The sequence below is a fragment of the Macaca mulatta genome, chromosome 20 (assembly GCF_049350105.2).
Source record: "Macaca mulatta isolate MMU2019108-1 chromosome 20, T2T-MMU8v2.0, whole genome shotgun sequence".
In the NCBI taxonomy this organism is placed as follows: Eukaryota; Metazoa; Chordata; class Mammalia; order Primates; family Cercopithecidae; genus Macaca; species Macaca mulatta.
The window spans coordinates 50,383,489-50,455,577 of NC_133425.1; the positions used below are offsets into that span (position 1 = coordinate 50,383,489).

Below are 72,089 nucleotides of genomic sequence, written 5' to 3' on the forward strand. Positions count from 1 at the left end.
GAATTAAACTAGAAATTAACAGAAAGATTAACTGCAAAATCCCCAAATAATCTGGAGATTAAATAATACATTTCTAGATAACACAGTAGTCAAATAAGAAATCTCAAGAGAAATTTCAAAATATTTTAAAATAAATAAAACTGAAACTGCAGTTTATTACAGGTTACAGAAAAACCAGTGCTTAAAGGAAAATTTATAGCATTGAATGCATATGTTAGAAAAGAAAAAAATCTAAAATCAACAATCTAAATTTCTACCTTAGGAAACTAGAAAAAGAAGAAAATAAAAGAAATCCAAAGTAAGCAGAAGAAAAAAAAAAGTGGTACAAATTATAGCAAGGTAGCCCACTATATACAATGTTCATATGCAAAAGTCAATTGCTTTACCATATACTAGCAAGAAACAAGTGTAATTTGAAAATGAAAACACAGTACCATTTACATTAGCACCACTACAAATAAAATAATTTTACATTTAATGAAATATGTACAAGGTCTATAGGAAGAAAACTATACAATTGATAAAAGAAATCAGAGAACTACATAAATGAAGAGATATTCCATGTTCATGGATAGAAGGACTCAATGTGGTTAAGATGTCTGTTCTTCCCATCTTGTTCTAGAAATTCAACACAATCTCAATCAAAATCCCATCAAGTTATTTTGTGGATGTCACCAAACTGATTCTAAATTTTATATGGATAGGCAAAAGACCCAGAATAGCCAACAGATATGATATGATATGAAATGATAAACAAGAATAAAGTTGAAGTTCTGACAATACCAACTTCAAGACTTGCTATAAAGGTATAGTAATAAAGATAGTGTGATATTGGTGAAAGAGTAAACAAATAGATCGATGCAATAAAATAGAAGCCCAAAAATAGACTCATAAAAATATAGTCAACTAATCATAGACAAAGAAGCAAAGGCAATACAATGGAGGAAAGACAGTCTTTTCAACAAATGATGCTAGAACAACTGGACATCTGCATTCAAAAAAAATGAATCTAGACACAGGCTTTAAACTCTTCACAAAAATTTACTCAAATAGATCGCAAAACTAAATGTAAAACACAAAACAATAAAATTCCTAGAAGATAACATAGGAGAAAAATCTAGATGATCTTGGGTTTGGTGCTGACTTTTTATATACAACACCAAAGGCATGATCCATGAAAGAAAGAACTGACAAGCTAAACTTTATTAAAATTAGAAATTTCTGCTTTGTGAAAGACACTGTTAAGAGAATAAAAAGACAAGCCAGGGACTGAGAGAAAATATTTGGAAAAGATATATCTGATAAAGGACTCTTATACAAAATACACAAAGGACGCTTAAATTTAAAAATAAGAAAACAAGCAACCTGATTTTTAAAATGGGCCAAGTTGTGTATGGTGGCTCATGCTTGTAATCCCAGCAGTTTGGGAGGCTGAGGCAGGAGGATTACTTGAAGCCAGGTGTTCGAGACCAGCCTGGGAACATGGGGAAACCCCATCTCTACAAACAAATTAAAAAAATTTAACCAGGCATGGTGGTGTGTGCCTATGGTCCTAGCTACTCCGGAGGCTGAGGAAACGGGTTGCCTCAGCCCGGGAGGTAGAGGCTGCAGTAAGCAGTGATTGTACCACTGCACTTTTAGTTTTGGTGACAGAGTGAGACCCTGTCTCAAAAAAAAGGGGGGGTGCTAAATGCCTTAACAGATATCTCACCAAAGAAGACATATAGATAGAAAATCATCCCACAAATATATGGTCGACTGATCTTCGACAAGGGCGCCACGTATACACAATAGGGAAAAGGCAGTCTCTTCAACAAATGTATTGGGAAAACTGGATATCCACATGCAATAGAATGAAACTGGACCCTTATACCATAAACAAAAATTAATTGAAATTGATTAAAGACTTAAATATAAGACCTAAAAATGTAAAACTCCTAGAAGAAAACGTAGTAGAAAAGTATCAAGACATTGGTCTTGGCAATGACTTCATGGATACAACACCAAAAGCACAGGCAGCAAAAGCAAAAATAGACAAGTGGAAGTCCATCAACCTAAGAAGTTTTTCCATAGCAAAGGAAACAATCAAAAGAGTAAAAAAGCAACCAAAGGAATGGGAGGGAATATTTGCAAACCATACGTCAGATAAGAAGTTAATTTCAAAAATTAAATATTTCTTATTTAACTTCAGAAATTAAATTATCCAGGTGTGGTGGCATGCACCTGTGGTCCCAGCTACTCAGGAGGCTGAGGCAGAGGATTCCTTGAGTCTGGAAAGTAGAGGCTGCAGTAACCAGTGATCACACCACTGCACTCCAGCTTTGGTGACAGAGTGAGACCCTCTCTCTCAAAAAAAAAAAAAAAAAAAAAAAAAGAAAAGAAAAGAAAGAAAAAGGGGGCTAAATGCCTTAACAGACATCTCACCAAAGAAGATGGATGGAAAATCATCCCACATGTATATGGCCATTTTTTTTTTTTTGAAACAGAGTCATGCTCTGTTGCCTAGACTGGAGTGCAGTGTCATGAACTCAGCTCACTGCAACTTCTGCCTCCCAGGTTCAAGCAATTCTTCTGCCTCAGCCTCTTCAGTAGCTGGGACCACAGGCGTGTAGCACCACACCCAGCTAATTTTTTTGTATTTTTAGTAGAGATGGGGTTTCACCATTTTGGTCAAGCTGGTCTTGAACTCCTGACCTCAAGTGATCCTCCCACCTCAACCTCCCAAATTGCTGGGATTACAGGCATGAGCCACCATGCCCAGCCTATATGGTAATATTTAATTTCAGAAATTAAATAAACTCCTGCAACTCAATAGCAAAAACACTAATAATCCAACTTAAAAATGGGCCTGGACTTGAATAGACGTTTCTTCAAAGAAGACAAAAATGGCCAACATGTATATGAAAAATTGAAAAATACTCAACATCACACTAATCATCAGAGAAGTGCAAGCCAAAACCATGAGATACTACCTCACACCTGTTTAGATAATGGCTATTATCAGAAAAAAAATAAAAAGCATGTTGGTAAGAATGTGGATAAATGGGAAACCTTGTACTATTGATGAGAATGCAAAATGATGCAGCCACTATGGAAAACATTATAAATACCCTCAGAAAATTAAAAATAAAAATACTATATGATGCAGCAATCCAATCCAAAACCACTGAAATCAGGATCTCCAACAGATATTAGCACTCCAATGCTCATTGCAGCACTACTCACAGTAGTCAAGATGTGGCAACAGCCTGATGTCCTTTGGCAGATGAATGGATTTTTTAAAAGGTGCCATATACATACAGTGGGATATTATTTATCCTGAAAAAAGAAGGACATTCTGACACATGCTGCAACATGGATGAACCTTGAGGACATTATGCTAAGTGAAATAAGCCAGCCACAGAAAGACAAATACTACATGACTCCACTTATATGAGGTACCCAGAATAGTAAACTCATCAAATCAGAGAGCAGAATTGTGCTTGCCAGGGAATCAGGATGGGGGAATGGGAAGCTGCTAATCATCACACATAAAGTCTCAATTATGCAAGATGTGGATCTAGAGATCTGATGTACAGCATTGTCTCTATAGTTAACGACAGAGTGTACAATAACTACATTGTACACTTAAACATTTGTTAAGAGGTTAGATCTTACATTAAGTATTTCTTATCAAAATTAATTTTTCAAAAAAGAAGAACTACAAATGGCAAATAGGCGTATAATGCTCCCCATTATATGTCTTTAGGGAAATGCAAATAAAAATGAGAGGCCACTACACACCTATTAAAATAGCCAAAAGCCAGAACACTGACAACACCAAATGCTGACAAGGATGTGGAGAAACAATAACTCTCATTCATTGCTGCTGGAAATGCAAAATGGTCCAGTCACTATGAAAGTATGGCAGCTTGTAACAAACCTAAGCATAATTTTAACGTTTGATCTAGCAGTCACTTTCTTTGGTATTTACCCAAAGGAGGTGAAAATTTATGTCGACACAAGAACCTGCACACAGATGTTTACAATAGCTTCATTTGTAATTGCCAGAACATCGAGGCAACCATGTTCTTTAGTAGGTGAATGGATAAAAAACTGTGGTATATCCAGATGATGGAATACTATTCAGTGCTAAAAAGAAATGAGTTATGAAGTCATGAAAAGCTATGGAGGTAACAAATACATATTACTAAGTGAAAGAAGCCAGTGTTAAAAGGCTACATAGTACATGATTCCAATTATATGCAATTCTTGGAAAGGCAAAACTCTGGATATACTGAAAAGATCAGTTGTTGCCAGGGGTTACGGAGAGGGAGGCATGAACAGGCAGAACACAGAAGATTTGAGGGAGGTGAACTGATTCTATATGATACTATAGTGGTAGAAACATGTCATTATACCTTTGTCCAAACCCATAGAACGTACAACACGAAGAGTGAACCCTAATGTAGACTATAGACTTTGGGTGATAATGATATGTTAATGTAGGTTCAGCAATTGTAACAAATGCACCATTCTGGTGTGGGATGTCAATGAGAGAAGCTGTGCATGTGTGGGGGTAGCAGGCATGTGGGAAACTTCTGTACCTTCTGTTCAACTTTACTATGAACCAAAAACTGCTCTAAAAATTAAGCCTATTTTTTAAAAAATATATGTAGGCTGTCAGTCCATGGAGCACACTTGGAGTCGCACTGTGGACTGTGGTCTTTCTAGGTGTGGAGACGATTCCTCAACCCTGGGTCCCCAGCCCTTTGTTCAAGTATCTCTGATGGTGGAACAGATCCAGGTATGAGCTTTGAGGGGGCTAGAGGGCAGAATTGACCTAATCTGATAGGGAGGAACATGAACTGATTGGGTAACTGGGGCAAGAGTGATGCCGTGACCCAAGACATAATGAGGAGGAGGGTATGGAGAGAGACAGGCTTGGGGAAGAGGAGCCAGACGAGGGGCAATTAGGAGCTGTCCCGGTAGACAACTGAGCTCCCCATACCCAGGCTTGGGCCAAGGAGAGCACTGAGGTGGAAGGTGGAGCTCCAGAGAGGAGCTACCTTTGAGGGATACACAAATGAGGTGGCCAGCAAAAGCAACACAGGCAGGGGCCAAGGAGGAACCAAGCAATGAGGGACACTGTTCCCTGCACAGAGAGAACAAGCAGGATGAGGACTGAAAACCATCAGATTTGGCAACTAGGCCTTCTAAGAAAACTAAGAAAACTAGGCTGGGCGTGGTGGCTCACACCAATAATCTTAGCACCCTGGGAGGCCAAGGCAGGCTGATCACTTGAGGTCAGGAGTTTGAGACCAGCCTGGCCAACATGGCAAAACCCCATCTCTACTAAAAATATCAAAATTAGCAGGACATTGTGGTGGGTGCCTATAATCCCAGCTACTTGGGAAGCTGAGACAGGAGAATCGCTTGAACCCAGGAGGCGGAGGTTAAAGTGAGCTGAGATCATGGCACTGCATTCCAGCCTGGGTGACAGAGTGAGACTGTCTCAAAAAAAAAAAAAAAAAAAAAAAAGAAAGAAAGAAAGAAAGAAAGAAAGAGGGAAAGAAAACCAGATGGCATGGGGCTGCATGAGAAATGAGAGTGGGAAAGTCAACAGAAAGACACCTTTCTATCGAGTTTTTTCTAAAAGCTCAGTTAAGGACGCAAATGCTCTCAGTGGAGCACAGAAAGAGAGTAGGTCTAGAGGGGATGTTTTAGAATGGAAGGAAGTAAGGAAAAGAAATTAAGTGAAGAGGGAGAATTTTAAGATACAGAAAGAGGTAAGATACCAGAGGAAAACGGAAAAGAGAAAGCAAGTGATTAGCTAGATAGGAGAAAGGCTATCATTCAGGGAGGCCAAGGAGGGTGGATCACCTGAGGTCAGGAGTTCAAGACCAGCCTGACTAACATGGTGAAACCCCATCTCTACTAAAAATACAAAATTAGCCAGGCGTGGTGGCACATGCCTGTAATCACAGCTACTCGGGAGGCTGAGGCAGGAGAATTGCTTGAACCCAGGAGGCGGAGGTTGCAGTGAGCCTAGATCACGCCATTGCACTCCAACCTGGGCAACAAGAGCAAGACTCTGTCTCAAAAAAAAAAAAAAAATTAGAAAAAAAATTAAAAATTACAGAAATAACATATTGTGCTTTGCTGAAAAAATTATCCCATTTGGTTTTACAATTAAGTCTGCATTACTTCAGCTTCTCAGTGGGTTTCAAGGTTTTCAAAATGAAAATGTCAAGGAAGTACCAGTTTCCAACTTCCTTCTAAAACCTGTCTATTCAATCTCTATTTTTTTTTTGTGCTCATCTTTTTGAGCAAATAAGTGATAACCCCTTATTTCTTAGCCACTCAGGAATAAACAGGAGCTACAATCCATATCTGGTCCTGTTTCTGCTCTAAGGAACAATTCCACCAGCTCCAACACAACAGGCAAAAATTCAAGGCAGTACTGAATCCTTCTTTCCTTTTTCCACCTCTGAATACGGCAGTGGCTTCTGGAGGTATACATGTTCACTCTTGCAGGATTTAAGAGTTGTAAGTCGTCCTCACAATGTATGTTAATTACATTAAGCAGATGCAGACAGGAAGATCATTATCACGGTTTATAATCCACAGCGGGGTTATAAACTCTGTGAAGGAAGGACTATGGCTACCGTGGTCTCCACTTATGGCCAACGCTGTCCTAGTACCCAGTACCTAGTAGGTGCTGAATGAGTATAGTCATGTGCCACATAGCAACATTTTGGTCAATAATGAACTGCATATGTGATCCCATAAAATTATAATACCATATTTTTACTGTACCTTTTCTATATTTAGACATGTTTAGAGACACAAATATCATTGTGTTACAACTGCCTATAGTATTCAGTACAGTAACACACTGTACAGCTGTGTTGACTAGGAGTGATAGGTTACAGCATACATTCGAGTTGTGTAGTAGGCTATGCCATCCAGGTGTGTGTAAGTGCACTCTATGATGTTCATGCAACAATGAAATCACCTAACAAAGCACTTCTCAGAACTATCCCCATCGTGAAGCAGTGCACGACTGTATTTGTAGAATGTCTGTTTGAAGTAATAAGACACAGGTAACATTACATGAAAACCTGAAGATACTAATCATTTGAGCATATGTTGTAACCAAACTCATCAAATTTCTAAAAACAAAAATATTCTTAAATGCTTTTTGTCCCTGAAATGTTTCACTCCTCTCCATCTACTAATTGCTATGCACAATAGAAATTTACTACATTTAATTCATTGAAATGCTTACGGGACAACTAGAGCTAGGAACATTCTTTCTCTTTCCTTCTTTCATATACTCCCAAACCCCATCTTTTTCAAAACATTGCCCAATAATATTGAACAGTTTGCCTCACAACTGGCTTTACACAGGACCATGACAGCTGTATTACACAAAAACAAAACAAAAAATAAATAAAAATAATGAAAGGAGACACATTTCTTGAGAAATTTGCTCTTTAAGAGGAAAAAAGATGCAGCAATATGAAAGAATAGATTCCAAACACTTAGGTATTTCAGTCGCGCCTCAAAACCAATTGCTGGACCCACACTGAACATGGATCTTTTTCCTTCTAGACCTAATTCTCCTCAGTCCCAACTCAAAACATCCCCATCCCACCACAACCTAATTGTTTAAGCACTCTGGATGCCATTGATATGCTTTTCCTCTGCCCTCACATGGAATCAGTCATCAAGTCCATTTATTTCTAGTATCTGAGCATTTCCCATCAATTCACAGATCTTTCTCCTTTCCCTGGCCACTCTTAGCTCAGGCCAACAACTACTTGCAGAAACCTAACTGATCTCTCAATATCCAATCTTGCTGGCCTCTAATGCATGCCCCATGCTACCACCAAAGTGATATATTTAAAATGCAGACCTGGTCAGGTAAATGCTTAAAACCTTAAGGGGCCCCCCTGTTCGCACGATGAAATGCAAGTTTGTTGGCCAGGCATATAAAAGTCCTTCACAGCCTTGCCCCTGCCTGTGCCCGCTCTCTTCCCTCTCTCCCATCTTTGCTTACACCCCTCATAATCCTCTACACTGAACTATTCCAAGGTTCTCCATTGTCATTGGTCTTTGTTCCCCTTGCCTGGAACCCTGTTCCTGCCAGGGCTCAACCCCAATGCTCTCTCCTCTAGGCAGCCTTCCTTAACTTTGCCCACACTCCATCAGATTTAATTAGTGACTGGGCCCATGTACTCCCATGATCCCTGGAGCTCCCCCTTATCATGCTGTACTGAAATGATCTGTTTATGGCTTCATCTCTACAATAGGTGATAAGCTTCAAGTTCTGCCAGGGTAAAGACTGCATGCCATTTAACGTTTTGTCTCCTGGCCAGAGTCAATGCCTACTTTGTTGAATTCGGGGAATATTTGTATTCATATTTGATTCCCTGGATTTATCACAATGTTAAAACACAGCAGGTATGCATGAATAGCAATGAATAAACAGAACATTCTATTGGATAAAATCCAGTTCTGAGATGAACGTGCTGCTTTCTACTTGTACCCACATCTGGTGCCAAAATGTTTGCATGACATGTACAAATGACAAGCAGACATTTATTTCTGACATTTATTTCTAATGTGAAGAAACTATTATTAAGAATGGGGTTGTAAGACAAACACTGATATAGTGAATTTCCAGAAGTTGGGACAAGCATCTTTAAGTTGGCAGCATTTGCTTTGGAGTAAAAAAATAAGTTTAATTGTATCACTTACCGGCAAGTCATTTCACCTTGCTGGGACTCAGTTTCCTCATCTGAAAAACAAGTCTTCTCCAGCTCCAAAAGCCTGCAAGTGGAAGTAGCCTGCTATTTTTATGCACTGCATTTAAAAGGTATTTTGAATAAATAGGCTCCTGAAAAAAAATAGTGCATAGATGTGTCTTGCAACTGGAACTTTAGTACACTCATATACAAAGTTTAAAGATGGCACATATGTTAAAGTAACTTAGCAATAAGTTGTTCTAAAACATGTTGTGGAGGAAAAATATATAAACAATTATAGACAGAATTATAAAGTGCCTGGTGTTTTAAAAGAATGTACGGTGAATACAGCAACCACTGCAGAGTCAGGAAGTCTAGTGGTAACCAACCTATGATTTGCAGTATTTGTAAAATTTTTTTAAACTGTCTAAAATTGCACCATTTTCTTTTTATTTTACTTTTTTAACTACTACATAAACAGTAGTACAAGATGATTCCACAATGCTTTGTCATTATATGTACTCGGAACTTTTAAGTCACTGGTCTAATACAGCCCTTTCATAAAATACAATTCATTTTGGTCTCCTCATTGGCAGTGCCACAGAGTTGAAGATATTGGAATCAATATTATTACATATAAAATCCTGAGTATCTTAATTTTAATGTCTTTTATAACTACCTTGCTCAAATTTATGATTTACATAAATTTAAAGAAACTCTGATAGAAACTTACATCTTGTTTTCCAGGTTCCCAAGCTGATGGGGCCTTGGCTATATGAAATCTTCCTATTTTAGCCTCTTAAGATTGGATGCACATTTAGAAAAGGCTCTTAGCTCTTACTACCCTGTACACTTTAACAAAATAATGTACAGAAATAACTGTGTTTTCTTAGGTTGTTCAAGAGTTTCTTAATAAAGCCATAAACTCTATGCATAATCTTACCAAAAGTCATTTCCGTGTATGTGTGTGTGTAGACAGTTTCCATCTATTGCCCAGGCTGGAGTGCAGTGGCGCAATCATGACTTATTGCAGCTGCGACCTCCCCAGTCTCAAGCCATCCTCCCACCTCAGCCTCCCAAGTACCTCCCAAGTAGCTGGGAGGTTAAAAAAATTGGTTAATATTTTTTTTTTCTGTATTTTGTAGAGACAGGGTTTCATCATGTTGCTCAGGCTGGTCTTGAACTTTTGGGTTCAGGTGATCGCTCTTATCCCCCAGGCTGGAGTGCAATGGTACAATCTCAGCTGACTGCAACCTCTGCCTCCCAGGTTCAAGCGATTCTCTTGCCTTAGCCTCCTGAGTAGCTGGAATTACAGGCGTCTGCCACCACACCTGGATAATTATTGTATTTTTAGTGGAGACGGGGTTTCACCATGTTGGCCAGGCTTGTCTTGAACTCCTGACCTCAGGTGATCCGCCCACCTCGGCCTCCCAAAATGCTGGGATTACAGGCGTGAGCCATAGCGCCTGGCCTGTAGGGCCTTCTTTATGATGAGTTCCCAGTGCTGGAAGGGCCAGAACATGGGATGCTACAACATGGCTCAAAGAATGAATGACTGTGCTGGTATTCAAAGATGTGTACATCCTTTTACCCAGGTCAGTTTTAAGGGCAAAGACTATTTTATTATCTTGTGTCATTTATTTCACTATAGTCATGACCATAATGAGCTAAAGATTAAACTATAATTCATGAATATTGAAAGACTGGGGTTCCCTGTGCCTAGTATCTCACTCAAAAAAATGCTAGATCTATAATATTGACTGCTGTTAGAGGGATCACTGTGAGCAGTCCAATGTTTCATCCTTGGTAACTTTTGTTTTATTTTGAGACTGAGTTTTTCTCTTGTTGCCCAGGCTACAGTGCAGTGGCACAGTCTCGGCTCACTGGAACCTCTGCCTGCCGGGTTCAAGCAATTCTCCTGCCTCAGCCTTCCCAGTAGTTGGGATTACAGACGCCTGCCACGACGCCCGACTAATTTTTGTATTTTTAGAAGAGATGGGGTTTCACCATGTTAGGCTGGTCTCGAACTCCTGACCTCAGGTAATCCATCCGCCTTGGGCTCCCAAAGTGCTGGGATTACAGGCGTGAGCCACGGCGCCCAGCTGGTAACATTTTAAAGTCAATATACATGGCCAGCACGGTGGCTCACGCCTGTAATCCCAGCACTTTGGGAGGCCGAGGTGGGTGGATCACCTGAGGTCAGGAGTTTGAGAATAGCCTAGCAAATCCTGTCTCTACTAAAAATACAAAAATTAGCCAGGCGTCGTGGCACACGCCCATAGTCTCAGCTACTCAGGAGACTGAGGCACAAGAATCACTTGAACCTGGGAGGCCGAGGTTGCAGTAAGCAGAGATTGCACCACTGTACTTCAGCCTGGGCGATGGGGTGAGACTCCATCTCAATCAATCAATCAATAAAGTCAATCACATGATGGAAAATCAGAGTAAAAATTATCCTTGAAAATTATTTCAGTGGGTCTCCCCAGTAATAGTACACAATGGTTGTGTACTACCTCACTATGTCTCAGAGAGCACAACGTAACTTTGCATAATTTCCACCAGAAGTTTGATGGAAACAGAGCTGTTTCCTCCATTCAGCATTGTGTAAAGCTGTCATTTTTAGGGGCCATGTACTAGAAAAAGATACTTTTTCTTTTTCCTAGTAAGTGTATATAATTGAATTAAATGAGCATTTTCTGCAACAGCACTCAACAAAGCATTGTAAAGATAATGAGTTAATTCTACAAATAAAAACTGCAGGCCTGAGGGTAGTGACAAACGCTAAAGAGTCTATCAATTCAGAAACTATCATAATACATCCTTGAATGTCAAGTCTCTAGTAACACTGGAAAACTGCCCTCAAATTTCCCAAAGTCGCCTGTCAGCTTTGCAACATCTTTCCTAGAGTATATATGTGTCTTTTATTTCTTTACATAGGAATTGTTTGCCAATAAAGCAATTTTTTCAGAAGTATTTCTCTAAAATAAGAATAAAGTCTAGATTCTGGAAAAATCCTTTCTTATATTTGGCTACAACTTATGTTAAGATTTTATGTTTTAAAATAATAAACAAATCTAGTTAAAAACACTACAAAAATATAGAGTTTCTCCTTGCCTCCCCCCTCACAGACACAAAATCAATTCAAGTCTCAAAAAAAAAAAAAAATACTCTATGTAATTACCATATGACTCACAATTTTCACTCCTGGGCATTTGTCCCAGGAAAATGAAAGTTTATGTTCACACAGAAACCTCTACACGAATATATATAGCACTTTTATTTGTAATAATCAAATACCAGATATAACCCAGAAGTTCTAATTGATGAGTGATGTGGTACATGCATACCATAGAATATTATTGAACTGAAAAAAAGGGAACAAACTATTGACACATATAAGCTGAATCTCCAGAAAATGATGCTGGGTTTGAGTCAACCCCCAAAAGGTTACACACTTTAATTGCAATTATATAACATTCCTATAAAGACAAATTTATAGAAATGGAGAACAGGCTAGTGGTTGCCAGGGTTAAGGGAGGAGTGAGATGGTCTGGAAGTAGGGGTGGCTATAAAAGGGCAGTAATGAGGGATCCTCCTGGTTATAGAAATGCTCTCTATCTTGACTGCATCAATGTCAATATCCAGGTTGTGATGCTGTACTATACAGTATATTGCAAGAAGTTACTATTAGGAGAAACTGGGTAGTGTTCAAAGATTTCTGTATGATTTTGTACAACTGCATGTGAACTTATAAATCTGAAAAAATAAAGTTAGATCAAAAATAAAAAAGGAAATCTCTCTAGCCTAATAAATTTACTTTATGACTCTGAGATCTAAGCTTAAGAATTCATCATAGCCCTTGGATTCTTTGTCATCATCAGCCTTTGTGGACCTTCCCAGTTCCTTCCCTAAGCACTCCTTCTCACCAGATGTACCCCTTCACAGTGTCCACACCAAAGAGGCTGGAGACCTGTCTGTACAGAAGAATTCTTCCATCTTCCTGTAGCTGCTACAAAGGCCACAACAAGGTATTTCCCAATGGCAAGGTAATCTGTCATTACTCAATTACCCAGATGCAGGGATTCTGTGAAGGAGGTGGATGTCAGCCTTCTTTACAGAGATGAAACTCTGCCAGTTAGGGCAACTTTTTCTCATATATGAAATGAGCCAATAGATTTGTTTGAGGAAGAGACATTCTATTCCAGAGGGACTACTACAGAGAATTAAAATACACACAGGAGTATCTTTCAAGTCTTTTTCCTCCCATAAATGTAAGAGTCATATTAGAAAATTATTTTAAATCGAGTCTAATAATAACTGATTGTCAAAAGAATGACTATGATGGTAAAAGGAATTTTTTGAACCTTTTTTTTTCAGGCATAAACATTCAATCCAATAAAGACATTTTTAGAAAAAAGACATTTTTAGAAAAAAGTCAACCTATACAATTTATTTTATTTTTCCTATACTTTGGCTAAACAAAATATATTCAGTGATACTGTAAAATACTAAGCATTTTCAGTAAAATTGGCAATCAAGTAGAGCTTAACTTTCTTCTGCATGACAACTGAGGATTTTAATTGGAAAAGTATTATCGTTTATAAACAGGAACATCCAAAACATATTTAAACCACTCAAGCACTTTGATTTTTCCATGTCCTTTGCATCTAGATTGAAACACATCACAGGAAATTTCAAAGACCGATCACTGAATCTAAAATTAAAAAAAAAAAAAATCCATTTAGTTACCATGATCATTGTCACCATCAATCCTTAATATCTTATACTTCACTGGTCACACTTAACTCTGCTATGCTGTTTTATGCTTGGGAGAAGACAAATTACTAATCAATTATGTATACTAATTTAAAATGCTACCTTTAGGAGGTATTTTAATAACTTAGTCATAGGGGTGAAGTGCTTCCTCTAACTGCTTACGTGAAAACACCTTCAATAACACGTTAGCCAGGATGCACTGAACATTTGGGAACAATTAATGCTATAGTCTACATAAACTATCAAATTGCCCCCCAAAAGTGGTGGTACAATTCTGCAACTGGTTGAGGTCACATGGAAAATAGAATTATATGCTAATTTGTTCCCATATTAAGTTATCATAAAAGGTCAGACTAAACACAGTAAAACGAATTCTGGAAAAAAATTAACTAAGTAGATTGGTATGTACCATATCAAATCAAACTGTTTATCTTAATAGATACAAATACAAGACAATCTTAAAGCAGGGGCATTTTCTCCTTTTTAAAAACAAATGTTTAGCTAACCCTAGGCAATGACTTACATGATTTAAAAATACTTTATAGGAATAGTTTTTCCCTAAAGGAGAACGGGGCAGGGTACTTTTTTTGCTTTCAAGCAGAGAAAAGCAATGGAAAAGGGCATAATATCCAAAAAGGAAAAATTTCCCCAGAAAACTATTTCCTCTACTTTACATGTTTCTTAAATTTAATTCACATAGTTCTACATATGAACTATAAAATGAACACACAAACACACATGCTTAGTTTAGCTGAAAATTAAAGAGGGGTCAGGAGATGGTGACTATAATACATTTATGATTGTACTCCAAAATAAACTAAACAATAATATAGGTGTTTTTCTTAGCATACATTTGTGTTTATGCTTTATTTTCCATATCTAACTTTATTAAGAAACTATTGAGGAAAAAAATTTGTATCTTTTTTTTTTTTTTTTTTCCTGGAAAGCGTAAGTAATTCTATGGTTACCATGTTGACTTAAAAAACTGTAAATCAAATTAATGGTTGATGAATTTGGGCTACTAGTTTCACATATGATGATCCCTCATATTTCTATATTTCAAAGGTCCTTTTAAAGAAAAGGGGAAATAATTTGGAGGCGAGATGGAGAAATGAAATATTACAGCATATGAAATCACAGGTCTAGTATTTTATAAAGCATCCAGTTTATTACAGGACACAACTAAGTGACAGAGATCATCTGTCACACCCTTAGGCAAACTCCTGAGAAAAAAAATAAAACAATAATTTTGTGTTCTAGAGACTATCCTTTTTTCCATCAAAAGATATACTTGTATTTTTCATTTTAACATTTCCAGTGGCATCCTACAAGAGAACTAGCACTCACAATGAGTCATCTGAATTTTCTTTAAATCAAAACTCATTTTTAATTTCTAAACAGGTTTTACTATTGATTTAAATAAGATTACTATTAGTTACCATAAAATGAGTTTGGTTTCCATGAAATATCAGTTTGACATCTTGTTCAAATACTTTTCTGCTACATATTACCAGCATTGTTTATCCTATTTTCCTTCCTTATCGAGTTAGATATGGAGATACCTAGGCATAAAGTCTTTAGATACCCTGATGGACTAAAAATAAATTTATTTTTATAAAAAATATAAAATTTATTATTCTTGTTTTGAAGGATTTTATGTATTGGGAAATAAACCCATAAAAAGTTGAGAATTATATTAAAAGGGGGTAAAAGTCTGACAAAAATGAAAACATGCAATGATGCCTAAAAAATCAGGACTGAAGTAAATTAATCTTCATTCCCACTGAAAGCAATCTGATGTCCAGAGACTGAAAATTATTCTACCATAAAATACAGCACATTAAATACTACAATAGCCCATTTGAAATGTCTTAATATAATTATGATATCATCTACAAATGATTGTACATATATTTTAATATTCATTACTTGAGATTCCAATGCAAAATATATTGAAATTGTAAAAATATTAAGTCGGTTAAAGACCGCATCAAATCAGTAACTATTCTATGACTAAAAGTAAGACTGAAAATAAGAAATGAAAAAAAACACTAAAAGCAGGGTCAACATATTTGGATGTTGCTTATCAGAAACAACACTATCATTCCTGATGGTTTGCTTATAAAATTCTATATTCCTACCAGCTAGCTGAAAAGAATGAAAAGCTTCTTATAACCAGCTAAAAAGAAAGACTTTACCATGCCCCTTGAAAAAGCTCATTTTCACATTACTCAGGCTTCATTATGCTAAATCAATATTCGTTTAGTCACTGGGGTTATTGACATATTTTAAAATAAAAGTATACCCTTCAGCTACTGCACTCATTACAGGTAATTTGTCTTGTCAGAGAGCAGGGAATATTATCCTAGTCTTTCAGGGGCTGACAGCCCATGGAAATACCTCCCCATGGTTACAACTGTAAATAATTTTAAGGTAAAATATTGAAAAATCAATGACTGTTTCCTGCAATCTGTCACAAACAAATCAATCATAATCCGTACTGCCAGAGAGTATGATTTGAAGGAGATGGGAGCAGATGTAATTCTTGGCTGGAATCTCTCATTTCAAAATCACTTCACATAATGGTGTCATCATTTAAACACTTAACAGTCAGTGCAACTGCCACTGTAACATCTAGTTGGACAAAACCACGAGGAGGGGGAGGAGAAAATGCCATCATTATTATGTTAACAAACATTTAATTTAAATGGTTGCTGCATTAGTAAATTTCAGCTGAAAACAGTTTTACCTGCCCCCTTTCACAGTCCCAAATTAATCAAGGCTGCTTTTCTATAATCTGATGCTTAGTAAATTAGCTGATTCAAATTTTGCCCTCTGAAGCACATACACCTTTTATTTTAAAAGTCCATTATAGAGAATAAAATTTGGAATTAATATATAAGATATCTGAATTGTAGAACACCCCTCTAATTCTGTTAATATAGCAAAGACAAAACAGTATCATATATGTCAACATCATACTTTTAAAGTAAGTTTAAAGGTCTCAATTGCTCAGATATTAAATTTATATTTTCCTTCTATTAAAAAATATTACATTTCAACTTTGTAATATTGCAACATATTTTAAGATGACCAGCAAGACCTAGTTAATTCAAAAATACCCTTGCATTCCATACACAAGCTATCCCATAACAACTCAAGTATATGATGGGTAAAAGTTGGTGAAGGTCATAATACTGAATTTTTTTGCAAATGTAAACTGCTTTCCAAGTAATCACTTTGATATCACCATTTTTTACTAGACTACATTTTAATCGCTTCCTTAGCTGCTTATAACCTCTACTTAGGCATGAATAAAAAGAATCTGAAATTGTTATATTTCCCCTTCCTGCTGTGTTAACCAAAAATACTATTTGACTTAAAGATTAAAGAGTCTTTTTCCTGAAGGTTTTTGTTTTTAAATGTACACTAGTTCTTTTAATGAAAGAAACTGGTTTTAGCCATGTTTCTAAGCAATTTCCTAATTATATAACTAGACACCATGAAGTCCTTCATTGTTTTATTAATAATATTCCTCCCCAGATATAGTTCAGGGGGCAGATTTTTTTAAGCCAGTCAAATTTAGCGTTGGGGGTTGGGGGAAGGTGGTATGTCAACATTAGTGAAAGGGGCAGATATTTTTGATGCCTAGAAAAGTATATTATTTCCCCTAAAAAGGAAAACAGATATAAATACCATTACAAAATTTCAGCCTGTATAAACATTCCTAGATATAGTAATTGGTCTATTATAAAAAGGTTTTTCTCTGTTTTTAATTTAGCCTGCATATTCAGTGTGGCTACATAGCATCAGAGGATTGAATCTTTTCTCATAGATACAAATTGAACCTTTGCTTCTTAAACACCATTAGGTTTTTGAAAATGAAAAAGTACATGGGCAAATTATCAAAGAAATAATCCACAATAAAAGAGAGCCCTCCATTCCATATGAATCCCTGCAACAGCTGCAAAGCAAGCAGGAAGCCAACCTAGGAAAAGATTACATGAAAAATGGAAAGGCACCTAAGGGTCTGAACTAGGAAAAGACCCCTGTGCAGGAGCTCCTGGCCTCCAGGACACTACAGTGCCCCACGCTGGGCCCAGCTAACTTCTCAGCAGAGCACTGGAACCAGTTGCCAACCACCAAGTCTTCTACTCAGAGTTTGGTCATGTCTGGCAGTAAATCATCCAGCAGAAAACACATTTCCCCCAAAATGAAGGCAACAAAGAACTGGGAGGCGAATGAGGACGGTTAAGCAACATGCTAAATGCATGCACGTCAACCACAAACTAAAATGACATCTACAAGAACTGTGCAGGACACCTTCGCAGATCTAATTCTCAGAAAGAAGCTATTTTAAGGGTGCTGAGTATGGCTAAATGATATTTCTCAGCTCTACCAATGCAGTCCATAGCACTAGAAGAGGCAGGCTCAAAAACTCAGCAGAGGAAAATAAAATTGTTTCCATATACCAAATTTAAAGAAATTGCTGTCTACTGCACAAAGTTCTTACATGTAATAAAGGTTCAGGATTACAGAGGAAAGTATTCTTTTAAAAGAGATAACATTACCTCCTTATCTTCAGAATCTCCTCCTTCCAATAGCCAGTACAGTAGCTCCATTATGAATTGTAGACTCTTAAAGAGAAAAACAGGAATAGTTAGCTTCATCTTTTGCACCACTTCCTTCCTTCATGGAATTACAATTTAATTACCAATACTCCAATTGATTTTATTCCTAGATGATACATTTCTCAAAAAGCATGCTCTTTAGCCATTTCCACTAGAGAACGTTTAATACAACCTTCTCAATTAATCAACCAAAACCCATTACTGCTGAAAGGACATGTTTTCTTCATATTTTCAAGAGTGGGAACCCCCTACATCTATTTTACATAGAAAGAATATAAGAATTTTAATACATTTGAATACCTTTAATATACATGAAATATGAATCTTAATAAATATGGCCGATAACAGATATAAAACTCAACCAATCTGCGTATGTGTTTAGATTTTCCCTACATTTACCCTTAGGAGGAAAAAAAAAATCACTCAATCCTCTTATGTTTTAAATTCAACAATTTTATACATGGTCTAAAACAAAGTAAAACAAAAAACTAAGCTTAAAGGCAAACAAAAAGGAATCAGATTGCTCACCGCCTAACACTTTCTTTATATTTGTGTTGTGTTTTCCAACTCACTGTAATGCTTTAGCTCTCAGTCATACATGAAACCCAATTTCCATTAGCAATCAGTAACAGGAAAACACAAGGATGTTATTTTAAAATTATTATATATCACTTCATATTAGTTAAAAATCACTGTAATGCCTCGGAAAGTATTCAGAGAAACATTTATTTTACTGGAGGCTATATTAACTACTGCCTTCTGTAAAATTAACTTTTTATTTTTTCAATTATAAGAAGCCATTTATTTTTACTTAATAAAGTGTTCTGAGTCAATAAATTCAGTTCCTAGATCTGACCACTAGACAAATATTCTGCAAAACAATTCTTTCTCATAGCTTTTCTTATCTGCCTATATTCAGCAGTCTCTATTTGATGAGAAATGACAAGTTTTACATACCTGTGTGTACTCTGTCACTAAAAAAGTTTGGTACCCCTGACTGGAACTGATATTCCCACTAAATTTGTTCTTAAAGGAACTAGGTAATTGAAATGATTAAAAACTCTAATTAGGCATAAACAGGTTATTTCTCTTAAATAATAATTCTATTTGTATAAAATATCACAACCTTCACTTTGATTTTTATGAAAAGCACTGAGTTTATAAATTTTACTGTCCAATTATACCATTAAAAATAAATTATTCAAAGTAATTCCATGATAAATAGTAAGTAAAAATAAATTATTCAGTTTTATTTCATGAATCTAAAATTTTTCTATTTACGGTACTCTTGTTTAATGAATTAATAAAAATTTTTAATGATCAAAGCCTCAAGTAACTGACATTCTCTACATTTTGTACTTAGCCTCTATTATCAATACAAATACTTTGGTAAAACCAACATTGATGCTATTTTGGATTGACTCCACGTACAAGCAAACTGTGTGCAGACACTCACTTGCAGACGAGCCTTGGGATGTGCAAGGACAAATTTCAGCCAACATTTGGAGGAACCCCTTAGTTCAGAAGTGAACTTAGCTGACAACATCCAAATGTATTACGGAAGCATCACACTTATCACCTGCACAGAAAATGGAAATGATTCTGTTTAAGGAAACACAGAAAACTAAGTAATACTTTTGGGATATTAGATTCAAATATCCAATTTTCTCCAAGGTATCACTCCATATTATGGCAAATAAACAAATAAAAGCTGTATCAAGGTGTGGAATATCATTAGCCTGAGAAAAGACTAGAAAAACGGATTACGGAAATGACAACTGCAGGAGAAAATTACATTCTCTTCTCCCGAACAAATGTTAAGTGCATGCTTACTAATAAAGACTTAAACTCAAAGTACATTAGAATATACTGGTTTTCAATTTTGAAGCATCTAAGTTAATTTGCTAAGCTAAATTGGTGTTTAGGTATACTACAGCTATAAAAACACTGCAGATTTATGCAGAAATAAGTCTTCAGCATCACACTTCGGAGTAGTGCTATGAAAGCAAACCAGTCATTATTGAAAAAGGAAAAAAGAATTCCTAGATTTGACATGTTCTTAGAGTTGCACCAGCTGCTATTCTATTAAGAAAAATTATTCCCTATAAACAGCTAACAAATATACCAAAAAGATGTTAAAATACAGGAGTCAACACAAAAGAGATATTGAAGAGAAATACACAAAGATAATGAGATACTACCACTCCAAACAGGCTGTACTATCCCAAAGTTAAAACATTATTCCAAAGTATGATGCTATGTTCATAATCTATTGTGAAGAGCATATTTAATTCACTCAGGATTACATGATTTAATTTACTTTCCTGTTATCAACTAAAGAACATTTTTTCCTAAGATTTCTAGAATGTACACATATAGTAATAATTATTGAGTTATTCGTTAAAATGGACAATTAGTTCATATTCCTATTTCATCTCTTTTAATGCAATATATCAAATTTGAAAATAACACATGGATAACACCATAAGAATGCTCATCATAGCTGCCAGAGGGGAAAAAATTTTTTGATTGGGGGTGCTATGGGAGATAAATAAAGCAATTATCTCAAAATTAATGGTCTTGTTTTAGTTTTAGCAAACAAATCTACATAAGTCTTTCTTTTAGTTTACTATGTAATTCTAACCAGCTAATTATCCTTGGAGTCAAGAATGAGCTGTGACTACACCTGGCTTTTCCGATCATATGCCTATGGTCTCCTCCACTTTCATTTCCTCTTTCTACAGTGAGTTTTAATATTAAAGAAAAACATACACACTTCTTACATACACACTGATAGCCAGCTTCCAGGAAATCATGAGCTACAAAGAGAGGGGAAAATCTTAATGCAATACTTATGTTAAAAGGTATTAGGTGCTGGGTAAGCCAAGGGTAATATAATCAACAGCATCCATCTTGCCAGTGTTTTTGCATTCCAAGATTTGGAGTGAAGAACAGTAATACTGTTTTAGTGGTCACCCAGGTTATGACTCAGATCCTTAAACGAGTAAGAGACTAAATGCACTATCTTCACTTACTCATCAATTCAAATGCACAGAACAATATTTTGGAAGAAATAAAACAGTTTTCTTCTATTTTTATAAATAAAAACAAGGCATTCCATAAACATTGTAGCTAAGTACTTGATATGAAAAAGAAATTGTTTCAGATCATTAAGGCACCCCAGGAGACTGCTTCTTTTCCACAAAAACGAAATGGCACAAATTTCTCATATATTTACCTCTTATTACATTCCTGCTCCTGCACATTAAGCATGCCTTCCTCTACAGATTTATTCTGAACACTAATAAAGTGTTTGCTTAATAAAATACTGCTCTATTTTATGCTTTTCTTTCAAAATTAGAAACCATTATTCCACAAAGATAGAGCACAAAGAAACCGACACAGGCATTACCAAAGAGCCACAAGTAGTATTAGTCCATGCCAGAACACTTAACATTAAACTATCATTTCTCTCTAAAACTTCTGTTGCCAAAGTGCTCACAAAATCTGGAAGCTCAAAGACAGGTTTCAAGTGCAATTAAATTCTCCAAAAGCAAAACTGTACAAAAATATGCCGCCCTTCTTATGTCACCATTTATAGACAACATTTTCTCAGGATCTTAATTAAGATAACGATGCACACCTGTGTCAACATTCTCTGGCAAGACAGCCTTATCAATCATAATCCTTTAAGTACACTCCAAAACAGCAAAGCGATATGACAGAAGCAATCTGTTGCCTTTCCTAGTGTTGGTGTTGTGTCTCTCCCACAAGAATGATGAGATCTTTAAAATACAGCAGACCTACTTTTATGAGTCTTTAAAGTTTTAACTGTAAATAGCTATTACACTAAATAAACAGGAATAACCTCTTTTGCACTTGACTGAAACAATGACAACTGTACAGCCAAAACTTGAAGAACAAGCTCTAGGGCCATGTCTTGGCAATACAACTGCGAATCCTACTTTAAAGCTTTAAATTTTAAGAGTTATGCGAAACTGGATCCGTGCAGACATGACAAACCAATAAACCTTTAGGAAGTTTTAAAATGAGAATATTTAATAGTCCTACGTTAAAAACAACCCGAGCAAACTTATCCCTAGTGTAAGTTTAAATGTTTGGAAAGATACAAATGCAACAGAAAGCAAGGGGAGAAAAAGTCTTCTTGGTAACCTGGGATGGGAGGGATACAGATCCCACCTCTGCTGGAAGAGAAAGCTTCAGAGTCAAGGCACCAATTAAACTACCGCTACCAAGTATGCAGCTTTCCAAACGGAAAAGCCGATAAATAGGAAGTAAGAAGGAGGGAACAGCGAAACAAATGGTCTCGACTATCCAGACAAAAAGTTAAAAGCTCGTGTTTACCAGCAAAAAAAATGAACGCTTTCATATAAAAACGGAGAAAACCCGCCAGACGCTACCTGCATGCAGTCTGCCTGCTAATCATGATCCGCCCTTCCCTTTCTCATATTAAGACAATTCTATCTCAGACGCCGGGTGGCCGTTGCCAGCTGAGCAGCAGAGCCATCAATGTGCAAATAAAGCAGAAAATAGAGACATCCTTAAGAAATGAGTCTTAAATTTGACATAGAGCGGAGGTGACAACCACGGCAACAGAACCATACATTCTAAATGCCTCAATATCTTGCAGGAGTCTCTCCAGTCCTTGACACCAAAAATAAGACAGTACAAGAAAATGGGGTTAAAAAAATGAAAAAACCAACTAACAAACAAGCCACGGGGCGGGGATGGGGGGAGAAAGAGCGGGACGGCCGGAGTGGCAGGATGATGTAATGACGATGTCTGTGTCACAGACTCGGGTTCTCGGTGGCACAAACCTCCAGGGCTCTACTCCGGAAAGCCGCGTCCCGGACGAGAGCCGCGGCGACTTAGGGGCCACGCGTGGACTGAGGGGCCACGCCCACGCGCGCCCCCCGCGGAACGCCGACACCCAGAGAGGTTCGTTCGGCGCCTACGCGGCCCGAGGCCCAGGCCCTTGCCCACGGGACGTCTGGTCGCGCGCGGGGCACCGCCGCGTCCGTCCGGTCCACCAGGGGACGCGGCTCGAGGGGCGGACTGCACGGCCAGGGGGCCTGGCCGGGGCGGGGGCTCACCTCTCCTCCGCCGCGCGGGCGCGCGGGCCGCGGACGCTCCCTCGTGGCTGGCGCGAGCCCCCGGCGGGCGGCGCGCGCGGGCCGTTACCGACCGTTAGCGCCAGGGGCTGCCGCTGCGGCGGGCGGAGCCGGGGGCGGGCGCTGAGGGGCCGTGGGGCCGCAAGAGGCGGGAGCGAGGGGAGCAGGGCGGGGACGCTGCTCCCGGGAGCTCCCGGCGAAGACTCAGGCCCACCGCGAGCCCGGGAAGAGGCCGCCGGCGAGGCCACCACTGGTCGGCTCCGCGCTGCCCCAGGCTCGGGCCGCCCGGGGCGTTCCGCCTCGCTTAGGCATTGGCCGGCTGGAAGCCACCTCGGCCCAGCTGTCCCCGCTGCCGCTGCCGCCAGCTTCCCGTCTCCATGACAATAGCGCGATCGAGGCCCCGCCTCACCCCGCCCCTTTGGCGCCGAGACTAGGAGGAAAGCGGGCTTACGTCACCAGGGGGCGGAGCCCAGAGAGGCCAGGGCCCAATCATAGGTGAAGGAGGTGTCAGGCACTGGGCTGGGCGGACCCAGGGGTTCTCGGAGAATGTAGTCTGAACCGGTCAGTCCTCTTGGTGGGCGGTGTCTGGGGGAGGGGAGCGGACGGAGGGGAGGAGCCAAGGCGCGTGCACGAGGGCGCACTGCCGAGCGGGTGCCGGTGCGGCGGGTGGGTTAGTGTGAGCTCGCGAAATAAAGTACGTCTCGCCCGTCAAAGTCAATGCGAGAAACTTTGTATATAGTTATGCTTGGGCTTGCGTGTGGCCCCATTATGCGAAGTTTCCGAAATCCCGAGCTTCCGCGGCGTGCCCAAACCTGTGCCATCCTCTGTCCTGGTTCACCAGCGCCCCTGTCTGTCCCAGAGTTCGAGTGCTTCCGTGGCTTGTGGCGGCGGGAGGTGGAGAGGAGAGGAGAGGGTCTGTTTTGTATTCTAACTGTGTGGCCGTCGTGGGCAAGGGCTCTGCCTCTGACTCAGTTGTGTGTGTTTGCCTCGCCAGCGCCTCGCTGAACAAACAGTGGTTGGGTTGGGCACTGCTCTGCCCAGTGTTTGCAGTGGAGCGTGGGCGGGTGCGAGAGTGCGTGCGAAGGGGAAGGCGACTTAGTTGAACAAAAGGGAAGGGGACCTGCTCCCTCCACCACCACCGACTTGGCGGTGCGAGCTGCGTGCGATTGGAAAGCCGGGAGAAAGAGGCGGAGAGGCGTGGGAGTGGAGCTGGGGACGGTCCCGAGACCTCCTCGGGTGTAGCTGATTCTCTGGCAGTTCTTGCCCACCACCCATACTCTAGAAAAAGGCTACCCCGGTAATTCCAGGAACCAGTGTCTTTTCCCTCGCCGTCCGGCGGCGTGTCGGTAGAAGGAAGGCTAGCCGGAGACGTGCAGACGTCTGAGGCCTGTCTCTCGCCCACCTGCTGCTGCCGGCGCAGAGGGGCAGTCATCCCGGACTTCCTGCGCCCTGGGCGCGGGCCATCCATCGGCTCTCCCAGAGACTTTCATTCGGGATCTCCAGCTGGCTCTCGGCCTCCCTGGCTTGGGGAAGACGCCAGAGAGCGGTGGGCAACGAACGGCCTCGGAGCCCAGCCTGCCGGAGAACAAGAAATCCGCTAAGTCCGCAATCTACTGTGGCTAGGAGAGCGCAGAGCGTTCGCCGGCGCACAGTCCGCGGCCTTGTTCCCTTTGTGCTTCGGGGCGGCGGGACCCGCTGCAGGGCCGGCCGTGCGGCGGGACTGCCACTCCGCCCCAAGTTAGCAGAAGAGGAAAGTTGGAAGAGATCGGCGCTCCTGGGATGTGATTGTCATCCTGGGGCCGGCGCTCGAGAGTCTGAGAGAAAGCGAGAGAGAGGGAGAGACCGGGGAGGGGAAAAGGGGAGGCAAAGAGGAGGGGTGAGAGGGGGGCCGCGGAGGGGAGGCGGGCGCTAGGGAGGGGCGAGAGGAACGCCAGCGAGCGGGAGAGGGAGCCGGGGAGGAAGAGGGAGAGGGCGAGGCGCGCCTGGCGGCCGGGTTGGCTGCGGCCGCCCAGAAGCTCCTGCCAGTCCTCCCACCGACTACACCCCGGGAAGGAGGAGCTTCGGGCGCGCACAAGGCGTCAGAATCCTCAATTTCCAACTTAGCATCTTGGCAGGACCTTTGCAAAGCCAAAAGCAGAGCCCCCCGGTGCAAAGAGCGAGGGGAAAAAAGAGAAAGCAGCAAGGGAGGGGAGGGGAAAAAAGCCCAGCTGGGGCGAGCGAGGCGCGCAGAGGAGCGGGCGCGGCGGTCGCAGCCGGAGGCGCGCGGGAAGCCAACCAGGAGGCGCCGCGGGCCGGAGCCCCGGAGCCGGGGCCAGAAGAGCGGCGGCCCAGGGCAGCCAGAGGCCAGGTGCCCGCCCGCTCGCCCTCGCAGGGCGCCGCCCGGCTCGTTGGCGGCCGCGGCGCGGCGCGCCCCATGCCCGTGTGTGGCCATGTCCTATCCGCAGGGCTACTTGTACCAGCCGTCCGCCTCGCTGGCGCTCTACTCGTGCCCGGCGTACAGCACCAGCGTCATTTCGGGGCCCCGCACGGATGAGCTCGGCCGCTCTTCTTCGGGCTCCGCGTTCTCGCCCTACGCTGGCTCGACTGCCTTCACGGCGCCCTCGCCGGGCTACAACTCGCACCTCCAGTACGGCGCCGACCCCGCGGCCGCAGCCGCCGCCGCCTTCTCCTCGTACGTGGTAAGTGAGCGGGATCCGCGGCTGGCGAGGGGCAGCAGGGGCCCGGCGGGAGGACGGGGGCGGAGGGGGACACGGGCCTAGGCGCCAACACCGACCTCCCCCGCCAAGCTTCGCGACCCCTTCAAACTTGGGCGATTGTCTCCCCCGGCTTCGCCCAGGCCTCGGACTCAAGAGTTGCTCAGAAAAGAGAGCCGCGTCTTGCTCGGATCGCTGAGCTTGCGGGAAGGGGTTCTGTGGGGAGAGGTAGCTGCAATTAAAGAGCAGCATTTGGTGTAAACGTAAGCTCCGGGCTGCCCTGCAAATTTTATATTTTTGGTTTTGCCATTTTGGAAAAGTAGTTCAAAAGAAATAGACCCGAAATTTGAGCAGAAGCGTGCTAAGTCAATGTAAATGTGTTTGGCCTAGCCTTTAATTAGTCCTCCAAAATGTTGCAAATCCGTAATCCTATCTTCGCAATCCGATTTGCGGGTATTAAATTTCAGAAAAGTCGGTCGAGCTGCGGTGCATCCGGGATTTTTCGGCCGGGTTGTAACTTCGGTCTGGGGTAGTATTTTGGAGGGTGGGAGTGCCTGGGCATGGCTCAGCTTTTTGTTTGCATTTGTTAGCGTGTTGAAAAAAAAAAAAAAAAAGAGCAAGAGCCTTTACTTCCCTTGTTTTCCCCCCTTGCGCCCAACGTGCGGCCGCTCCCGCGCGGACCGCGGAGTCGCCTCAGTTGCCCAGGCCTCTATCTGGATGGAGGCCGGGCTGCCCTGGCCAGATCTGCTCACGGGGTACGGACGTGCCGGGGCAGATGGGGGCCTATGGGAGGCACCGAGGCCGGGACAGCTTCAGGGGCCCCAGAAGGACCTGACCCAGGAATTAAGGTCCCCGCTGCCTTCTGAGGAGGGGGAGGAGTTGCTCCTAGGTCTGAACCCCGCCAGCCTTGCCCCAGAGGAAGCTGGAGTGCGGGCCTCGTCCACCCACAGACCCCGGGGAGCGCAGGGAAAAGGGTGCTTCGGTCGTTCCGATGGCAGTGGAGACCAAGGCCCACACTCACCTCTCTGCGTCTCCACCGCAGGGCTCTCCCTACGACCACACACCCGGTATGGCGGGCTCCTTGGGGTACCATCCCTACGCGGCGCCCCTGGGCTCGTACCCTTACGGGGATCCAGCGTACCGGAAGAACGCCACAAGGGACGCCACGGCTACGCTCAAGGCCTGGCTCAACGAGCATCGCAAGAACCCCTACCCCACCAAGGGCGAGAAGATCATGCTGGCCATCATCACCAAGATGACCCTCACCCAAGTGTCCACCTGGTTCGCCAACGCGCGCCGGCGCCTCAAGAAAGAGAATAAAATGACGTGGACGCCGCGGAACCGCAGCGAGGACGAAGAAGAGGAGGAGAACATTGACCTGGAGAAGAACGACGAGGACGAGCCCCAGAAGCCCGAGGACAAGGGCGACCCCGAAGGCCCCGAAGCAGGTTGGTGGACACGGGAACGGGCGTGTTGGGCGGGAGTAAAAAGGAAAAGAGAGACCTAGAGGGGGCGCGCACGGGGCCTGGAGGTTGGGAGCAGAGGTCTCTACCTTTGCGGGCGGGAACCGAGTCCCGCCGCGCGGCCACTGCGCCTCTGACAGCCTGGGTTTCACCCGCAGGAGGAGCTGAGCAGAAGGCGGCTTCGGGCTGCGAACGGCTTCAGGGACCACCCACCCCTGCCAGCAAGGAGACCGAGGGCAGCCTCAGCGACTCGGATTTTAAGGAGCCGCCCTCGGAGGGCCGCCTCGACGCGTTGCAGGGCGCCCCCCGCACCGGCGGGCCCTCCCCGGCTGGGCCAGCGGCGGCGCGGCTGGCGGAGGACCCGGCCCCTCACTACCCCGCGGGCGCGCCGGCGCCGGGCCCGCATCCAGCCGCGGGAGAGCTGCCCCCGGGTCCCGGCGGGCCCTCGGTTATCCATTCGCCGCCTCCGCCGCCGCCTCCGGCGGTGCTCGCCAAGCCCAAATTGTGGTCTCTGGCAGAGATCGCCACATCCTCGGACAAGGTCAAGGACGGGGGTGGCGGGAGCGAGGGCTCTCCATGCCCACCGTGTCCCGGGCCCATAGCTGGGCAAGCCCTAGGAGGCAGCCGTGCGTCGCCGACCCCGGCGCCATCGCGCTCGCCCTCGGCGCAGTGTCCTTTTCCAGGCGGGACGGTGCTGTCCCGGCCTCTCTACTACACCGCGCCCTTCTATCCCGGCTACACGAACTATGGCTCCTTCGGACACCTTCATGGCCACCCAGGGCCCGGGCCAGGGCCCACAACCGGTCCGGGGTCTCATTTCAATGGATTAAACCAGACCGTGTTGAACCGAGCGGACGCTTTGTCTAAAGACCCGAAAATGTTGCGGAGCCAGTCTCAGCTAGACCTGTGCAAAGACTCTCCCTATGAATTGAAGAAAGGTATGTCCGACATTTAACGCGGGCTGCGTCGGTCCCGGACTTTTCTAATTTATTAAAAACATGGCCTTGGCAGTTATTTTTCCATCACTGAGAAAGAGAGAGAAAAAAAATAAACTACCCCTCCTATTCAAAAGTTTATAGTTTATGGAGATGGATGGCATAAAAATGTAAACATCTCCACACACACACACAAAAGTCTTAACCAACCGAAAAGAAAAAAAAGGATTTGTATTAAATCTTATTCTGTATATTTAATGTAGCATTTTTGTATTTAAATTGATAATTCATTATCTTTGAAGTAAATTATGAAATCAAGACACCTGTACAGGCATTTAATGTTTTTTTTTTGTAATATAAATATATACATTTGTGTTTCCCCAAAACTGTTTCATAGTTTAAAAATACAAGTTTAATTTAATTTTTTACACCTATTGATTCTGCTGGGTATGAGCTAAAGTATTATTACAGAAAGGAAACAGGTTATACTCTTAGATTTAAAAAGTGAAAGAAACTGCAGGCGCCTTTGTAAAATGCAAAATATTTAATTAAAAGAGATTTTAACATAATGAGAGCCACTCATTACTTTTTAGAAGCCTCAATAAACTGTCCATTGCCTTGGTCAAAAGGTGCAAACTGCAACTTTTTTCAAAGTGGGGATTGAAAGGTTCCACAGACCTTCAAGTGTGCCAGGGGAAAAACATAATTAGGTTGCAAGCCCGGGGGAACCTGGCCCTGCCCAGAAAGCAGATCTAGATCACTGATGCGGGCTGTTTGAGAGAGACTGGACCCTGGAGGAAGGAGAAGAGAGACCCAAGTGTGTGCCCAGAAGGGAGAAAAGATGGCAAAGCCAGTTAGGGACACGCACCACCCGAGCGCCATCGCTTAACCTAATTACTTCCAATCAGTGTCGTGTTTTATGCAAAGTAATCAGCTGGTGAACTTTGCTAATGAGTTCGATTTTATGCCGGATTTAGCCCTTATTACTATTTCAAGGGTGCTTCGGGCTAACGGGGGGGAGTATTCAAGGATGCCAAGAGGAAGGCTTTCCCAAGTCACCGTCTTCTTCTCTGCCCCTTCAAATTTGGGCATTGATCTCTTTGGATTTGATTAAATTATGAACGTTCCATCCCAGACGGTGCGGGTGGCGGGCGGCGCAGGAGTGTCCGCTCAGCTACGGGGCTGGGGTCGAGCGGGACGGGCGAGGGGACGGTTTCCCCCTTTCACAGGTAGGTGTCACACTTGTCCTGAATTTCAAGCCTGCACTTTGCAGAGTCGGAGATTGCAGAGTGGGCGGAGGGGGAGGAGGGAGCGCCACAGCCACTTGGGGGAAGCGAGGGGAGCCCCTGAAAGGATCCCTCCCCCTCACAACGGGCCTCTTTTTGGACAAGTGGCCTTCAGAAGTTCGAGGCCATTTGCCTAGATAACGAGGCCGTTGTGGACTCCATCAGGCTTGTCGTCGCTTTAGCACTTTTCCCAGCTTAGATGCAAGAGTCCGAGCAGCTACAAAAATATTTTTGGGGTTTTATTTTCTCGTTTTAATCCCGCATACTTCATCTCAAAATGAAAAGTCAGGATGCATCTGAATCCCTAATGAGGAAGAATCAACGCCCTGCGCCGGAGGCCGGCCAACGATGTGGGTTCGGGCTTGGCTGCGGTGCTGACGGCTCCATTTTGCAGCCGAGATCTGGAGCCCGGACGCGTTTTACTTCGTGGGAAATTTTCAGTGGTTGGGGGAGGGAGTGGGGGTGGGTGTTATAGCAAAAACATACCCCAGCGAGGGGAATTAATTTGCTCTATTAAACCCAAGCCTGAGTGTAGAGAGGGAATGTGTTTGCACATAACACCGGCTTAATTAGGCTAAATCAAAATGCACATATTTGCATTTCTGCTGAAGATGACTTTAACCTCAACTCAGTATTTTAAACCCACACCGAAGTTTCACTGGAGTTGCTTTTGCTATTTCTTTTTTTTTTTAACCTGCCACGGGGCTCCTTTAAGCTTATTCGAATTTAAACAAGTTTGAAAGCTGCATTGTCCAGATGTTTTAGCAAACAGCGGTGGACTTCAGGGTTTAAATTAGTGAGAAAATTCACGCAGGGAAAATGGTTTCAAAGCTGGAAGTGTGAATGATTAAATATGCATGAGACGATCGTATTTTATTTTGTCCCTTTAATTATAAATGATTTTTTTAAACAATTGAATTCCAGAGATGACTTGCCCTCGCTCTTTCTCCCCCCACCCCGCGCCTCATCCCCCTCTACTCTCCCCTCCCTCCCCCACAGCCTGGTTCACAATCAGCTTTCCCCCCTGTTGAATATGCAGCCCCAGGAGTCACCTTTTCTAAAAAAGTCAGAAGAATAGGCCAGTCCCCTTCTCTTAAGGGAGACTTTAAGGACATCAACTCGGCGGGGTTTTGGAAGCATTGGCCCTAAACCCTGCCCAACGATTTTAAAAAGAAAATTACAGGCCTTCCAGTGTTCCCGGGAATATGCAAATGGCAGGGCGCAGGCCTCCCAAATCAGACCGCGAAGGCTCGGGGCTGGGAGCCGAAAGCCCGCCGAGCTGCCTGGGAACGGGAACCGCGCACCCGGGAGCGCCAGGCGTTTCTCTTCATCCAGGGGCTGCGCGGGGAGCCTCCCGGCTGAGGAGCTAAACCGCTGGGGGCTCGGCGGCTGCTGCCTGAGTCGCTGACCCCTGCCCGCATCCTCCCGCCCTGGGCCTCCGCAGGGTCTGCGGTTTTCTATGCGCACTTGGTCTTCAGTACTAGCACCCAACTACGTCTGGGTTTTTCTTCTTTACAGAGCTGGGTTTCGGTGGTCACCAGCTTTTCTGGTGTTTAGCGACTTTGAGTTTGGAGGTGGCCTACCAGGCAAATGGAGGGTTCAGGGCATTTAGGAAATGTCTTCCTCGCTTAACCCCAGAAGTGGTTGCGTGTCTGTAGGATCCCAAGTTCCTCCCTGAGCCTCTCCTTTGCGTCTCGGGCCCTCCAGCAGGCGAAGCCTCTTAGACGCTCTGGGGAAAATTTCCAGCGTGTACGGGGTTCAGGGTTTGTTATCAGGCATGGAATGGGGCGCAGACGTTGCGCGAGGCAGAGCCTAAGGTCCCGAGGTGCTGAGACTGTGCTGGTGTTTGCCACCTGTGCCTGGCTAGACAGTTTCTGGGCCTCAAGAAACGCCTACCTTGGCATTTAGGGACCAGAAGCCGCTGGATGTCTAGCAACAGGGGTCACGGGATCACTGCATGGGGTCTCTGTAAGCAGTCCCCTGAGGCAGTGCAAAAACGGGAACCTGCTCTGTGCCGGGCCGAATCAGTTCATGGAATTTGGGAGTCAGGAGAGATTCCTTTCTTCTTCCCGCTCCTACACTCCGGGTACCAAGGCCCGAAATGCTGTTCCCCCAACCCGGGTGCGGGGTCTGCAGCAAGGCCTCCTGGTTTGCAAACCCCTCCAGGCCGCTTATTCCGGGTGCCATGCGCAGCCCTTGGGACCTAGAAGATTGAGGGGGAGGGAGGGTCGCGCGTAAGGTTTTGGAACCGGCGGTGCCTCCTAGTCCACCTGTCCCGCACAGTTAGCTGCCGACTCGGACCGAAGCGCGGAACAGCGCAATGCAAACCGCCCAAAGTGAAAGGAATGTAATTGCGCTCCCATGACTGAGCCAGACGCGGATGCAGTTTAGGAAGGGCGCCGCCTACCGGTCCCCGGGAACCATGCGATTCGCAGGGAGGGGGACAAGAGGAGACCCCAGCTATCCCCGCACCCACCGTGGGGCCTTAGCTTTGAACTCTGGCCCGGAGAAACTTAAACTGCTTCTCCACCCCAACGCGCCACAGCCCTGGACCTAAGACCCAGTTAGCATTCGGGATTTGGGGAGCAGGGCCCACGACTAGAACAGTGTTAACCCTACCGGTTCCCCCCACAGCTTCAGCACATTTCAAAAAAACAGGCGTAGGCAATTGAGAAATATGCTACCGGCTGAAATAGCCTGCGGGTGGGGGCTGCAACCCTGAGCGCCCGGCAGCTCCCGCCCTGCATCAGGTGTACTCTCTTCCACTCCTGCGGGCCCTTACACGTTCAAACTGTGGACCCCGCGCAGTTTTAATTTGCGGTTTGGAAAATGGGGGTGCTACCGTGCAACCGCGCCCCAAAGACCGTTTTGGTCTTTAGAGTTTTTGGCCTGTGGGTGAACATCTGTAGAAAAAGGAAAAACAAAACAAAAGTACCCTGCCATTGCGTCGAACCCTCCTATTTCGAAAAGAACTTTCATGAGGTCAGCGTGGCAAGGCCTGCGGTGCTCACCTCGGCTTCGCCCTATCCCTCCAGAAGCCCTCATAGGTTGTGTTCACTGTTCTCCCTCAGGTGCAGGGTTGTTGGGGAAAGCCGGGCGCGCCCTCAGGCTGGATCTTTGTATCCCTCGTCGCCCGGCCATCGAACAGGAGGGAAACCGGGCCCGACTGGGACCTTGGCGCCCGCCTTCCCCTTAAACTGGCTAAAACTTCAGGACTGTCCCTAGACCCACCCCGCGGGTCTTCCTTTGTGTCCAGCGCAGAGCGGATCTCCTTTTCGTTTTCACGATTACTGCGACTTGGGCCCCGGGCACTAGTCGAGCCCAGGTTGTGGCCTAACAGCAGATCGCCTCGGGGGCTTGGCTGCAGCTCTGGCCGCACCTCCAGCACTGGGCGGCCTCTCGGGGCCAGGGGGGGTCTCTGGCCTCTTGTCAGCCGCGGGCCCCAGCCCTGGGTCCCCAAGGCCGCTCGCCGGGCAGCGTTCGTTTCCGGCACCGGGACGAGCCCAGCGCGCCCAGACACCACTTTCCCAGTGAAATCTGCTTTTATTTGCTCCAAGCAAACCCCGGGCTCTCAGCGCTCCCGCCTGATGGATGCAAATGTAAATGTGCACTTATTTAATTGGATCAGGCCCCAAGATAAAAGAGATAAACGGCTCCCCGTTTGCTAACTTATTTTCCGAGGCATGCAGCGCCGCGTGGAGGGGAAGCTAATGAAGGAGCAGCGAAGCGCTTGGCACTCGAGCTCTCCGAAGCGGTGGCACGCGGGCCGGCCGGCTCCGCGTGGGCTGCAACTCCTTGTCGACCTGCTTTGCACTGGCCCTGCCCGCTAGATAGGGTCCCCGCAGGACCTTCTGTGCGCCAGGCTGGGAAAGTGAGAAGGCGTGATGTTGGCATCGCGCTTGCAATTACCCCACCCTCGCCACAACTTTCTCTTTTCTCCACCTCGGTTTGTCCCCCTCTCCTTTCTTACCCAAGTCCCCATGCTTGGGTCGTACTGGCTGGGCCCATTCCATAGAAAATCCTTCCTATCTTCTTTCCCAGGCATCTTCTTCATTCCCCGGGCGTCGTCTTCCACCCCACTTGGAGGTTTCAGAAAAAGACGCGAGGGCCATGAAAAAGACCAGGTGCGACCCTCCAGCCTCCAGGGTCCTGCGGAGCCGCCCTTGAGAAGGAAGGACCCCCTTCTCTGTTCCCACAAGGCCCTTTTTTGGAGCATGAGATTTCTTTCAGAATCAGCTGGAAGACATGGATTAACCCCTTTTCTCCCAAATAATGTAGGAACACAATACACAGAGCACTTAAGTCTTTGCAAGGGGTCGCGGAACCCCGAAAACCAGACATTAGGAGAAAGGGGTGCCTGGCTCTTGCCTCCCTGGGGCGGGAGTTCGAACCTCAAGGACAGCGCATCCTCCTTCCCAACAAGTTTGTTTTCCAATTTGGGGTCTTCGTTTTTCGTTCCTGCAGTTTCTTTCATGTTCAGAAGGGCTGCGAGGAGGTCGGGATGGGCTTGGGAGAGAGACCTGATGAGACAACCTGCCGAGAATGGGTGCACAGCAGTCGGTGGTGAGGGGCGCCCTAGGCTGAGACACTGTGGGCGGGAGGGCTGGACTGGCGAGGTTGCGAAGGGCTGGGTGGGAGGGAGGCCCGGTCTGGCAGGGCGTCCCGGCCACGCCCCGTCCCCAACGCGCTGATGGATCGGCTTGTCAGGAGAGCTCTGTGCGCGGAGCCCATCAGAAAGCACTTACCTCGCTAAACTGAAATTACTGTCCTTTCAGGGGCTAATTTGTGTAACTCCCATGGAGGGGCTTGGAGGGGTTTGATGAGGCATAAAATGATGATTAATGAATTTATTGGCCGCTGCTCATCAAACAAGGACTGGAGAGTTCGCGTCTGCACTGGCGGCCTGGCGGCGGCGCTCAATACAACTGGGGTTCAGCCTCCAGGGGCTCAGCGCCTGCTCAGGTTTCCCCAAGTGCCCGGTCCTGAGTGCTTTAGCTACTTCCTGCTGGCGGTCTCCTCTACGACCCCAACCTAATTCGGGGCACAGGCTCTAGCTGCCGCCATCGCCCCTTGCGAACCAGCTGCCTAGGCCTGGGGGGAGGTCCGCTGCAGACCCATGGGGGCAATGGCTTCTCCAGGACTGAGTGTGACTGTGGCACCCGAGGCAGCCTGGAGCTGGGGGACTGGAGTTGTCTTCCAAAAATGTTATAGTTTACTGGGTTGGTACTTGGGCTTTGGTGGCTCAGCCCTGCCTCTGCAACTTACTAGCTATGTGTCCTTGGACAGATCCAATACCCAATCTGAGCCTCAGTGTCCTCATCTGTGAAATGGGGCTTTACCACTCCTGGCTTTGTGAGGATTCAAGTGCATGGCGCATGGCTACCCTTCAATACAGTTAATAAATCATGCTATTTTAAGACTTCAGTTCACTGAAGATGCTAGCTAAGGCCTGGGAACAAACAGAGGGTGGGACACAGAGGCTTGGGTTGTGACTTGAGGGAGAGAGAATCCTGCCTGAATGGCTGATCTTTCTCAGCACTTGCCTCAACCTCCCCACCTTTCCTGGCTCTGGCTTGATAGCCGGACAGTGAGGGAGACCGGAAGGCAGTTGAACCAGGGAGTGACCTGCTCAGAGTTGAGCTTTCTGGAGCTGACTGGAGCTGCCATGTGGCTTGTTTACATGGCAGAATCTACTTTCAGGTTAGTCTGCTGGACGGTTCAGAACTTCTTCTTCTCATAACCCACCCTTTGTCTGTAGACTCCTGTCTTTTGGAATCTGTCCACAAGGACCTTTTGGCTATTTCTGCTGGTTTTAATCAAGAACCTGCAGCCCATGAACTTATCATTTCAACCTGGCTTATTTTCTCTGATTGAATCACCTCCCCTGCCTATCTCATACCACCTCACTCTGTCCGTCCCAGATCTCCCAGCAGTGGACTTCTCCCTTGCCTTCCCAGGACATCCGGTGTTCCCGCAACAGATGACAGGAAAGACCTTGACATTGACCTCTCCAGTGGAATGCCTATCCTAGTCTCTGTGTTAATACAGCCCCACTTAAACTGTTCCCTTCCCTTCTTCTAACCACTGTCAATTAAGCACCTGTGATATACCAGGTGTACTGTTCTAGTCATTGATGATGCAGCAATGAACAAAACAAAGTCCCTGCCTTCCTACACTTGAGAGAATATGACAGAAAATAAACAAATGAGTGAGGTAATGACTTATTACCATGTCCAGGTGATGAGAGTTATGAGAAAAATTTAGTAGGGTAAGGGGTTAGTGAGGGCAGTCTGGGAACCCTCCCTTAGGAAGCTTTCTTAGGTGTTTGCACAAAGTCCTGGAACAAGTTAGGGAACAGGCCATGCAGATATTCGCAGGACGAGAGTGCCAGGCAGAAGGAAGGGCAAATGCAAGGATCCTACAGTGGGAGCAGGTTTGAGCAGCAAGGAGATCTTTGTGGAAGGGGAAGAAGCCTAGGTAAAGCTGGGGTCAGGTTATATGGGACCTTGTAGGTCCTGGTGGGATATTTGGGATTTATGAGAGAGGGAGAAAAGGAAGAGGTGTGGGAGGATTTTGAGGGGAGTAACAAAATCTAACTTATGGGTTGTTGTTTTTTTTTTTTTGGTGGGTTTTTTTGTTTGTTTGTTTTTTGGTTTTTTTTTTTTTTTTTTTTTTTTTTTGACAGTCTCACTCTCGCCCAGGTTGGAGCACAGGGCGCGATCTCAGTCACTGCAACCTCTGCCTCCCGGGTTCCAGTGATTCTCCTGCTTCAGCCTCCTGAGAAGCTGAGACTACAGCCACGTGCCACCATGCCTGGCTAATTTTTTGTAATTTTAGTAGAGACAGAGTTTCACCATGTTACCCAGGATAGTCTCCTGACCTCGTGATCCACCTGCCTCGGCCTCCCAAAGTGCTGGGATTACAGGTCTGAGCCACCACGCCCCGCCCAACAAGATCTAATTTATGTTTTAAATGCATCCCCAGGGTGTGAGGAGCTGAAAGTCTGATAGGGCAAGAGTGCAAGTAGGAAACAGGAGGCCAATGGAGAATTCAGGGGGCGGGAATGTTGCTTTGCATCAACCTCTACTTGGTGGTACCCAGAGAGGCAGGGAGAAGTGCTCAAGTTTGGGCTATATTTTGAAGTCAGAGTCAGCAGGCTTTACTGATGACGGATTGTATATGGGCGAAGAGAGAAGAGCGGGGAATGCTGGATGCCCCTAAGGATTTGGGCCTGAGTCCCCAGGATAATAGGGGGTGTCATTTGCTGAGATGCCTAACATTAAGGGAGGTACAGGGATTTTTTTTTTTCCTCCAGAAAGAGGGTAAGTAAAATACTCTTTGCCCTGACCCTCAAGCCATTGGGCCAAAAGGAGCTGCTTTTGTGGACATGTGAGGCATCTAATGACAAAGCAGTCAAATGCCCAAGGCAGACGCACAAGTCCAGGGAAAATTCAACAGATCCTCTCTCCTGAAACCATAGACCTTACAGTTCTTTGACCACATCTCCCATTTCTTTTCTTTTTTTTTTCCTTTAAAAAATAACCTCTCTATCCATTATCTCTCTCTCTCTCTCTCTCTCTCTCTCTCTCTCTCTCTCTCTCTTTCTAGTCAAGATGGGGTTTCACTATGTTGCCCAGGCTGGTCTTGAACTCCTGGACTCAAGCTATCCTCCTGCCTCAGCCTCTCAAAGTGCTAGGATTACAGGTGTGAGCCACCGGACCCTGGCTTCCCTGTTTATTTCTTTTTTCCTTACCAGGGTAGAAACTGAGACTGACGAAATGAAAATGACTTCTCCAAGCTCATGCCATGGGTTTAGAGACAGGGATGGATCCAAAACCCAAGTCTCCTAACCCCTAGGCCTGCGTTCTTCCCTGCCTCATCCAAGCTAAGTTCTCTGGGATATCTGTATTTTAACGGAGAACTCCTGGAAACAAAATGCTTTAACAGAGAGGAATGAATTTATAATGGCAGAATCTCAGACACCGTGACAGGCTGTCAAGGGAGATATATTTAGGCTGGGCCGGGAAACATCTTAGCCCTCCTCAGACACTGCTGGAGGATGACTGCCTCCTCAGGACTCCGTGTGTGAAGTACAGATGAAGAAAAAGCTCGGAATGTGCTGTCTCTCCCAGAGACTCAACAACAAGGAGAAACTGGGGCCTTTTCGCCTACCAGGGAATGTTTTCTTTCCTAAACAATTGCTGTTTGAAAGGATTTACTCATTTCTTCTATTTGAAGTGACGTCTGCCCACCCACAATTATCCCATGTGATGCCAGCAAAAATTAATGTTCCTTTGCCCATCATTTCACAGCAACCCCTATCAAAGACAGATTGGAGTTGGGGGCAAGGCCCCTCATCATGGGTCCTTCATGCATTTATTTTGATTTTTTTTTCTGACATTTCAGCTTCACTGTTTTTTTTTTTTCCCCCCCAGTCTTTTACTTGACTTGGGGATTTTGTTTTGTTTTATTTTTTTCTGTAAATGATTGATAGCTTTGTCCCCAAGGGAATCCACAGGCCCTTAGGAACAGCATCTCAACATCTTTCAAGCAGAGTGAGACATCTGTTATCGCTAGATTCCAAATCCCCTCACCATTCCAGAATGTTCCAGACACCTTCCTGGCTAACATGGTTTGACATCAGACATCACATAGTTGTTTCTGAGACTGTTTTTTTAGATCCAAACCACAAGATTTTTTGTTTGTTTGTTTGTTTTGTTTGCCCTCTATTTGTATCCAGTATCTAAGTCCAAACCCTGTGTAATAGGTGTCTTTTTTTCCAAATACTCATCTGTGCAAAGATATTCATTGGTCGCTGAGGGCCAATTTTCCTGGATCACATAAAAGAGAAGATTAGTGGCAACGTGGAGAAAAGGGCTCATTTGGAATAAATACCACCTCTTTGCTTTCATGAAGAGTGTGGCAGAAAAGTCATTGGCCTGGTTTATTTTGGTTGGTGGAGTTATTTTTCTTTCTGGGTTTTTTTTTTCTTTTTAATTTTCCCTTTCAATCTGGCTAAGGCCTGACAAGTTCTAGAGCATGTAGGAGGAACATCTGGGGCTCCACAGGGCTGGAGACTAAAAGGAACCAGAGCCTTGTACTCCACGCTCTTCAAACTCACTCATTCCAGGGCTGGAATGAGTGCAATTTCTATTGTGATTACTATTTAGAAAATAATTTCCTTCCAAGTTTTTCATAATTTACTTATTTAGGAACATTTATAATGCTACTGAAACTGAAACAGAAGACACTTATAAAAAAAATTAATTCAATGAAATTCTTGACCCCATGGGTTTGAAAGTGACTGAGATTTCTCAGGGTCTCTGATTGCTTCTAGAGGCTTCCCCTGACCCTGTTCTTTCTTCTTTGCAGGCTGCCCTCAAAGTTATATGGGCTGCATGAGTATCTCTTCATCCTCACCTAAAATCATGTCATGTCTTTCCAGAGATGTGCTTACCACACTTTGGAAAATAGCAACTGCTTATTTTACAGATATGGAAACTGAAGTCCTGAGAGGTAAAGCAACTTACTCAAGATCAGTCAGCTGGTTGGGGACAGAGCCAGGGGTGTCTGCCTTCCCTTCCCCACCCTGCTCCCCCCACTTCCTCACCGGTTCCCTCTGGGAGCTCTTTCTTATCAAACCCCTTGCACTCAAATCCTCATCTCAAATGTGGTTCTATGGCGCGGGATTCAAACGGGAGCAGCCTTGCAAACCCCTGAGATTTCATTGCTTCTGTCCCACTGGTCCTGCAATACCTGAACCCTTTTTTCCCGTCTGTGGGTCACTCTTTGGGGGTAAAAAGCCAAGACCAATAACCAAATATGCTCTTTGACATCATAAAAATCTCTGGCCCTTCTTTTCTTCTGCAGGGACAGGAGAGGTGGCCAGAGTTTGCACCTGTGAGAAAACACAGCGGGGCGGGGCGTTGGGGTTCTCAGGTAACGTCGCAGTGAAGGGGTAGATGTCATCTTCCATCCAGAAGTTTCTGCCCCAGGAGCCCCTCGTGTCCTCTTTCTCCAGTTACTCACAAATGGTTTCCCATCCCAGTCCTCTCCTTCCTAAAGCCAACCACAGTGACTTGTGGTAATTGTTGAGTGTCAACAAGTGGGGGCTTTGGGCTGTAATGTCACTCAAAGTCAACTCCCCCTAGCTTGTCCCTTTTCCCTTCTTTTCTCCTTGGGTGGGGGATCAGATAGGCCCTGCCCTACCTGCCCTGGAAGGTCAGCCATGCCCCTCAGTGCTGCTACTGCCCACCTGGCTTAGCACCCAGCCCTGCCTCTCACCCTTGCTCTAAGCCACACATCGACTAGCTGAATTATATACAGGTTGGGCATCCTTAACCTGAAAATCTGAAATCCAAAATGCTCCAAATTTCAAAAGTTTTTGAGTGCTAACATGATACTGGGAGTGAAATATTTCACACCTGACCTCATGAGACAGGTCACAGTCAAAACATGGGTAAACAACACATGGTGTATTCAGTGTCCCCAAGGGGAAAATAAAATGACCTTCAGGATATGTATATAGGTGTATATTAAATATAAGCAAATTACATGTTTAGATGTGGGCCCCATCCCCAAGATATCTAATTATATATTTTCCAGTATTCCAAAATCCCCCCCAAAATGCAAAATACAAAACACTTCTGGTCTCAAGCATTTTGGATAAGGGATACTCAACCTGTATCTCCAACTAGAAGGACCACATGCAACTCAATTTCAAAATGCCACAAACTGAAGTTATGCCCTCCCCATTCCTCCCCTTAGCCCTAGCTTCATATCAGCTTCTCCCCCGTCCTGCACCCAGTCACCCAGTGGAGGGAATGTAGAAACCTCCTGGGACCTCTCTTTCCCTCCCTTCCATACTCTAATTGGAGTCTTTGTCCTCTGTTGCATGGACTGTCACATATCCCTGGAGCATCTACCTGCCCTTATCAGCTTTGTACCACTTACACCAAGCCTAAAGCCTGATGTGTCCTGGGTATTCAATAAATGCAGATGGAAATGAAAACAAATGAATGAATCCTAAGCCAATGTATTGGTACTTTCCTATGCAATTTCCCTATGCATTTTGAAAGCGACCTGGTGTCAGACAGATGTGGGTTCAAATCCTGATGGCCCTCTGTCATTTGGAGTATATTAGTGAGCTAGATTAAATGCTCACGGAATCTAGACAGAGATGCCCAGGACACGTGGGGCGTGAGAAGGTGAGCTCCAGAGTGTGCCTGCCTGTGTTCCATTCCGGTTTGTGACATGTGCCAGCTGTGGAATCCCAGGTAAGTTCTTTCACCCTCTGAGCCTCAGTGTTCTCATCTGTAAGATGGAGATAACAGTATACAGCTCATAGGGCAAATGAGATAATGCCTGCAAAGCCCACCAAAGCACATGGTCGACAATCAATAAATGGAAGCTGGGCCAGGCACGGTGGCTCACGCCTGTAATCCCAGCACTTTGCAAGGTCGAGGTGGGTGGATGGCTTGAGCTCAGGAGTTTGAGACCAGCCTGGGCAACATGATAAAACCCTGTCTCTACTAAAAATACAAGAATTAGCCAGGCGTGGTGGTGCACCCCTGTAATTCCAGCCACCCAGGAGGCTGAGGCATGAGAATCGCTTGAACCAGGGAGGCGGAGGTTGCAGTGAGTTGAGACCACATCATTGCCAGCCTGGGTGACAGAGCGAGCTGTCTCAAAACAAAACACAAAAAAACAAAAAACCAACAACAAACAAAATAAATGGAAGCTGTGGCCATTATTACTTGATAAATATTGCTTCATATTATTGAAGATGTCTTCATCTGAGAATTTCTAAAATTGTATAGTGTGTTTTCTTCAGTTCTTAACTACTTCACATCTTTTTGCTGACCAGCAATGTTTAAGGTGTCTAGAGTTAAAAAAAAAAAAAAAAAAAAAAAAAAAAAAAAAAAAAGCTTATTTTAAGAATCATGCCTCGGAACATTATTTCATTACTTAAACTTGCTGCTGACTCATCTGTCCCTTGGTAACTGAGTCTTTCTTTACCAATAACTTTAATTACATCAATCACTCATTTCAAAAACTGCTGAATAATGAGAACTCCTAGAGGTGACACCGTGGACTTCTGTCACACAAGCAGGGACTTGTGGAAGGAGAACAGGTTTTTCGTTTCTTTTTTAATAGCATTCAGTACTTCAAACAGGGAAAATACATTCAGTCTTCATGATTTACTTTCTGTCTATCTATAATTAGCAATCTTCATAGCAGGGGAAAATGACAATTCATAACTTCTTGAACTGAATTGAATTTGTTTCATCTTCTGACATTTCTGAGTCATAAGGCCCAAGTCTCTCCCTCTGGGGTAAAATAAATGTTTGATAATTCTAGCACCGATTCCTTTGCTAAAAGCTGCTAATTACATAGTTCACGATTTAACATATTACCTAAACAATTATCTTGTCATTAATAACAATAGCTACTTATTAAGCTCTTAGTATGTGCCAGTTATTGCACTGAAGCTTTTATATACATGATCTCAGCAGAATCTCATCAAACCCTACAGAGTAGGTGCCATTATTATCCCCATTTTACAGATGAAGAAACTAAGGCGTTGCAAGATTAACTTGCCTGCGGAGGTGTCAAAGTAAGATATGTGTGTAGGAATATCTGTCTCTCTTTCTGTGCCTAGACACAACCACGAGAGAGCTGCTGGCTGTTCTTTGCTGCTATAGGCATTAAATGCTTCTCTGGCTATTCATGGCTCGGTTCTACTGTGAGTTGAATAAGGTACCTGCTATTTGCTGAGCTTGAAATGCTATCAGACTACAGGGAAGCAGTAATCCTCAATGTGGTGAAAGGAGTAGGTGGATGCCTAGGCTAGGCATCTCTCAAAACCCTGCCCCCGAGCACACAGTCTTCCTTCTCCAAGCCCTTGTCCCCTGGCTCCCAGACTGTGACATCAGCCTCCTAATAGGTCTCTCTGACTCCAGATTCTCCCTGCATCTTTTCATCTGCAAACTCTTCCCTTGTTAGCCAGGAGACAATGGAGCTATGGAAGGTTGTGGAACAGGAGAGTGACAAAATCAAAGCTGCACTTCAAAAAGAGTAAAGTCAGGCCAGCCGCAGTGGCTCACATCTCTAATCCCAACACTTTAGGTGGTCGAGGTGGGCAGATCTCTTGAGGTCAGGAGTTCAAGACTAGCCTGGCCAACATGGTGAAACCCTTTGATTTAAAAAAAAAAAGAAAAGTTAGCTGGGCGTGGTGGCGGGTGCCTGTAATCCCGGCTACTTGGGAGGCTGAGGTGGGAGAATCACTTGAACCCAGGAGGTGGAGGTTGTACTGAGCCGAGATCATGCCACTGCACTCCAGCCTGGGCAACAGAGTGAGACCTTGTCTCAAAAGACAAAAACAAAACCAAACAAACAAACAACAACAAAAAAAGGAGTAAATTCTCAGCTCCTGTATCTGTCATTCAAAGCCCTTCTTCAGTCTGACCCTTCTCTCCTTATAGCCTCATGTCCCAAGACTCTTAACGGGTATCTTGTGGTGAACAGTCCCTGCCCACACCCTTTTCCCAGGCTCTTCCTCTGCTTCAATACCCTTCATCCAGGTCACCTGTCTAAATCTACCTGCCCTTTTGAGATTCATCTCAAGCCCTTCTAGAGGTCTTCCTCAATGGTTCTAGCCCATAGTGCTTCTGCCGAGCCAGAGGCGATGGAGTTTACAGGCTCTGGGGTCAGGAGAATCTGGGTTTGCATCTCACCTCTGCCACGTATCAGCTGTACGACCTTGGGTAAGGGCTCAATTCTCAAAGCCTCAATTCCACAATAGTAAAGACGTGAATCTCTGTGTCCTGGAGCTGTTAGGATGAGTGTGGACACTTCTGGGGAATGTCTTACGAACTCACTCATTCTAGCACTGCCTACAGAGCCATGTGTGTTCGTTGGCCACATATTGAGTGCCCAGGTAGAAGACTGGAAACAAGATGATTCCAAAATGCACACACTCCAGTGAGCTCTGGGCTGGCTACTGTGATCTTTTCATGTATGTTCCCTTGAACACATAGATCTGGCTCTGGGCTTTCCTGCTCTGTTTGTCCTGAGCCAGTACCATACTGTTTGTCTTAACTATGGCTTTGTAATATGCTTTAATATCTGGTAGGGCAGTCCTTATATCTTGTTTTTCTTCATCAAAACTATTTGACTTGACTATTTGGGGGCATTTAATCTTCCACACAAATTTCAAGATGAGTTTATTAAGTGTTTAAATCATTATATTTGTACCCTTTCTGCGCCCGACACAAAGTTTTAGCTTCAAGACTATGGGCGTGAGAATATCCAGGTGATTCTCTGAGGACACAGGTTGAGAAAGTAATAAAGTGTTCTGACAGGACCTGTCTTGTGCACCCTGATGGTTCTCAGGTGAACTGGAGGGCCCAGGTGCCTTGCCTTGGGTGGGTGGAGGGGAAAAAGCAAAGTCCCTTTGTGGCTCTGAGGCAGTATGACAGAGGAGTGCATGCCCTGGCCCTGGAAGGCAGCACTCTCCTGTGCCTGCTGCTCTGGGCAGGGTGCAGAGCTGGCTGCATGAGTACTTGGGGCTTCTGGTACACCCATACCCAATGAAGGAGGTTTCCTTATTTCAATCAGGGTTCCCTTAAAATACACTTGGCCCAGTCCTGACTCTTTCCTATCAAATGACAAGTACCAGGGATCCAGGTTATATGGTGACTAATAGCATGGGCCCCAGAGTCAGGCTGCCTGGGTTCCTGTCCCTCTATGATGGATCCCTCCTCCGCCTATCCATGCCCCCACCACCCCCACCCTTAGCAAGTGGCAACACTGCCATCTAAAAACCCAGGAGTCAGCCAGCTCTTCTCATTTTCTCCAAATTGTCACATCCAGTTACCAAATCTGGTTGACTGAACATCCTTGACTTTTTGCTTGAATCTCTCTTGTTCTCGATTCCCATGGCCACCACTAATGCAGGCCATGGTCACCTCTCACTTCCTCAGTGACCTCCCAGCTCCAGTACTGCTCCCTGCAGCTGAAATTCCCCACTGAGGATGGCTGCAGATGTAGTGATATGATTCCGCTGCCTAGAATAGTCAGTGGCTCCCTATTGCCCTCATACAAGGCCCAGAGACTCCTAAGTATGATGCTGCTTCAAATTTTAAGCTCTGAACCTGTAAAACAGTTTGTCATATCTGTACTCTACCTTGCCTCTGAGGCTTTGCACACGCTGTTCCCTTTGCTTGGCATGCTCTGTCTTTCCCCCTTTCCTGCTACCTTCCTACAGTCAGCCCCTGCATAGAAACATCTGTATTTGAAGCCTCCCCTCCCTTAGTGTCCTGCCTCTCTCTGTGCAAAACACGTAAAATAAGGGATAAGCATGAGTTAAAAACCCCACTTCTACCCTTTACTAGTTGCGTGCTCCTGGATACTTAATTCACCTCTGAGATTCAGTTTCTCCATCTGTAAAATGAGGCACAATCATAATGTTAAGAGTCCATTTCAGGCAGACACTTTAAAAGTCAGTGTCTGCTTTCCTGGCTCCTAGGATTGTTGTGAGAATTAAATGAGATTGCTGCAGGCAAACTTTCTAGGCCCGTGGATTGTTGCAGGCAAACTTTGTAAACAGATGCATAAGGCTCAGGCTTACCCTAAGGAACTTTCATTGAGGTCAGACTCATAGCACAATGATTAACAGCTTCTTGAGAACCATTTTTTCTTTTTGTTTCCCAAGGGGACCCCAGTCTTGTTTGGGGTGGCAATGTGCCCTGCCCTAGGGGAGGAACCGATTATATCTAGGCCTGTTGTAAGAATTCCATTTCCCTTTTGCATGATGCTCGCTTTTCCAGCCTTCCTTGCAGCTATGTGGTCATGTGACCAATTCTGGTCAATAAGATATGAAAAAAAATCTACTAACCTTTCTGAATCTCAGCCTCTTATTTTATAAAATCAACGTGCAGTGATGTTTAATCTCCCCTTTTCTTTTCTTTTCTTTTTGAGATGCAGTCTTGCTCTGTTGCCCAGGCTGGAGTGCAATGGCACGATCTCGGCTCACCGCAACCTCCGCCTCCCAGGTTCAAGTGATTCTCCCACCTCAGCCTCCTGAGTAGCTGAGATTACAGGCATGCACCACCATGCTCAGCTAATTTTTGTATTTTTAGTAAAGACAAAGTTTCACCATGTTGGCTAGGCTCATCTCAGACTCCTGACCTCAAGTGATCCACCCACTTCGGCCCCTCAAAATGCTGGGATTATAGGCGTGAGCTACTGTGCCCAGCCTTTTTTTTTTCTTCTTTTTAATGCAGAAAATCCTCTTTTTTGTTGTTCCAAGGAAATCTTACATGGAATCCTAATATATAACCAACAAATCACAATTGCTGTAATCGAAATGGAAATTGGAGAGTGCAGGAGTCCTCTCCCAGCCTTTCTGGGAAGTCCCTGTGGATGTCTACAAAACAACACTTGGAAATCCTCTGGGTTGGAGAATATCTGTATTCTGTAGTGGATATGTGTTATCTAGTTTAATTTTGGGGACACCCAGATTCCATTCCTGTATCCTGAATTTCTCCCTGAGAACAACCATTCCATTCCCCCAGGTCCATATGCTTTTGATGAAGTTAATTCAATTTGGTTCCAAGGCTGGACATATGTTTTTGGCATGCCCAACATTTCATCCCACTGGACACAGTGATTGGTTCAGGAATGTGCACATGACCCAATTTAGCCCACTGAGATTAGATCTGGGATTTTTATTAAAATTGAAGAGAGGTGGAATTTTTTTCCCCGTTAAACTTGAACCCTGGGACTATGAAACCCGAAAATAAAGTCTACACGGAAGCAAACAGAGCTGAAAGATGAAAAGAGACCAGATCTCAGAGGTGTTAAGCCATTGGATTAAGATTTGCCTGAAGACAGACAGATCTGCCACTGGACCTTTGGTTTTGTGAGCCAATATTTTCTTTTATTTAAGTGGCTGGAGTTTCTCCTTCTATTATTTGCAACCTGGAGTCCCAACTAGTATGGATTCCTTCCAGATCCAGAAACCCAGCATCCTCAGGGAGGTAGATTTTGGGGCTGTTCACCAACTTTCCACTTTTTCTTCTCCTGGGCACATGGTAGGATTGCACTTCCTCACTCATTCTGAGTGGGGCATGACATATGACTAAGGTGTATGACTTTCCTTGTCAACAAAATGTGAGTAGATGTGATATGTGTCACTTCCAGGTGGGCTCTTTAAAGTCAGCACATGATTCACTCCTCTCTCTTTCCTTCCCATAATAATGTTCCAGATGTTGGAGACTCCATCATCCTGGGTGCCAGATTGAAGACAACGAGGAGCACAGATCTCTGCTGACCCTTGATGGATTTGTACTGTGAGCAAGAAATAAACTGTTATTATTTTAAGCTATTGAGATACTGGATCAGTTGCTAGAGTAGCGTACCTCAGCCTACCCTGAATGATAAATGAATAATTCTTTTTCACTTCCTACTCCTTCTCTTCTTCTTCTTCTCTTCCTCCTCCTCTTTTTCCTCTTCTCTTCCTCTCTCCTCCCTTTCTCCATCTCTTTCTTCTTGCAGCCTTGTTCTGGCCAGCAGTCTTATAACTCTATTTCTTAGTTTACCTTCTGGCAACAGACCATTAAAAGGGTTCCATGATTGCTCTTCTCCAGCCTTCCCAGTGACATCCAAATGGACACCGGCAGGAGATAATCCGTTTACCTCAACAAAGTCATGCTGGTGGCATCCCCACTAGTGCCAATCAATTACAGCTGTCAGTCATTCATTCTTCCTAATACTGGTCTCAGTAGGGGCCAACTTCCTGATCATATTGTTGGACACACAGGGCTCTGAGTTCTGGAATAAAACTTTCTCCAGAAATTTCCATTCATCATCTTATGAAAATTAAAAAGATTCTGAAGTCTGTGGCATGGTATTCATAACATAATGCTCTGCCAAGATAAAAAAAAATGGACAGGCTAGGCATGGTGGCTCATGCCTGTAATCCCAGTTCTTTGGGAGACCAAGGCAGGAGGATTGATTGAGCCCCGGACTTCAAGACCATCCTGGGCAACACAGGGAGACCTCGTCTCTACACAAAACTTAAAAATTAGTTGGGCATGGTGGTGCACACCTGTAGTCCCAGCTACTTGGGAGGCTTAGGTAGGAGGATCACTTGGACCCTTATAGTTGGGGCTACAGTGAGCTGTGATCTTACCACTGCACTCCAGCCTAGGCGACAGAGTGAGACTCTGTCTCAAACAACAACAACAACAACAACAAAATGGACAATTAAAAAACTTATATGAATCAACTTTAGTTATTAATAAGTAATTTTTAGGGCTGATCAGCTAATTAAGCCAATGCACAAGATTCTGCATCTGGGGTGGAGGTTTGGAAATGACTAAGTTCTTTTGAATGAAAAAGTAGAAGTAAATCATTCCTGAAGTTTGAGTGTGATCATCATCATTAACATATGAGATACTGTACAGCTCAGGAGTCTCAGACACATCTGCTAATAGGGACCAGACAGACCATGACATTATTAGAGCAGGCCAGTGGGAGTAGTTGGGACCATGGGGACCTTCACAGGGATGCTTCTTCTACATTCAGCTCTGGCTGATTGTCCCCATGTAGGAATGTAGGCCCAATGTTGTTAGTTCTTCCTTTTTTTTTTTTTTCCCAGGAGACTTGAAATCCATCTGGTTGTCAACTGGATTTTTTTCTAAAATGCTGAGAAGTTCAAACTTTGTCAGCAACCACAAGTAGAATGTTTGATAGTGTGTAACACATAGTCACCCTTATTATGTCTTGCCATCCTACATTGTCTCCATTCTACAGATTAGGAAACCAAGGCTCAGGAAGGTGTAGTGACTCCCCCAGATGGACATAGCCAGGTTCTGAAACTTGAACCTACACCATTTGGCTCCACGTCAACTGTCAACTGCTTTCTCTTCCTCCTCTATCATAGCCGTCTCCTCGTGACTGAATATGTAATGGAGAGACTGATTGTGCACCAAAGATTCATGCTTCCATTTCCATAGCCCAGGTGGTGAGTGGGAAGTGGCTATGAGCTAGGGGCTGCAATTCCCAGCCTCTCTTATTTTTTATTTTTTATCGTTTTCTTTTCTTTTTAATTTTTTCTGCAGCCTCTCTTCTAGATCAAGTCATGTGACAGGTTCTTGCCAATGAATGGAACATGACAGGAAGTGATATGTGTTATTTCCGGGCAATAGCAATTAAGAAATGGGTGCGTCTTCTCCACCCTCTCTTTCCCTTCCCACAGCTTACTGCAGAGCAACACAGCAAACTTGGAAGCCATGTGTTGGAGATAAAAGGACCACAAGATGGAATACATCCGGGTTCCTGATGTATTTTCCTCCAAGTATGTCATTTGGAGGAAAGCCAACTCCAATGCGTAGCACTCATTTTGGACTTAATAAATAAACTTTCGTTGTCTTTAAGTCATTATATATTTTTGGTTTTGTTATAGCAATTAGCGTTACCTTAACTGATACAAATATGAATGGACTTTACAACATTTTTCCTTTTTCCCTTCCATTGTAACAGGAGGATTCATAATGGACAGTGTTATCCACTTGAATCCAGTAGGTCTTTGATGAGAAAATGACTCAAATTAGGTTTGGTTTCTAGGGATGGGAATGTAGTGGCCCTGAGAGTCCCAGTGTCACTGCCTCTTGACCCTCTGCTGTCTTCCCAACCTGGCATTAAAGGGGGCCTCTTCATGCTTCAGCCTGGGGTGAACATATTATCATTGCTCTCTTCTGGAGGAAGGCAACAGACAAAACAAGCATTCGGCCTGTCTGGGCCGCACACCCTCAACCAAGATAGGAGTCAACATGTTTGGGAACATCAAAGACAGTGTGGTATCTTAAGCATAAGGAGATTAACATTTACAAAGGTTTGCCCCTCGGCCTATTCCCAGGAATCCAGCAGACAGAGCCAGAAGGGACAATTAACATCGCCCATCCACACTGGGGTCTTCTGGCATCTCAGAAGATTTTCTTTTGAGCTTTCTGCTAGATCTGGGATGGAGGAGGCAAAGTCTAGTCCCGTATTTGAGCAAGAACCCTCTGCACTCAAAAGCGATGTTAAAACATGCTGGGCACGACAGCATAGGTGTGAAGTCCCATGGGAGAATTCTGCCCCTTTAAGTACTGCGCACTGGCACTCAAAGGGAGAGAGTTTTTACCCAGAAAGTCAGTACCCTCCTATGCCAGCCAGTCAGTACAAAGGGACTGAGGTGGGCTGTGTGGCCAGAGGAGGGGTGAGGCACTGGTTTGCCTCTTTGAAGCAAGAGGTCAAGAATAACCCAACACGCTCCAAGCACCAGCAACAGTAGGCAATAGATGTGGGAACTAAATCCCTTACAGCTGTTGGAAACCATACCCTATTCAGAGATAATTGGCAATTAGTTAAACAACTCCTGTTTAAAACACTCCTCCTCCCCATCCTTAAAGACAGCTGTGTTTAAAAAGGGACGGGGAGAGACTTCTCAGGAAACCTAATCTTCAAGTCGATAAAAACATAACAGAGCTCTGGGAATCAATGAGTTAGAGAATTTAAAACTGTGTCCAGGCAATAGAGCATCTTTCTAAGACCTATTGCTCCATTTTTCTCTTGCAGTACAACATAGCGGCCAAGAGCACAAACTTGGGCATTAGAAAGGCCTTGGTTTGAGACCTACTCTGCCACTTACAAGCTATGGGGACTTGGGCAAGTTGCTTAAACTCTCTAAACCTCAATTTTTTCATCTGCAAAATGGGCATGATAGTAATTGCACTATGAAGACAAAATGAGATGGTGCTTGGCACAGAGTCAGTACTCAGAAATGTCAGCTCATAGGCATACAGGCATATTCAAACCCAAATTCCTTAGCCTGGTATTCAAGGTCTTTTATGGTTTATCTCCAATCAACTCTTCCTAACTCTGCCCCACCTCATGTCCCCTATTATCTAGCCAAAAAGAACCAACCCACCAGGCTTTAGTTTTCTCTTCTGTGAAATGAGATCAATGAATTAGATTCTCTCTGAGGTTTCTACCAATCCTACTCTTCTAGGCCTTGGGAAAGCCCCACCCCATGCCTTTGACCACACCGTTCCCTCTGCCTAGGACTCCTTTCTTCTCATCTTCCCAAGCCTTCAAGAAACCTTCCCTGGGAAGGGATTTGTTTCTTCTTGTAAATCAGCTCAAACCAAAGTTGTCAATTGGTGCCCTTTTGTTTGTCCTGGACTGTATTTTTTTTTTTTTTTTTTAGATGGAGTCTTTCTCTGTCATCCAGGCTGGAGTGCAGTGACGCAATATTGGTTCACCGAAACCTTACCTCCCGGGTTCATGCAATTCTCCCTGCCTCATCCTCCCAAGTAGCTGGGATTGCAGGTGCACAACATCACACCCCACTAATTTTTTTGTATTTTTAGTAGCGATGAGGTTTCACCATGTTGGCCAGGCTGGTCTCGAACTCCTGATCTCAGGGGATCCACCCACCTCAGCCTCCTAAAGTGCAGAGATTATAGGCGTGAGCCACCATGCCCGATCCTGTGCTGTAGTTTTTAAAAGCAGAAATTATTACATTATTTTAAATTTTCAATTTATTTTATTTTTATTTTACTATTATTATTTTGAGACATAGGCTTGCTCTGTTACCCAGGCTTCAGTGCAGTGGCACCATCACAGCTCTCACTGCAGCTTCAAACTCCCAGGCTCAAGGGATCCACCCGCCTTAGCCTCCTGAGTAGCTGGCATGCCCGGCTAATTTTTTGGTAGAGTCTGTGTCTTGCTATGTTGCCCAGGCTGGTATTGAACTCCCGGCCTCAAGTGATCCTCCCACCTCAGCTTTCCAAAGTGTTGGGATTACAGGCGTGAGCCACCACACCCAGCCGCAACCTCTTTTAAAAACTCAGGCCGGACACAATGGCTCACGCCTGTAATCCCAGCACTTTGGATCACCCGAGGTCAAGAGTTCAAGACCAGCCTGACCAACATGGTGAAACCCCATCTCTACTAAAAATACAAAATTAGCCAGTCACGGTGGTTCATGCTTGTAATCCCAGCTACTTGGGAGGCTGAGGCAGGAGAATAGCTTGAACCCAGGAGGTGGAGGTGGCAGTGAGCCAAGATAGCACAATTGCACTCCAGCCTGGGCAACAAGAATGAAACTCAGTCTCAAAAAAAACAAAAAAACAAAAAAACAAAAAACAAAAAAAAAAAAAAGGGAAAAAGAAAAGTCAGAAGACTTGGCAATCTGGGACCTGGACAGTTGTCTGGAGATGGCTAACTGCTGCCCCCTACAGGTGGGGCAGGTGTTCCTGAATTTTTTTTCACCTCTGATGCTTTCCTAATTGACTGATTTTCTGCCTCAAGGCAATTTGCCTCCTCCTCTGCTCCTCCTCCTCTTCCTCCTCCTCCTCCTTCCCCTCCCTCTCCTCCTCCCCCTCCCCCTCTCCTCGTCCTCCTCCTCCTCCTCCTTCGTCTGGTCCTCCTATTCCTTTGTGTGTGTGTTGGAGAGTGGTTGTTATTTTTTGTCTCCCAATTTATGTTGGAATATTGATGTTTATAGGCACCCTCATCTCCTCTACTGGCCTGTGAGATCCTTGAGGACTGGACTCTTATTCATTCATGAAGCCCAAAGGACCTGGCCTAGAGTCTGACTGCAAAGAGGGAATGAGCAGGGGCCCTGCATGCCTGTGAATGGAATCCCTGCAGTTGTACAACCCAGCCAAGTGAGTGAGTGAGCTCGTGAGTGAGTGAATAAGCTAATGAATGATGAAGATGTGCACTTACATAGCACCTTTTATGTGCCAGGCACTGAACTAAGTACTTTACAGATGTTAACTTATTATAAAATGAATGGACATGGGAGCAAATAGTGAATGAATGGGTCCCTGTGCTTGGTTCTCGGCTTAGGGCTGATGACCTCTTTTCTCTGGGAGATATGAACATACATTCTTGGTTCTGAGCCCCAGTTGGCTTGGGAGCTCTGTCCATGTTCTAGACCTTAGTTCAACAAGCTTTACTCACATCAGTGGAATGGGGATGAGGATATTGTGATTGTCCCAACCTGATAAAGTTGTTGATTTTCCAAAGAACTGCCCCATCCCCTGGTGGAATTCTAAACAATAGACAGAGGTCACTATAGTTGCAATCTAGACAGTCTGCTTGGTTTCCCTTTCAATGCTGAGTCTCATTCCCTGAGAGTAGGGCATTCTTTGTGTTTGCACAAATGTTTGCATCAATCTGTTTCATGTACACGACATTTTAGAGCTTAGTATTTCTTAATTCATTATCTACTTTGATCCTGAAGAGTTACTTATTTCTCCCTGTTCCCTACCTCCATTATAAGGTACGGAAAACACACGTTCCTTTATACTCATTTTACAGATGAGGAAACAGAGGTCAAAATGGAGAAAAAGGATTTGCTGTAGGTCTTACTGCAAGGTAGAGATTCTAACTTGCACTTCTGGCTCAACTCTTTTTCTGTTTCATTGCAAAAATGTATGATACTTAGATGGAAAAACATCCCAATCCACTGGTCACCATTGTGATATCAACAGAGAGGAGGACATGCTGGTTCTGTCGAATGAGGGTGGTGGAGGGAAAGTGCAGGAAGGAGAGGCCTGATTGGAGGTGGCTGGGAAAGACGTTGAGAAGAGGCTTGGGGACAGGGACAGAGGAAGCGAGAGTGGTAGTAGGGGAGACGAGGGTGCAAAGGCCATGGAGACAGATCCTAAGGGAACTGAAGAGGCGAAGAGCAGGGGTCTCGGGAACAACAAAAATAGTTAGCAAGGTGGAACCGCTAGGAGCATGGCCTCTGGAGCCAGATAGGCCTTGGTTCAAATCTTGCTCACTTCTAGCCATGCAACCTTGGGCAACCAACTTAACCTTTCTGGCCTCAGTTTGCTCATCTGTAAATTGGGATGGGATTGCCCATGCCTAAAGGTTGTTGTAAGGATGACCTGAGACAGTATATAGCGAGTGCTCAATAATTGGTCACCATTGTAAGTATCAGCTACTTTGATCTCCTGGCTATACATTTGAGGGAAGAGAACAAGCTTGTTTCTAGTTACACAGTAACTGGGGCACAGGTATTGGGCCTCCTGCATTCCTGCCTACTGTTCTTTTAACACATCAGGATGGGTGTTCGGGAGGCCCCTGAGTGAGGAAACCCATTTCCCAGCACACCCACTGTTTCCACACCCATGACTTGACCCAGCCTCAGCAAAGTTCCCTGTTGGCCCAAAAGTCAGACTAGAACACCCAGCAGGAGATGCTATTGTATGCCACCTTAATCTCTCCCTCTCCCCACAGAAATATGTGTCTTCTTCCTAGGCTGGGAGGGGGGTTTCAGGTCTAGCCCTGTCCCACTGAGAAGGTCCCAGGACCACAGGAAGCAGTTTAGCCCTCCTGAGCCCATTTTCATAGTCTGCAGCTAATGCCTTCTCCTCTTTCCCCACTGCCCCCATGGCCCCTCTTCCTAAACCTGCTGCCCTTTCTCCACGTCCTCACTAAACTTCAACTGCACCCTGCCTCTGAGCCTGAGCAAAGTCAACCATCGCAGAGCCATCAACAAACGCAATAAAAATTAGAGCGAGTGAGAGAGAGAGAGATACATAATTTATGATATGGTGGAGTGTGAGTGACAGGCAGCCGCAGGAGGCCTCAGCACCTTATCGATCCTTTCAAAAAACCCGAGAAAGGGCCCCGTGCTGAGGGCCAGGGGAGGCATTGAAGGTGCAGGCAGGGGCAAGGCCATTAAGGACACAGCGCGACAGGGCGGCCACCGGGGGGATGGGCAGGGGGCTTGGGCAGGTGGGGCACACACATGCATGCCTCCGATCAATGACACCATGTCAAAACATAAAATGCATGCTTTGGCTCTTAATCTAAATGTGCGTGAGATTTTTTAAAAGCATTGATTCAGGATGGATCGATGAAAATTGAGGCATATATATTTTTTTCCCCTGTGCAAAAATGGGGTAAGAACACTCTGCAGAGAGGTGCCTGGCAGGGGTGGCAAGGATAAACGTTCCAGGAGGGTGCCTTCTCCTCTGCTGGCCACCAGAAAGCTCTGGAAGGAGGTTCAGGTGTTAGCTTCCCTGCCTTTGCTTCCAAAGCAGAGGTACCCATGGGAGCTGTGAAGGTCTCATCCCCAGAGGAGAGCTACAGACCATTCACTCATACTCACCTTCTCATCACCCAAGGATGACACTAACTTTCTCCATTTCCTAAGCAAATCCAACTCTACCTTCAAAATACATCCAGGATCCCCCAGCCTTACTGTCTCCACTGCTTCCACTCTGCCAGTCTCCCACCCGGATCATTGCATCAGCCTTCCTGCCTCTGTCTTGGCCCCTCTACCCGTGGCCACCACAGCTGGAAGGGTTATGCCGCTCCTCTGCCTTAGCTCCCAACTCACCCGAGGAAAATCTAAAATCACGTCCTGTAGGATCCCACATCACAGGATGTGATGTGATCAGGATGTGATCCCACATCCTGACCTTTCCTTTTACCACTTTTCCCCTCATTCACAGACAGCATCAAGGGCACCTTTCCTCACTGTCCAACGTAGTATGGACACCCCCACCGCCACTTCTCCAGCCAACACGATGACACTCCTATCTCACCCCATGGCACTCCTGCATTTTTTTTTTCATAGCACTTAACACTATTTAGAGTATTGTTGGTGGTAAGTCTGTAGTTGATTGTTGATTGCCTGTAGTTTCTTTATAGAATGTAAATCACATGAGGCCAGGGACCTTGTCTGCCTACCTTGCTGCTGTACTCCCAGAATGTAGAACAGAGTTTGACATAGAGTAGGTGCTCAATGAATGTGTGTTGAAGAAAGGGAGGGAGGGAGGCAAGGAGGAAGGGAAGGAAGGGAAGGGAAGGGAAGGAAGGAAGGAAGGAAGGAAGGAAGGAAGGAAGGAAGGAAGGAGGGAAGGAAGGAAATGAAGGGGAAGGAAAGGAAGGGAAAGGAAAGGAGGAAGGAAGGAAGGAAGAAGGAAGGAGGAAGGGAGGGAGGAAGGGAGGGAGAGAAAGAAGGAAGAAGGGAGTGGGGAGGGAGGGAAGGAGGGAAGGAAGGAAGGAAAAAGGAAAGAAGAAAAGAATGGAAGTAAGGATGGATGGAAAGGAGGATGGAAGGAAAGAGGGAAGAAAGGAAGGAAGGAAAAAAGGATGGAAGGAAGAAGGGAAGCAGGGAAGGAAGGAAACAAGGAAAGGAAAGAAGGGAAGGTAGAAAAAAAAGCAAAGAAGAAAGGAGGGAAAAAAGGGAGGGAGAGAGGGATGAAAGAAGGGAAGAACAAAAGTGTTACATGTAAGTAGGAGACAACACCACACCGTGAAGCTACTATCAACACTGTAAAATATAAACAAAAAGAAAACCACCTGTTATGATCTGCAAAGACTTCCACAGAAACTGTCCATCCTTAGCTAGGAGCTCTAACCAGGAGCTCTGAATATAGGACTTGGAATCATCAAGGGAAATGTACCTCTTCTTGGGAGGAACAAGTTTATCTTTCTGCCTGAGTCAAACGAAACATGTTCCCCCTCCCAGCTCTTTTGGGGTGGGGGTGGTATTCGGGGGTGATTTTGCTTTTCCTGGAGTGCAGGAGGGTGGCAGGCTCTTCTGCCCTAAAACCATGGGCCAGAGGACTGCAGATTTTGCTGGAGTCTCAGGGGAGGCCTGGGCTCCCCGTCATTCTGGGTGCTGGCATCTGGGTTCTACTTAGGGATGGAGGCTGCGGCCTGCTTTATGTCTCTAGTTTTCATTATCTTGAACACTTACCAGGCTGGGATAGTCAGACATGACAATGAAATACATCTTCACTTGTGAAAGAGACAGAAACAGAGACAGAGAGAGCAACAGAGAGACAATTCCACCAGCAGGCCTGTGACCTGCTCCCCACCTCTCCCTCTCTGGCCCCATCTTGGAAAAAAAAAAGGAACCAGAATCGTTGTATTTGGCCAGTGCTCACAAAGACAATTATTTATTTCCTGAAATCATTTTTCAAGAAGCCAGTTCCATTTTATTTGTTATTTATATGATAACTTAATCGCCAACTTAGAGGTGGGACGCAAAAAGGAATGGAGTCAAGGGTGTGGGGGTTGGGAGATGAAAAAGAGCCTGCTGAAAATTATGCTGTCTTCTTTGACTTTTTTTTCCGTTTGCTTCAATATATCTCTCTTCTCTTCCCCTTCTCTCTCAATCTCACTCTCACTCCCTCCCCATCCCATCTCTCCTCCTCTCTGTCTTCTTAATAGCCGTCTCCTCTCATCTCCCCACTAGCTCTGCCCTGGCTCCCAGCCTGGCTCACAGACAAACTTGACCCCTAATCATTTCTGACACTGGAATCTCCTCTGTGCAAAGCAAGGGGCCGGCCTTCCCAATCAGCAACATCCTTTACTGGGCATATCCTGTGGGCTTCCATTAATGAGAACCCAATGAATTCCCCAGGCTGCCAAGCCTCTGGGGAGCATCTCGTTGTCTCATTCTTGGGTTCTCAGCATCTCAGCTGAGGGTGCCTCCCAAACCCTGGACTGGGCTGCACCAGAGAGCATCCGCTTTTATTCTGGTGCTCTTCAGAGTGGAGGAGGCTGATGTTTCCCTGGATACAACTCTCCCATACCTACATGCTATTTCTGCACAGTGTTTCATGTCCCTCAGGCCTAAAATGGGCCTTTGTCTAGCACACAAGGCAGAAAAGAAGAAGGGCTCTGGAGTCAGACTGTACCTGTACCACCTACTTGCTGTGTGATGCTGGGCAAGCTACTTAACTTCCCTGGACCTCGGTTTCCTCATCTGTATAATGGGGATAAGCTGTATGTACTTCATAAGGCCCATGTAAGGGTTGCATGTGTGAATACTCACAAAACACTTAGAACAGCAGCTGACACATTATGCATACACATTCAGTGCTAGCTATGGTCAGGATCTATCACCTCCACTCCTGGGGTATGCACGTGAAGGAGGTGCTGTCTGGCCTGGACTCAAACAGAACAAGGCTATTAGCTTACCGCTTGGCCAAATCACCTTTTCTCCTTGAATGCCTGTCTTATTATCTCTACAACGCAGGCACTGATAGTACCCCTAACACAGGAGCACGGGCAAGATGAAATAAGCTAATACATGTTAAGAGCAAAGACTCTAAATCCAGGCCTTGTGAGTTCAAATCCCAGCTCTGCCGCTTATTAGCTGTGTGACCTGGCGCAGGTCGCTTAACTTCTCTGATACCGCATGTTATAATCTTGTCTCTCTCCCATATGGCTATTAAGGTTTTGAAATAAGTTAATTCATGTAAAGCCCTTAGCACACAGTGTCTGCCACAGGGGAATATCCTGTCGGGTATTAGTCACTACCATCAACCAAGTAACATAGTCCCTGAAAACTGTTTTCTCACCTGCCTTCTGTCTCTGAGGGATTTCTTTTCTCCTTACTCTCTTCCCATTGGGTGGCTTGGCGCAGAAATTCCTAGTTTTTAACTAAAACCCAAATCATTCTGGCAAACTCTGTCAAGCAAGTCTTACCTCTGGTGGCAGAAAGGGGAAGGTGAGCCATTAGGAGGGGAATTAATGTCAGTAAAACCTGGAGAAGGTGATGAGAAACTGAAACTCCTAAAGTCAGGCCTTGGATTCTGGTCCTGGCTAGGCCAGTAGCTCACAGCGTGACCTTGGACAAGCCCCTGAACTCTTTTTGGCCTCAGTTTTTTCATCTGTCAAATGGGGAGGACTCCTTGCTTCCTTCCCACATGATCACAAAACTCAAATAAGATAACCAGCAAGATGGCCTGAGATGGGGAACAGTACCACGAAATCCAAGCTGCCTGTTTGGTTTTGTTCTATTGGCAGCAAAGGCTACTCAGGGACCTCATGGAATGGAGGGCAGGGGACAGGACCTAGAGGAAGAAGGACAGCTGGTCTCCAGAGGGCAGGGATGGGAGGGTGGCTCTGGCCCTAAGGCAGAAGTGTGGGGATTACCTGTCTACATGGGCTTTACCAAGCTCAGTGGTTTGTGGGTGGTGGGGGTGATCGGCTTCATCAGCTGCCCCAGGAGTACCTTGTTCCTCTACTTTCACACCTCTTGCTCCCTTAGAGTTTTGCTCCCTTAAAACATGAACATGCATATGGCCTTGCTTGGGTTCCGGGTCCTCTGTCAACATCATAGATCAGAAATGTGCCTGCCCATGGGCCCAGGGAGCTAACACATATGGGTGTAGTGGGTCAGGTGACACAAGGGACAGCATCTGTGCTATCTGAAGGATAGTGGTCATCCACCTGTTTGTTCTCAGGTCCATCCCTTTCCCATTTCTTGCTGTGCTCTGCATGGCAAGGGACAGACGCCCCCATATCACATTTCCCATGCTCTTTTAACAACTGGCTTCCAGCTAGGTTCAGCCAATAAGAGGTGCAGGTTGCAGACTGGGGCGAACTGGAAGAAGGGAGAAATCAGGATATTTCTCCTCACCTTGCTGTTGTGGGTGGTGTGGCTCCTCTGTAACTTCTCTTCCCACCGCTCGGCTCCTCCCTCTGTGGTTCCAGCTTTGGCAGGGTTGGCCCTCCATGGCTCCAGCCTCTGCTGTTGGCCTCCAACAACACCATCTCTACTCTGTCCCTGTAGTCCCAATCACTAATGTCTGGTTTGCCTCACCTCCTCATTGCTTTTTCAGCTCCTCTGACATTTTTGTGGACAACTCTCTGAATTCATTTCCCTCTGTTGAGTTTCTGGAGTGGATTTTGTTTGCCTGGATGCATTCTGAGTGACAGATTCGAGGGGCAGTCACTACTCAGTGCTACCCAGGTATTGCTCATCAAGAGCAGCCTCGTGGGCCTAGCATGGCCTGCTCTTCTAATCTCTCAAGCAAAGCCAAGTGTCTGGATTTTTATACAATGCCTCATTTTTACAGGTTAACACCAATTCAAGCTTTAAAACAACATTCCGAAGGCTGAATACAACCAGTCCGTGGGTCCCAGTTTGCAATTCTGCTCCTTATCATGACTCAATGTTTTTTGTCACTGTTTCCTTCTCTCAGTACTTCTTGGGTCAGGTCCTAAGGAGGGGAGTAGGTCTGGTCAGCTCATGCCTTAGGGCTAGGTCAGTCACTGACCACTCAATAGATTCTCTGCTTTTGAGTTAGGCGCCCTCCCTTGGCCAAGCACATAAGGTTAGGGGGTGATCTCATGGGACAAAACCACATTGATTAACGCTGTCTATTTGGCAAGATGGCTTGCCTTTTAATCCAGTGTTCTTTCCATCTTACCACTTAGACTTCCTTTAGTTATTAAGTACTTTGTTTTATTTTGTTGAGAATCAAAGCCAGGACTATAACCTAGATCTCCAGATTTGGATGAATCTATTAGGACTTCAGCTTATTTTTATGAAAGACGAGAGGCTCAGACCTTCTTTCTGATGATCCTTCTAGGCCTCGTGGTCTGCGGTTCTAGAGATGTCCTTTCTGTGGCATCCATTCATCCATTCGTCCATCAGTCCATCCATCCATCCATCCATCCATTGATCCTTTTATCCCATCTATCCATCCATTCATACATGCATGCACTCATCTATCCCTTCATCCATCTATCCATTTATCCATCCATCCATCCATCCAACCATCCATCCATCTATCCATCCACTCACCAATTGATCCATGTATCCCATCCATCCATCCATGCATGCACTCATCCATTCATTCATCCATCCATCCATCCATCCATTCATCCATCCATTGATCCATTCATTCATCCATCCATCCATCCATCCATTCATCCATCCATTGATCCATTCATTCATCCATTATCCATCCATCCAGCAAATATTTATTAATTATCTACTATGCACCATACCAGGCACTGTACTGTGCTGTATAAAGTAGTAAATGACACAGATAAGCACTGTCCCCATAGAACTACATTCTAGTCAGAAGAAAGAGACAATAATTAAGCAAATGAATACATATATCAAGTAATTTTGGTTGCTTCCCAACCAAAGTCACCACTGTCTCTCATCTGGAAGACATCAATAGCCTCCCTATTGGCCTTTGGGCTTCCACTCTGCCTCCCTCCAATCCATTTTCTACAATAAAGACAGACTGATTTTTTTTTTAAGTAGAAACATCATACCTTATATGTACCAGACACTATCCTAGGTACTGGGGATACAGCAGTGCAAGCTGTCTTCATGCTACTCTGGCTTCCTGTTGCTCACAGGATAAAATTCAACAAACCAAGTGTCTTGACTGTGGTAAGGGCAATGGGAGTGACCTGCCCTAGGGTCAGGCAATAGGGATTTTCTCTAGAGAATGTAAACACAATAATAAAACCAACTGAAAACTGCTCTTTCTTTATGATCATCCTGCACCAGCAATTCTATACAATGTTAGGAATAAAATACTCCTCTCTAATTGACTCGTAAGTGGGTGGCCATATAATTGATCACTACTAATAATTACATCAAGACAATAGGCATAAACAGGGACATCTAAGGCCCTACCTGTAAGGCCTTATGGAATCTGGTCCCTGCCTACCTCTTTAACCTGATATCTTTAAAGTTCTTACCTCATTTAAGCAAAAAGGCCCACTTTTGACTCTATACACATTTCCAACTTCTCCTTACCTTAGGGCTCTGCCAAAGACCTAAAGGATGGCACTTGTCCAGAGAAGGGGACTGGCACTGCAGCCAGAGGGAGGGACAAGGCTCAGGGCTTTGCAGCAGTTCCCTTGGTTCTCATCCAGGATCTGCAGGCCATGGGAACTAATTAGGGTCTTGGCTGAAATACTGCATCCTCAGAGAAGACCTCTCTAAGCCTAGAAAACCAGGAAGTCTCTATTGCATGGTTCTTTCCCTTTATATCTCTTGTGACAATGGTGTTTCCCTTTATGTCTCTTATGACAATTTGTTACTGTTGTGGTTACTATTTTATGACCCTCTCTTCTAGCGTCTCTAAGGGCCATGACATTGGAGACCATGCCTGATTTGCTCATGGTTATACTCCCAAAACCTAACACAGTGCCTGGCCCATGGTAGACACTCACTAAGTATTGCTGGAATGGATGGATGGATGGACGGACGGATGGATGGATGGATGGATGGATGGATGGATGGATGGATGGATGAATGGTGAAGCTGAGCTCCAAATCTAGACTGACTCAAAAGCCCATGATCTTCCCACCACCTTAATTCCAAGGCTGCCAGCATGGTTGAAAAAGCAGATTATATCCAGGCAGGAGGGCCTTCTTGTCAAAGTCAAGGCCAAGATCGGTGGGAAAGGATCAGGTAAAAGCAAAGGATCCAGATGTGCAAATTCCCTTCAATGAGGCAGATGTGACCCAGTGATTCCATGCCAGGCGTAACCGTTGCATCTGGTTGCTCATTTCCATTAAAGGAATTGTAGCAGGTGCAAAAACCGAAGATTATCCCAAGAATTAAGATATGAAAAGCATGTTAGATCACTAAATTCCAATTAGGGAAATTAAATTGTGCACACTCCCTTCCTGACGCAATATTGGGAGCTTGCATTAGCTCTGGGCTCCGGTTCTAATAAAATTAGAGAATAACACTTTAATTGAATTGTGCTTAAAAGGATCATGCTGACAAATGTGATTGTATCTGGCTGGGATGCACACCTTCTCCAGCAATCATTAAATCCAATGAAATGCCAGTCTCAGGATCTTGACAGTTTTCTGAAACAATCTGTGAACCGTGCTGTATCTTGGAGTATCTAATCAATTTAGAGCCGCCTCATTAGGACTTGGCTGCTAACGGATACTTAAAAATCAAAGCAAATTACTGCACTCCATGGATAACTAGCTAATCATATCGATACAACATGGCTGGATTGTGTTGCAACAATTCATTTCCTCTTTAAGAAGCCACTGTCACCTATAATTTAGGGATTGAGATTCATAAGCCTGATGCAGACAGCTCCGATGTCAAGGATTTTCCTGAGCACAGGGTCAAGGGGTGCACATCACCCCAGCTAATTAGGGTAAGCTAAAGCCAGCCTCTGACTCCCATCATTCACACCCTACTTCATCCCCAGATATTGAGCCCAAGACTCTGTTGTACAAAAGAAGAATCAGAGGTTCCGAGATGGGTAGCATCTTTCCCAAGATCACACAGCAAATGAGTGGCAGGGCCAAGATTTGGCCCTTCTTGACATCACATCAGACTTTCCAATATAATTTCAACAGCAAATTAGAACAGTGATTTCTCTTTCACTGATAATTTACGTAGGTCTCATTTTAATGATCTTACTAGTAATGAACATCACCGTCATCATTATAATACCAATGGCCTATCCTTATATGGAACTTATTAGAAATAGAATTCATTTAATCCTCTCAACATTCCTAGAGGTATGTTCTGTGATTACTGTGATAGGTGTTAATGCAGTCTACTAAATATGTCTGGTTCTCCTGCTCCAGGACACATGGTAGGTCTGTACTTCTTGGCTTCCTGGGATCAAACTGGCCAGGAGGCTGGTTCTAGTCAAAGGGTTGTGAATCAGAGGACTGTGTGTTATTTACAGGCAGAGCATTTAATTGCTGTTTCAAGATCTCTGCCATTCTTTTTCCCTCTGCTTCGTCAGGCTAAAATATTTGAGTCAGTGGCTGCCCTGAATACAGTAAGCAGAAACTCCTAGCTAACCAACAATGGTGATGTAGCATGAAAGTAAACCTGTACTTTTGGAAGCCTCTGAGATTTTGGGGTTGTTTGTTACTGCAGCATAATCCAGCTTGTCCCTACTGATGGAATCACCACCCCCATTTTACACATGAGGAAACAAAAGCACACAGACATGAAGTGGCTAGAACTAGGTCATATTCGGACACTGTCGGTCGATTTCTCTACAGCCCAGATGTCTCTTTGGGCCCATAGAGTCACAGTGAGTGGTGGGTGTGCTGGGAGCTGCTTTTCAGAGACTCAGGTCAGGCGTGTTGAGAGCATTTGCCCCTGCCACTTGGCTCATGCTTGGGCAGATGTACTTTTTAATCTGCTCTTTTTTAGGCATGTGAACCACTGGCTGCCCTGAAAAAAGTCCTTTTGATATCTTCAGAGATAAACTCATCTCATCTTCAAGGATGTGAGTCCATGCTATACCAAAAGGACTGGCTCTTTGATGGAGAAATTGCAGGCACAGGGAAGGCCTAAGCAGGAAGCTACATTCCACAGGGACCTTTCTGCACCCACCCTCTGAGCCTGACTATACTGGCAGCCATGGGTTTTAGTTATGGATGAGGAAGACTCTGCAGCTCTGCTCTCCTGAGGGTGCTGTTCCATTGGCCTTGCAGAACCTCTGAGGTGTTGGCTGCTTGGAGTCCCAGGAGCAGTTTGAGGGGTGGGGTTGGTGGGGAACCCAAGACCCCAGAGCTTGAAGAGGGAGTGGAGGAGAAAGTTTGTAGAAATTGTATACAGCTTCAGGAAATGTATACCCTTGGCGAGCCATATCTGAGTCGGTTAAGACAATAATTGCAGGCCTTCCCAACACAGAGAGAGGGCAGGATGGCAGAGCCTGCTATTATCATGTTCTCTCAGGCACAACAGCTTGTTTACAGGAGGGCTGTGGACTGCAAAGTGATTGTCTGGTGGCTCCGGAGGCAAAGGCTGCTCCCCACACCCCCTGCTTGGGTCCAAGCCTGGCCATCAACCTCAGTGCTTAATCCTGGGGTGCCCATTGCCAGGATGCTCAAGGGAGCAGCCACTGGGGTGCAGATGGTTAACCAGGTGCCATTATCAGCACCCATCCATACCTCAAGTCTTCTCCACCTGCCAGAGGCCCAGAGAAAGCCAGCACTGCCCTGGCCGGGATGTTTAGTTGGAAGGCACTTAGGACCTAAAGGCAAGAAATCTAAATTCTGGTCTGAACTCACTGCTCACCCACTGTGGGACCCTGGCTGGGTTCTTCCCTATCACATCCTCCGTCTTCTCATTCTAAAATAAAAGAGTCCCAGCAGATCAGCGTTTTTCAAATTCAGATTATATTTTCAACTCTTTGAGGGTGTGTATGTATGTGTGTGTGTGTACATTTCTTGTGGATGCCAAGGTTTGACACAGATTATTTTTAGTTTAATGTTACTTCCATATTTATACGTATGTCACAAACAACAGAAAACAATGGTGGCTAATTTAAGCAGAAAACATATTAATGAAAGGATATAGGGTAGATTATAGATGATCCCTGAAGATCACAGAAAAAGAATGGAGGCTTCAGCACATCAAACCACATGGCAGAATGGGTCCTGTAGAGCCTGGTGTGGGACTGCTGCTGGTGTCGATACCAGTGCTATCTCTACAGATACTACTCAGGCTGCACCCTAAATACTGCTGCTGGAGTAGCGGTAGCAGCCACCCTGGCAGCCAACCTTCCCTAAAAGGTTTTCACATAGCCCTGCTCCTTTTTCTTTTTCTTTTTCTTTTCTTTCTTTCTTTTTCTTTTCCTTTTTTTCTTTTTTTTGAGATGGAATCTCGCTGTGTTACCCAGGCTGGAGTGCAGTGGCGCCATCTTGGCTCACTGCAACCTCCGCCTCCCCGGTTCAAGCGATTCTCTTGCCTCAGCCTCCTGAGTAACTGGGATTACAGGCGCCTTCCACCACATCCAGCTAATTTTTGGACTTTTAGTAGAAACGTGTTTTCACCGCGTTGCCCAGGCTGGTCTCAAATTCCTGACCTCAAGTGATCCACCCACCTTGGCCTCCCAAAGTGCTGGGATTAGAGGCCTGAGCCACCATGCCCAGCCTGGTTTTCTTAGTTTGCTGAAGGCCTAGTTGCCACATCTGATGGTTTTCAGTCCTTATCCTGCTTGCTCTCTCTGTGCAAAGAACAATGTCCCTCGTTGCTGGGTTCCCCCTTGGCTTCTGCCTGTGTTGCTTTTGCTGGCCACCTTGTTTGGTGTATCCCTAAAAGGTAGCTCCTCTCTGGAGCTCCGTCTTCCACCTCAGTGCTCTCCTTGGCCCAAGCCTGGGTATGGGGAGCTCAGTTGTCTACCGGGACAGCTCCTGATTGCCCCTCGTCTGGCTCCTCTTCCCCAAGCCTGTCTCTCTCCATACCCTCCTCCTCATTATGTCTTGGGTCACGGCATTGCTCTTGCCCCAGTTACCCAATCAGTCCGTGTTCCTCCCCATCAGGTTTGGCCAATTCTCCCCTCCAGCTCTCTCAAAGCTCACACCTGGGTCTTTTCCACCACCAGAGATACTTGAACAAAGGGCTGGGGACCCACGGTTGAGGAATCAACCTCTCCTCACCTAGAAGGGCCAGAGTCCAGAGTGCGACTCCAAGTGTGCTACATGGACTGACAGCCCTGCCTCTCCTTTTTCTATCACAAGCTTCCAATCAAAGTCTGGTGAGAGCATATCTGATTGGTGGACCCAGGTCAAGTGATTGTTTTCTAGCTGCATGGGAAGATGCGAAAGCATATTCCTGGCATTTCCAGCTCTTCCTTTAGGAAGTGAACCCTGATTCATTAGGTGGGGATTCCATAGTCATAGAGGAAGAGAGTTCAAAGGGCATGAGGTCAGCAAGGGTCCCCTACAAGTTACAAATATAAAACCAGCTTATAGCCCTTATAATGCTATAAAATGCAAACATATTGATGAATGAAATACAAATTTTAGTTAAAGAAGCAGTAACATTCACATTAAAAACACTTATTTAAGATGAACAACATTGTTTTGCTGAAACCAAATTACTACTTGAAATAAGAATATGATGCTGATTGCTACATCAATGCTCTTCTGAGTTGTGGAAACATTATGTAATACATTTGTCAACTGGTCTTTATTTGGCACTAAGACTTCTTTTCATATTAAGTTTATCTCTGTTCTTTTCTCCTTAGCCCTTAACAATTATACTTGTACTTCTTTTTCTTTCTTTCTTTCTTTTTTTTTTGTACTTCTTTTTCTTTCTTTTTTTTTTTTTTTTTTTTTTTGAGACGGAGTCTCGCTCTGTCGCCCAGGCTGGAGTGCAGTGGCCTGATCTCAGCTCACTACAAGCTCCGCCTCCCGGGTTCACGCCATTCTCCTGCCTCAGCCTCCCGAGTAGCTGGGACCACAGGCGCCCGCCAGCTCGCCCGGCTAGTTTTTTGTATTTTTTAGTAGAGACGGGGTTTCACTGTGTTAGCCAGGATGGTCTCGATCTCCTGACCTTGTGATCCACCCGTCTCGGCCTCCCAAAGTGCTGGGATTACAGGCTTGAGCCACCGCGCCCGGCCCTCTTTTTTTTTTTTTTTTTTTTGAGGCAGAGTCTCACTCTGTCACCCAGGCTAGGGTGCAGTGGTGTAATCTCGGCTCACTGCAAGCTCCGCCTCCTGGGTTCACGCCATTCTCCTGCCTCAGCCTCCTGAGTAGCTGGGGCTACAGGCGCCCGCCACCATGCCCTGCTAATTTTTTTGTATTTTTAGTAGAGACGGGGTTTCACCATGTTAGCCAGGATGGCCTCGATCTTCTGACCTCGTGATCCGCCCGCCTTAAGCTTGTACTTCTTGATACCAATATGATTATAGGCACAAAAGCAGACATGACATTGGAAAGTGTGGTAGTTCTCAGTTACGTGGTCATCCCAGTGGCCTAGAATATTCTGAAATAGTAACAAATGTGAAAATTATTTACAGTCTTCAAAGTATCCTACAATGTAAGAAATTCTCTCATATGCTCCTTCTCAAATGATAGACATCAGTCTTGCTTCCCAATATTTCCAGATTTTCTTCCCTTCCATATACACAGGGGAGTTATATTTTCTTCTCTCTTCAACATTAGGTGTGGTTTTGTGACTTGCCCAGACCAATGACTGTGTCACTTTTGCATGGAAACATTTCTGAGTTAATTCATGATTTTCAACTTCCCCTCCACACTGTCATGATGGCTAGTGATATTCCAGGTGGTGCCTCTGCTATCCTAGGTGAATGAAGATGACATGGAACAGAGCCCTTGCCAACATGTGATGACATGTAGTATGAGTGAGTGAATAAATCTTTCTTATATTAAACCACTGAGGCTTTTAAAGGTATTTGTTATGCAGCATGGCCTAGTCTGTCCTGACTGACACACTTAGTAAGGCATGGATTACAATTGCTGTTATCTCCTTTTTATACAACAAATACTTCTTCATAAGCACAGAGAGTTTGAGAACCTTGCTCAAAGTCAGACAACTGGAAAAATTCAGATACAGAACTCCAAACCCCAGTCCAAGTCATTCCGAATCCCATGCTTCTCCTAGCAATTCCAAAAGTTGAGAAGACAGAGTTCCAGCAACCAGCAAGCAAGGCTGATAGAAAACATGGCAAGTCTGAGTGGCTTGAGTCCATGTTTTTTGAGCCACTGATGTAAGCGATCATTTTGAGTGCCAAACACATTTGTACTTCAGAGCTTCCCAACTTTAACAATGGGGCATTCTGAATCTTTGGATTTAAAAAGTCATAGTTCTCAAATTCCCCTCCACTGCCGGGGAGGTCGACATGATGATAGATGCATCTGGAGTGGTTGAGCTTCCGTTCCAAGAAGCACTCTGAGGCCATAAACCTGTTCACAAGAGTGATGTGTGTCCCTGGCTCTGTGGGTGTTCATGTAGTTTTCAAGAGAAGGACTCTACTTTCTGCCCTAAGGGCTCTACCCACCTTCACTTGAGAAACAAGCCTCTCATCTGGAGGCAGAAAATGTGGTGTATAGGACAAGTGGCTCAGGAAAAACACCAGGACTGATTGCACTGCTCCCAGTCATTCCTCACAGGATGATATTACGGGGAAGTAGGCAGAGGTTGCATATTTTAACCAACATTTTCTCCAAGGGAAGTACCATTTACTGGGGTCTTAGAGCTCAATTCTAGTCACATGTTTTGAGAACCAAGTGCTTCCTGTGGGTTCCTGAGCATTTCCAACTTGAGGCTTCTTGCCAAGCCATCTGGGCTGAGACCAGATATAATAGTCAAAGATCTTCAGAAAAACAGAACCAATGTCCAGATCTACATCTATATATCTGGCTTCTGTTTTCTATATATATGGAGAGAGAGAAAGAGAGAGAGAGAGAGAGAGAGAGATTTACTGTCAGAAGTATCATGAGGCTCACACCTCATAAGATTAGGGTTGGTAAGACGCAAATCATCTGTAGGGCAAGTTGGCAGGCTGGAGATTCAGGTAAAAGTTTTTGTTGCTGTCTTGAGTCAGAAGGCTGGTGTATTAGTCTGTTCTCACACTGCTGTAAATAACTTCCTGAGACCGGGTAATTTGCAAAGAAAAGAGGTTTAGTTGACTCACAGTTCCACATGGCTGGGGAAACCTCAAGAAACTTACAATCAAGGCAGAATAGGAAGGGGAAGGAAGGACTTTCTTCACATGGCAGCAGGAGAGAAAAGTGCAAGCAGGCAAAATGCCAGAGTCTTATAAAACCATTAGATCTCATGAGAATTCACTCACTATCACGGTAACATCATGGGGAAAACCACCCCCGTGATCCAATCACCTCCCACCAGGTCTCTCCCTTAACACCTGGGTATTACAATTCAAGATGAGATTTGGGTGGGGACACAAAGCCTAACCATATCAGCTAGAAACTCAGGTGGGATTTCTACGTTGTAGCATTCCTTCTTTGGGAGAATTGCAGGCTTTGTTCCTCAGGCCTTCAACAAATTCCATGAGACCCACCCACATTCGAAAGGGTCATCTGCTCTAATTAAAGTCAACTGATTGTAAATGTTGATCATATCTTAAGAGTATCTTTACAGCAACATCTAGACTAGTCTTTGACCATACAAAGACTAGGTTACCATAGTCTAGCCAAGTTGACACATAAAATTAACCATCATAACAGGATTAATCCTAAAAATGTGCATTGCAGAGAGGCTTATCTATGAACAATGAGGCCAGCTAAGGCCTTATGGACCACAACTATATACAAGAAATTTCACTTCCTTTAAACATTATCAAATTATTTTTATTTTTATTTTTTAGTAAAGACAAGGTCTCGCCATGTTGCCCAGGCTGGTCTTAAACTCATGAGCTCAAATGATCCTCCTGCCTTGGCCTCCCAAAATGCTGGGATTACAGGTGTGAACCACTGTGCTCAGATTTCCTTTTTTTGTTTTTTTCTCCCAGAAATGGTGTTGCTCCGCGGCCCAGGCTGGAGTGCAGTGGTGCAGTCATAGATCACTGTAGCCTTAAAACTCCCACCTCAGCCTCCTGAGTAGTTAGGACTACAGGTGTGTGCCAGCACTCCTGGCTATTTTATTTTTATTTTTATTTTTATAGAGATGGGGTCTCACTACATTGCCTAGGCTGATCTTGAACTCTTAGTCTCAAGTGAAGATTTCCACTTCTGATGTCTCCAAACTCCCAGGTCCACCTCCAGTTTGGGGCTCTTCTGATGAGTGATAACATTTGATAAAAGTAATAATAAAGATAGCAGATAGTATTTATTAAGGCCTATGTTTTACATACATGCCTCCATCTAATGGAACAGCCCTGTGAATTGGGGACTATTACTATTCCATTTCACAGATATGAAAACTGAGACACAGAGAGAGATACAGTCAGACCAGTAAGGACTGAAACCTAAATTCCTCTCACCATCTATTCTTTCCCTCATGAACTTCCTCTATAGTTCACTGCGGAGGGAGCTGTCATTTCATTTTCTTCATCATGGAGCCAGAAACACCAGTGATCTAGAACTGTGTAGCCCAACACATTCTTTCTGTCTGTCTAGGGTACAATTGGCCCCAGGACCCTATGCAACCAGGGTTATTTTAGTTCTTTGCTGGGAAGAAAACACCTATCTCTTTGCATCTGCCAGAGCTGTCAGCTCTTCCTTTTTCTCATTTACAGTGTCTCACTCATTCAAAACATTTGTTCAGTATCCACTCATTCCAGTGTTAGGATGTAATCATGAATAATAATGTTGATAATGGTGGTGGTGATGCCGCCACCGCCACTGGTAATGATGATGAGGGCAAAGGTGGTAGCGATGGTGATGATGACAGTACCGTCTCCTGGGTGGGGTCCGATCAGTGCAAGACTAACATCTCCCTTGCACTAGACATTATACTTCTACACATATATCCTGTGCTCACGGTCAGGGGAGCTGATTTCCTGCTCCTTGTTAATTTCATGGTCCTGGCAACCTGTGAACATACACAGCTGTAAACAGGTGCCATCAACCTCATTACACCCTGGGGACTTCCATGTCTGTGTATGCCAGAGCACAGGAGGCCCTAAACCATGGCAGGGTAGAAATCAGGGATTCGGTCTCAGACTTTAAGGTCTTATCTGCTTGTTATAGGGGCATGACTGACAATGAGCGGTGACTACATTTATTCATCTCATAAGGGTAGGTTCTCACCTAGTCTCATCTTTGCTAGAGCCCGCTTAAAAGAGAAGCAGAAGTGGGGGCCACTTCCTCTGGCCATGCCACCTTATCAGCCTCTGCCGGACCAAAGGCTGGGGACGACGGTAAGTCCTCACTTAGCATTCATATGTTCTTGGAAACTACAACTTTAAGCAAAAACACATATAACAAAACCAATTTTATTATAGGTAGTTGGAATAATCAAGAGTGAAGTTCCTATGGCACATTTCTGGCCACAGAAATATTTATCACCAGACTTCTAAATAAATACCAAAACATTCCAACATTATACATTGAAATACATGTGAGCTACACATACACTTAAGAAAGGTTAATAAAAACACATGAGATCATAATTTACCTGCTTATTCTTATTTCAGTTCAGGGTAGAGGGTGGCTGGAGCCTATCCCAGCAGCTCAGGGTCCAGGTAGGAACCCACCCTGGACAGGATGCCTTCTCATCTCAGGGTGACTCCTACACGCATCCATACTCGCTCACACTGGGACCACACAGATGCACCAGTTCATGGAACATGCACAGCTTTGGGGTGTGGGAGGTAACCGGAGTACCTGGAGAAATCCCAGGCAGACATGGGGAGAATGTGCAGACTCCACACAGACAGAGGCCCCAGCCAGCAATCCATTTTTTTTCTCATCAACGTTACAACAAAATGACATTGAATGGACCATTATTCGAGGGCCTGCTGAACGGTGAACATGTGGAGCTCCTTAATGAAGGGCTGGCTACGTCTCAGAAAGGTCAAAAAAAGGAGAAATAAGGGTTGTGTAGGATCCCTCGCCTGGTCATTCCCTTGTTCCAGGAAGGCCTCTAAAGATTCAGATATCAGCAGGGATAGCCCCTGAATTTCCTTCCACTCCACAAAACCATGGATGATCTTTCTCTGCCTGATTCTCTCTCTCTCTCTCTCTCTCTCTTTTTTATACCTTTTCACATCTCTCCATACACGGCATTTTCAAGCTCTTCAAAACGGTGACTACAACAGGTCCTCAAGAAACTGCGATTCCTATAGATCAAGAGACAGGGGTTCCACCCACAACTGTTTTCCTGTGTCTCTCATAGAGCCTCCAACTTTGGCCAGACCCCCAGCTCTCCCAGCTCAGCCA

At 44.9% G+C, this 72,089-nt stretch overlaps 2 protein-coding genes across 2 annotated transcripts; one reads left to right on the forward strand and one right to left on the reverse strand.

Moving 5' to 3' along the window:
* Positions 1-13,180: 13,180 nt before the first annotated feature.
* On the reverse strand, positions 13,181-23,687 carry LOC106995021 (uncharacterized). Its single transcript, XM_028840650.2, is given in 5 exon segments — positions 13,181-13,446; positions 14,804-14,833; positions 18,080-18,145; positions 19,596-19,718; positions 23,254-23,687. Coding segments are annotated over 4 exon segments (309 nt in total). The 5' UTR covers positions 19,686-19,718; positions 23,254-23,687; the 3' UTR covers positions 13,181-13,323.
* Positions 23,688-25,190: 1,503 nt separating this feature from the next.
* On the forward strand, positions 25,191-28,928 carry IRX5 (iroquois homeobox 5). Its single transcript, XM_001086980.4, has 3 exons — positions 25,191-25,949; positions 27,007-27,412; positions 27,586-28,928. The coding sequence occupies exons 1-3, from the start codon at positions 25,701-25,703 to the stop codon at positions 28,380-28,382; spliced, it is 1,452 nt and encodes a 483-aa protein (XP_001086980.2). The 5' UTR covers positions 25,191-25,700; the 3' UTR covers positions 28,383-28,928.
* Positions 28,929-72,089: the final 43,161 nt, after the last annotated feature.

What these genes read in the sequence shown, in the direction of transcription:
- IRX5 (XM_001086980.4), top strand. Translation starts at nt 25,701, where the DNA reads ATGTCCTATCCGCAGGGCTACTTGTACCAGCCGTCCGCCTCGCTGGCG. An exon ending in CCGCCTTCTCCTCGTACGTG is followed by an intron (nt 25,950 to 27,006) that starts GTAAGTGAGCGG and finishes TCTCCACCGCAG; the next exon opens with GGCTCTCCCTACGACCACAC. An exon ending in CCCCGAAGGCCCCGAAGCAG is followed by an intron (nt 27,413 to 27,585) that starts GTTGGTGGACAC and finishes TTTCACCCGCAG; the next exon opens with GAGGAGCTGAGCAGAAGGCG.